At 46.6% G+C, this 71,620-nt stretch overlaps 3 protein-coding genes and 1 pseudogene across 5 annotated transcripts in view; 2 read left to right on the forward strand and 2 right to left on the reverse strand.

Annotated features, from left to right (window-relative positions):
* Positions 1-15,070: 15,070 nt before the first annotated feature.
* On the forward strand, positions 15,071-40,224 carry LOC142560392 (glucosidase 2 subunit beta-like). 2 transcript variants are annotated; one of them, XM_075672460.1, is made up of 14 exons: positions 15,072-15,243; positions 15,629-15,745; positions 17,527-17,622; positions 17,862-17,919; positions 18,802-18,919; positions 21,150-21,279; positions 25,974-26,158; positions 26,627-26,716; positions 29,613-29,705; positions 32,402-32,576; positions 35,777-35,846; positions 36,996-37,160; positions 37,785-37,884; positions 39,640-40,224. In XM_075672460.1, the coding sequence occupies exons 1-14, from the start codon at positions 15,090-15,092 to the stop codon at positions 39,787-39,789; spliced, it is 1,701 nt and encodes a 566-aa protein (XP_075528575.1). In that variant the 5' UTR covers positions 15,072-15,089; the 3' UTR covers positions 39,790-40,224. The 2 variants fall into 2 exon arrangements, with proteins under 2 accessions (XP_075528577.1, XP_075528575.1); XM_075672462.1 differs by lacking the exon at positions 26,627-26,716 and having other exon boundaries at positions 15,071-15,243.
* LOC142562592 (U2 spliceosomal RNA) lies at positions 21,412-21,591 on the reverse strand (annotated as a pseudogene).
* A 10,955-nt stretch (positions 40,225-51,179) lies between the features above and the next one.
* Positions 51,180-55,462, reverse strand: LOC142559500 (uncharacterized). 2 transcript variants are annotated; one of them, XM_075671089.1, is made up of 2 exons: positions 54,744-55,462; positions 51,180-51,340 (listed from the first exon to the last, which is right to left on the reverse strand). In XM_075671089.1, exons 1-2 carry the CDS (start codon positions 55,017-55,019, stop codon positions 51,224-51,226), a joined length of 393 nt encoding a protein of 130 aa, XP_075527204.1. In that variant the 5' UTR covers positions 55,020-55,462; the 3' UTR covers positions 51,180-51,223. The 2 variants fall into 2 exon arrangements, with proteins under 2 accessions (XP_075527204.1, XP_075527203.1); XM_075671088.1 differs by lacking the exon at positions 51,180-51,340 and adding an exon at positions 51,784-52,104.
* Positions 55,463-68,425: 12,963 nt separating this feature from the next.
* LOC142560393 (uncharacterized) overlaps positions 68,426-71,620 on the forward strand; it is a 16,855-nt gene continuing 13,660 nt past the window's right edge. Inside the window, exons 1-2 of the mRNA XM_075672463.1 lie at positions 68,426-68,656; positions 70,272-70,441. Of these exons, the coding sequence (XP_075528578.1) occupies positions 68,503-68,656; positions 70,272-70,441 (324 nt within the window). The 5' untranslated portion in view covers positions 68,426-68,502. The remainder of the gene's footprint in view (positions 68,657-70,271; positions 70,442-71,620) is intronic.

A 71,620-nucleotide genomic window follows, 5' to 3' on the forward strand; every position in this document is an offset into this window, starting at 1 on the left:
GATAGCTGATAGCTGATAGCTGATTGATTGATAGCTGTGATTGAACTGATAGTTCACACAGATTCATTGACACTAACTATGCGCCAAGGCCAGATACAAGGCATAAAAAAAGGAATAGGGGCACTTTCTAAGTAATCCTACAGACAATGGATACGCCTATATTTACGCTCCGCATGTAGCACGAGAATGTGAGCCATACTGTGGCTGTACACTTACGAGGCTTCCTTTTTTTTTTTTTCATTAAGTTCAGTTGCAAGTCTGCGCTCGTCCGTTCTCTTCCTTATCGTGTATCCAGTTTTAGTCGTGCAGCTTTTATCAATGTGAAGGTACAATATTCGACAACACACGCATTTCTTTTTTAAGCTAGACGACGCTCTGTTTCTCCTTCAGCTGCGCTCGCGCTACACGGAATCAGTCTTTGCGAAATCGAAGCGGACACGCGAAATGGCCGCTTTCGGCGACGCCCTTGGAAATGAAATAACATATCATATGTGTGAGGTAGAAAGAGATTAAAAAAAGAAGCAATATAGGCAAAGAAGAAGCGATAAACTCGCACTCCTGGGAAAACCAGGTCGTCTTTTCTTTCTCTCTCCCTTTTTTTCCCTTTTAACCAGCTTTGACACTGGAGAGAAACAAGAGCCGTTGACCGTCTAACGCACGTTGGCTCAAAAAGCATCCCTTGACACGACACGATTTTGATGTCGCTGCGCCCTTACTTGCGTCGCGAAGCACGATGCAGACAAGAAAAAGAAAAAAGGAAAACACGGTTCTTGAGTCACAGCGGTTTAGAGTTAGCTATTCTTTTTCCTCATTTCTTTAAGGCCCGTTGCAGCACCGATGCGAGTTAACCTTCCTTCCTTCCTTTCTTTTTTTTTCTATGAACGCCGCATACCCTCGTCATATATTATCAATGACACCCTTGCAATACATTTTTGTGTCTGCCAGTACACAATGTGCAAGCGACGATAAAGACGATGTTTTCAGCGCAAAACGACGATACGAGAAACACACACACACAAACACACAGATAGGAAACAAAGCAATCTTACAGGAGGGTGCGCTAAGCTCTAAATGAAATTTCGCGTGAAGGCTACGTTTACCTACACATACTTATAGACAGACAGAAAAAGTAGCGCCAGGAGCTGTTCTCGGCAAATAATAAGCCTTTTTGCCAAGCTGTGCTACCGCTTATTGTTGCTAGTTTCTTTGTTGAATTTTTATCTTCGTTTCGCTTTGTTATTTTAGCACCTTCGCGAGTAGCATATGGCGATGTTTGTTCGAATTAAGACTTACCGTTATTGGCTTATGGCTCTCTATAAGGACGCCTAATATCTTTTCTCAAGTGAGTGAGTGAGTGAGTGAGTGAGTGAGTGAGTGAGTGAGTGAGTGAGTGAGTGAGTGAGTGAGTGAGTGAGTGAGTGAGTGAGTGAGTGAGTGAGTGAGTGAGTGAGTGAGTGAGTGAGTGAGTGAGTGAGTGAGTGAGTGAGTGAGTGAGTGAGTGAGTGAGTGAGTGAGTGAGTGAGTGAGTGAGTGAGTGAGTGAGTGAGTGAGTGAGTGAGTGAGTGAGTGAGTGAGTGAGTGCGTACGTTTGTGCGAGTACATGCGCGTGCCCTATTGGCTCAAAAAATTTTCGCTGTAAGCGAATAACCAAGAACATGTTCTTAGGGGTGGGCAGCGCAACCCGGGTGAAGGACAAAGGAAGCAGACGACAATTCCTTTGTCCTTCGTCCGGGTTGCGCTGCCCACCCTAGCAACACTTTCAGTTACTAAGTCGCCCAGCTTGCTGTGTTAATTCACAATAACCAAGATTACAAAAATATAACGCTCTTAAAGAATGACACCGACTAATCCTACAACATGCTGCTTTCTAAGCTGTGTAAAAGAAAAAGACGCAGTTTCGCCCGAAAGGCAGCATCGACTTTGATAGCAAATTAGTGGGCAGCTATACGAAGTAAGGAAATTATTTTTCGGCCATATAAACTTGAGAACATAGGCACACTAACTATATTAACAAGCATGGTGTCACGGGTGCACAAGCAAGCATGAACACATCTCACTCGACGATTCCGGAAATTCACTGTCAAAACGCTGGAGTGAGCAAGCGCGGCAGCAGCAGCGAGCGAATTGACCTTCGCGCTGCCTCTCGCATCCCCCCCCCAACGCGAACTAAGCCACGAAAACACAGCCTACGGCGCATTTAGGTTGTCCCCATCGCAGGTGGCTTTCAAGATACAGCAGTCCAGGCGGGAGGGCGCGGCTGTTCGCAAGCCCCCGCCCCCTTTCCCCATTCTCCCTATCCTGGCCCCGGAGCCTCGCACGCGACGGAAAACGGCGCGCTTCCTCCCCACATTCCTCCCAAGCCTGCGCGAGATTGAGACTCAATCTCCCGCTCACCCTCCCACGATTTCGCTCGCACATATAGCATACGGCGCGCGGCGACGCTTTTTATCGCCAGTGGACTTTATACGGAACCTCACGGCGACAGCAGAAATGCGCTTGCAGTGTCCATGTAACTTCTATCGCAATAAAAGACAAATACCAAGCTTTACCCAGTTCGTTCATAACATGGGTTCTACATTCGAACGCAAAACTTTAACTATGAGAGTCGTCGCAGCGGTGTCATGAGGATGATTTAAGATCGAGCAATTCGCCCGCACATCCATCCAACCATTTCCGGATTTTCAAGCAATTCAGCGGTAAAGAACGACTTGCGCCATGGCTTGCGCTATCGCTAGCCCGCGGTTATTCGAAAACGCATTGGAAGAAGAGGAAGACTGGGGCTGTATGTCACCATCCTATCGTATAATCGGGCTTAACACAAAGACCGGCTTTTGAGCACCCCGAGGAGATTTAGCCACTGTAGCGTGCACGTATATATATAAAGTTGTTCACATTTCTCGACAAAGTCTACAAGACAGGCCGAGCCATGTCTGGGACAAAGCCCAGTGGCGATTGCTGCATTCCGTTCCATCCAGTCGCTGACCAGCATGGGGCGCGCGATACCGACCTGCAGGCAGGAGCACGTCGCCAAAAGCGGAGACAAAAGAGCCAGCTGTACGACACTGCTCGGCCTCTCAACAGGAACCTTAATTTCGCTCTAACCGTTTTTGTAGTCACTAAATGCAGATGCACTCACCCATGCCATGGGCGTACCTGTGCGTACGTGCGTGCACGATTGCAGATCAAGGGAAACAAAGCCGCGCACGTAACGAGGTGAGAGCTTGTAACACGTCTCTATTCACACGTCGCTCCATTGTCTCGTCCCTTCTTTTCAGCAACACCAAAGGCAGCACTTTGTACGAAAGTACCGCACTTACTTGCATATAAGCCCACTTTGCCTTTCCAACGTACTCACGAGCGAGTGAAATTTCAGCGCACTTACACAAAACAACAAAAACAAAACCCAAATCCTGGTGACAGTTTATTTACTTAAAGGAGCACTGACATCATATTCTCGATTGAGTCATTTTCCTGCGTTGAAAACAAATCAAACCGATCTTTATTCAACATCTAGAATACTGAATAAAGATGCATGTTTATTTATATTTTTCATCTTTCTTTGTCATCTTTGTTTAACTTCGAAGGTGTTATATAAAGATTGCTTTATTTTAAGGGAAGTCCAAGCCCCGTATACCTTTTGGAAAATGCTGGCAAGGGTACGAACGGGCAATATAATTTGCTATAATAGTTCACCCTCAGAACCAGTCTTGCTATCGGTACAGAGGAAAGTACACGCGTCTTGGCGACATAATATACACTGGCTCGCTAAATACCTGCGATCACTAAAACTGCCACATACGAGAGCAGTCATAAGAAATGTGTGCTGCAGTTACGTTTACCTATTCACGGGCAACGTTGAATTTCGAATGCTGAATGTTTACGTCATCGTACCTGTAGCCTTATTGTTCCAGGACGTCAGCAAATCTTGCGCTCTGTCATGACGCCTCGACAACGTCGATTACGCCCATACCAAAACCAACTTTAGGGTCACATTTAAAATATCTAAAAAGTGTCTCTGAACACCTTCAACCTTCGTACTTGCGAAGTGTCATCCTTTCACGGGCAAGAATCGTGTGTATCGCAGAGTTTCTAGAATTTCCAAACTAGTATGCGTTGGATGCAAGATCCCACTAGGGCATCTAACTGCATGTGACGTGCGTTAAACAAAGAGTGGGTTTTTCAAGTTCTTAACGTACCAGTCGGCAATAAGAACCGACTAGAAAGTCGATGTTGTTCCGGAGCTGTGTTTAGGTCTCAGGAGGATAAGTATCTTGCGCCCTATACACCACCATTTATAGGATCTCTCTCTCTCTCTCTCTCTCTCTCTCTCTTTATTTTTTCTTTCTTACTTTCTTTCTTTCTTCTGCTGAATCTTCAGGCATGCTGCGCTGTTAATTTAACGAACTTTGCTACTAACACAGCTGATAATACGCTTCGCCATTTGTCTGGTTCTTTTTTTTTTTCGTCTTCTTTTAGATGCAAGTTCCGAACGGGGCTTTTAGAGGGACACTAAAGTGTAAATTAGGTTGAGCTGTGTTAGTAAATTACGCTTTTATAGATTCCCAGGAAATTCGATATTACCGCGGGTTGAGACTCAGTATTCGAGATAAGACGCAAAAGAAAGAAAAATACGACAGACGGATGGAGATGCCGCCTTCAAGTTCCCGCACTGTCTCGCAGTGACGTCATAAATCGTCACAGCTGTTCAGCCTAGTTGACTTTCAATCGGCCAATATGGACTACATTGGGATCAAGAAGAGCTCAAGATTGCCCTTGGTAAGTTTGAAGAACTTTGCAGAGGCAGAACAGCCTAATAAGGAGGAGGAGGAGGGTCGGGATAAGTCAGGAGACCAACCAGACGCACGTCCGATTTGCTACCCTACTTGCGGGGGGGGGGAATGGGGATGAAAAGAGATATAAAAAATTTTGTCTGTTTAAGTGGCATACTGTCTCGTTCTTTTAACACTGCCCGAAGAATGTCGCGCTCGGCATTGTACCGATCCCTCCCCCACCCCCCCACCCCAAAAAAAAGGATAAAATACTTGTTCGATTGTCATTTCACAACTGCACGAGTCGCACAGGGCTGTGACACTGATCTATACCGGCGCCATGATTTCGGGCGCGAAATTCAATGATGATATCAATATATAACTTGGTATAATATTACAATAAAGATTAACCTTCGCTTTTATTAATTATCCACCTATTACCGCGAAATGAGCGGAACCCGTCCTTAAACAACATATACCTTCAATGATACGTGAATTAGTTGAACATTAATTCAATGATACGGCTTTATTCCAGTCGACTTGAACGCGAGTAAATATGGTTGTTGGCTGCGTCTGTTTAATATACGCACAAGCCTTGCTTCGTCTTCCCGCCTTTTCTCCTAAGCCTAACTGACCTCCGGGCGATCCACATTTGCAGGATAAGTGAACCCGCTTTCTATACTGTTATTATTATTATGTTTTTTACAGTGGCTTGCAAGTGTGGCGATTCCTGTAAGTTCGTTTTAACCTCTTGTTAAGATTAGGCTGGTTCAAGCTTGCGTCCTTTTCCTCCCCTCCTTCCCTCTCTCCATCTCATCTTTCTATTCCCTCTTTCCCATCCCCGAGACTAGGGTAGCCAACCAGACGCATTTCTAGTTAACATCCCTGCCGTATTTCTTTATTTCTTCCTCCTCCTTCCTTCCTTCCATATAATGAAAGGTGCCACGTTTCGGAAGTCCAGTATACGGAGGACAAGGGAATGTTTGTCAGTGCGTCGAGTTATTCTTTGTCATTTCTTTACTTTAGTCTTTGTTGACCTCTCATCTCATTCCTTCTTTCCTCTTTGCTTTCCCTTCTCCCTTAAACTTTTGTTCCTATCCCCTTCATCCCATAAGGTTAGGCAGGCGTTGTGCCTCACTCGATGGCAGACGCCAGCCCGATCCCTCCTTTATTTCTTTCTCTGTCCACTGTGTAGGTGTGTTTTCACATCAGATAAAAATAGTAATAAATCAGTGGCGTTTATTGAAGTCACGAGGGACAACCTCAGTGACCTTGGTGCTGGCGCATTCGCAAGAACAATATACAAGAAATGCACACACGCATACACACATATTGAAAATGCAAACTCTCCCGATGCAGATTGCAAGAGGGCATAAGATGCGTACAAGAAGAGAATACAAATGCAAAAAGCAGAGACGCAAGACGGGATTACAGGTTGATGGAACACAGAATAGATGAGATATTGTGCTCAATTATTGTCAAACCTTTCAGGAAAAAAAAAGGAAAACGCACATAACTTGCGCGACAATATCGAGGCACTCTGAATGAGTTTTATACGTCGCCAGCATTCTAACGATAATAATTAACTTAAAATTTACATCTTCGTGCTCTCTTTCGAGAGGAGTGCTGACATGAAGTTTACCATTTTTCATTGTTTTGCGATAAACGTGGGTCGACCCTGGGCCCTCGAAACTCTGTAGCATAAATACTAGCAAGCCTCAAAGCACCCCGAATAAATTACTACACTATCTTTCATTCGAGCCGCTCGGTTTCGTTTTTCAAGCGTTGTGTGTGTGTCGTGACGTAATGACTCAGAATACATGGTCACGTGGGAGGCGGACGTCGCGACGTTCTGGCAATCTTTCCCGATAGCTCGGTGATCTGTCATGTTCATATATACTGCGGGCCGCGCTATGAGCATCTGCAGTGAAAACTGATTTACACCCTTAAGGGCTGAAACTCGGTCTATAACTCGAACATTACACCTGTCAAAGGTCTAAAGGTATGAGTTATGGACGGAAGACACTCTTTGGGATGCAAATCGGTTTGCGGCGTGCGTACCACACGACCTAGCGAGCCGGAGCGAGTGTATGCAGTTATTGTGGCAAAGTATTGAGAGCGCTCTGAGGCTAATTGCCATTATTTTGTGTAGGTCTTCAAATTCAAGGTCGTACAGTCAACTACAAATCTCTACGGAACACGAAATCTGAGAAAGAGCTGAGTATCTGCGCAGCCACACAACGCAGCCTAGCATTCGCATTTACAGCATCTACCAGTATGTGTGAACAACATTGTGACGTTAGGTTTTACTGACTGCTGTTGAAGGCTGCTCGGAAATTGAACGTTTTCTGAGATTCCATGGTCCGTAAACTTTTGTGGTCGACTGCACACATAACGCAAAGGAAACGAAATGCCCTAATTTCATTGCAGAACTCGATCCTCTAAATTTTTTGAGACACTTGCAGAAATTGCAAGATCCTTTCTCAAAACCAAAGCGTCGGCTGTGTGGCTCCGCAGTTATGCTATTAACTCATCTAAACAGTAACTGGTAATAGCGTTTAAGGCAGACAGGAGTGTGCAGACGCATGATTACGGAAACTACTATCCAGCGGATAAGCCTCTCCCCTCTTTCCCTCTTCCTCAACCCCACCTTCTCAATCCACCAGTGATCAAGACTATGACGTTTACAGCACTGGCTGTGCTAGACTTGCAGTGCTCGCCGGTTAGTGCCCTGCTACCAGGGAGACCTTTCGAACGAGTCCCACTTAATTTGTCTTCGAAACATGAAATTCAACCGCGAGCGGTTCGACTCATTTTCTGTAAGCGTAGGCATGGTTTTCGATACTGTGAGCGTCATTCCTTCATTGACAAATTGCTCCCAATAAAATACCTCGGCTGCCCACCAACAGACTGTTTTGAATTACCCGGTTGACCAGCTTTTTCACCTGAAACACAGAACAAATATATGTGCATATATCTCACTTCAAACACGGTTTTCACTTTATCGATGAGGTACACAAACTTCTACTTAGAGTAACATGCACTAGATACTACGTGTTTATAGCTCCCTGTTTCACCCGTAACACTTCAAGCGTTTCTCCTCTCTGCACATTACAAATTACATAGGGAACAATCACTCCTCCAACTGTTTGGGCGACAAAAGAATTTGTTTTAAAGTTACGGTTAAAACAAGTTCAGCCATATTGTACGGCGACCCTGTGCCTATGAGCCTGAGCGTAAAAACCCGGCAGCAACGTCTTTCCAACCGAAATTCTGGCTGGTGAGGTTCTTTTCTCACCATACCGTCCAACGCTTTTGCCCATTCAGAGAGTCGCCCAATATATCACCCGTTTTCCTCAGGGACGCCGGGTTTCTCTAATGGAACGTCAAGGAGCCGCAAAACAAAGCCTCTCGTCCTCGGATAGCGCGCAGTTAAGAGAACAGCCGCACCTCTACATATTTGCTTCCTGTGGGCCGTCTCCTATACTTGCCAAATGCATGCAGCAGAGCGAAAGCTACGTGACTGCATCCGCCAAGCAGGAGATAAATGATTGGGCACGTGCGTCGCCCTCCACTACGTATCAATTGCCTGCGTAAGGCCAGCTGCGTGGAACTATTATTAGCTAGCAGTGGGTAATAGCCCCCCTTTTCTTCTATAAGATATGCGCAGCCGTTTGCTGTTTCTGTAAGTTGGCCGACACCGCGCATTTATTTTGCCACACTGCACAAAGTCAGCGAAAGAGAGCATACACCTCCACTAGGTCATTTCATGTCCCTTAGCCAGAAATTATTCTCGGCATAAAGGGAAACGGCTGAGGTGGTGGCGCTGCTGTTCAACTGCTAAGCCTAACGTGGACGCGAGGGAGATCGGGCCGCGGGAGTAGAGCCAGGCCCCGGGCCTGGTGAACCATATTTCAATGCGACGGGGAGGGTGTAAGGCTCCCGTTTGGCAAGTTCCATGCTCGAGCTCGTGCATTAATCTCCCATTCCTTGCGCGGGGTGTTCCTTATTATTAATTTGTCTTTCAATTTTTATATTTCCTTTCTTCTTGAGGAAGAGAAACATGATCCCCGTATAGCGTTAACATTCACTGCGAACTCTGCTGTTCTCATTTATCAGACGCGAGACAGATTTTTCGGGGCACGACCACGTAGGAGTCCCTCGCCCACACTGTTGTTTTGAATGTATGCCAGTTCTAGTATAGTCCCTGTAATTTGTATTGGCAGGTGTTTTACAAACCCAGCCACCCGTCTGTCTTTAATTAAAAACTTCAATCTAACTTTGATCAATCTAATAAATTTAACGTTTTTAATCGCCACATTAATTCTTTCTCGTTTCTATGCGTATTCCCCGCGTACTGAACGCCTGGGCGTTCACCGTGTAGACGCCCTTTGTGCGTTGTGTTTATGCTGTTGTACGCCAAGCCCCAAGCCCTCCTCACGTGACCTTCACTTGCTTCGCCAGCGCAAAATTGTCCTTTTTGTGCGGTCAACTTGAACATCCAGCACCAGCTCCTCTTATAGCATAGGCATAGTTAACCGTCTCTTCTCAGCCTTACGTTAATATTAGGTAAATTCCTTGCGGCTAGGTGCACGGGCTTTCAGGCTGAAATTAAATATATGGTTATGGCGTACTTGTGAGCTGCCAGCTTAAGTCAACATAAGATGCTCTGTACGTGGCCCTACTACAGACTATCACCTGCTGGTTTCAGACGTCCTTGTGCTTTCGCATTTTACCCCTTTTCTTTTAGACAATTTTTCACCTCATATTCGTTACGCGGCAATCTTATTTATCACAACATCACAACAAAACCTGACTCTTCAGAACATCAACAAAGTAAGCATGCCCTGTGCTAGTTGAAAATATCAGTTATACTTAGCGAAACACCTACCGTACGTCCGTAGTTAAATGTGCGTTGAAAATCGCGCGATAACACAAATTAGTGCTGAACGTTAACCATTTAGCCTCTGTAAAAAATTCAATTCTAAGGAGTTCCCTGCCGAAATCACGATATGACTATGAGGCACGCCATAGTGGGTGACTGCGAATCAATTTTGATCGCCTGTGGTTATTTAACGTGCACCTAATGCACAGCACGCGGCCGTTTTTGCATCTCACCCTCATCTAAATGCGGCCACTGTGGCCTAGCTTTTAGCGCGGTATCAAATAGATAAAGTAAGCTTCGAATAATGAACACCTTCTTCAGGAAGTGTAGCAACACAAAGTGGATCTGAAAAAACCCTAATGGTGAAACAAGAAGTGGACTTAATACTTTCTGCTGATCCCAGCATAGTACAGGATGTAAAAGTGATAGGTAGGGTAAAGTGCAGTGATCATAGGTCAGTGAGTGCTAGGGCTCACTTCAATTTGAAGGGAAAAAGAGTAAAATTGGTCAAGAAGAAACAGGTCAACCTAGAGGCAGTAAGGGTAAAAGCAAACAAATTTAGGCTGGTACACGCAAACAAATATGCAGCCTTAGAACAGAGAGATGAAGATTACATAGAGATAATGAATGAAACTGTAACTAGGCTGGCTTCAGAAGCAGCAATTGAAGTGGGAGGCAAGGCACCAAGGCAACCAGTAGGCAAGCTCTCCCAATTAACAAAGGACCTAATAACGAAACGACAAAGAATGAAAGTGTCCAACTCAAGAGATAAGATAGAATTCGCGGAACTGTCAAAACTGTTCAACAAGGCGAAAATAAGTGATATTCGAAACTATAAGGTGACAAAGACTGAAGAAGCCGTAAAAAATGGACCCAGCCTAAAATCGGTGAGAAAGAAACTTGGCATAGGACAAACCTAGATGTATGCACTGATAGATAAGCAGGGTAATATCATCAGCAATCTCGAAGATATAGTAAAAGAAGCTGAAGAATTCAATACTGACCAGTACAGTACATAGAGGAGTCAGAAGACCTCCACTAGAAACAGTAATGAACGGGATACAGAAACTCCTATAACTAGCGATGAGGTCAGAAGGGCCTTGCAAGACATGAAATGAGGAAGAGCGGCAGGAGAAGATGGAATAACAGTCGATTTAATCAAAGATGGAGGAGGCATAATGCTTGGAAAACTGGTGGCTTTTTATACGAAGTGTCTATCGACTGCAAGGGTATCATAAAACTGGAAGATGCAAACATTATACTAATCCACCAAAACGGAGACGTTAAAGAGTTGAACAATTATAGGCCCATTAGCTTTTCCCCCCGTATTATATAATATATTTACCAAAATAATCTCCAATAGAATAAGGGCGACACTGGACTCCGGTCAACCAAGAGAACATGCTGGCTTCAGGAAGGGATACTCTACAATGAATCACATCCATGTCATTAATCAGGTTATCGAGAAATCTGCAGAGTACAATAAGCCTCTCTATGTGGCTTCCATAGATTACGAAAAGGCATTTGATTCAGTAGAGATATCAGCAGTCATAGAGGCATTACGTAATCAAGGAGTACAAAACGCTTACATAAATATCTTGGAAAATATCTACAGAGGTTCTGCAGCTACCTTAATTCTAGACAAGAAAAGCAGGAAGATAGCTATAAAGAAAGGGGTCAGACAGGCAGACACAATCTCTCCAATGCTATTCACTACGTGCTTAGAAGTATTCAAGCTATTAAATTGGGAAGGCTTAGGAGTAAGGATCGACGGCGAATATCTCAGCAACCTTCGGTTTGCCGATGACATTGTTCTATTTAGCAACAATGCAGACGAGTTACAACAAATGATTGAGAACCTTAACAGAGAGAGTGTAAGAGTGGGGATGAAGATTAATATGCAGAATACAAAGATAAAGATGAATAGCCGGGAAAAGGAACAAGAGTTCAGGATCGCCAGTCAGCCTCTAGAGTGTGTGAAGGAGTACGTTTACCTATGTCAATTAATCACAGGGAACCACGATCATGAGAAGGAAATTGACAGAACAATAAAAAATGGGTTGGATCGCATACGGCAGACGTTGTCTGCTCGTGACTGGAAGCTTACCATTATCATGGAAAGGAAAGGTGTACAATCAGTGCATTTTACCAGCGCTGACATATGTGGCAGAGACTTGGAGACTGACAAAGTAGCTTGAGAACAAGTGAAAGACCGCGCAATGAACGATGGAACGAAGGTTGCTAGGCATAACGTTAAGAAACAGAAAGCGAGCGCCTTGGATCAGAGAGCAAATGGGTATTGGCGGCGAGCTCCACCACTGGAAAAGCTGGCGCCACCGTCGAGGTGACACGTGGCATGAGGGATGACGTGGACACAGCGGCCGCGTCGGCTGCTTCGGAAGCGCCGAAGCAAGCTGAAAACGAAAGTTTAAAGTCCCCACTGCGCCGCGGTTCTGTTTAAGTGGTGAGGCTTTACCGCCTTAGGTGTCAACTTGACAACGTCTGAAACTACTATAATAGGTAGTGGCTGCCTTTGGAGGCGTACAGCATGGTAGGCTATTGCTCGGTGCCGCAGTGCCGGACGTACGCGTCGGAGCCCGGTGTCAGCCTTATTCACACGTAGCCACAGGGCAAGGAGCTGCGTGAAGCTTGGCTGGCGAAACTGAGAACCGGCAGACAGCCATCGGCTACAACTCGGGTATGCAGCAAGCACTGACGCGAGGAACATTTCTGCTACGGCGCCGGGACTGCGCGATGTTCGGTGAGTAGCAGAAAACGCGCACTGAGACGCTCGCCCGCGTCCGCTGCCAGTGTAATGTCAGGACGGTTTGGTCTGTAAACTTGTTGATGCTAGATACTGGCAAATTCACTGGAACGGAAAGGGAGCGGTAAGACGTACATTAAAGAAAGGCATGGCATATGGTCATGTTTGTGTTAAGAATTAATGCACTGGATTACAAAAAAGAAGCAGAGGGAAATCGCACGCTGAGAAGGCCGATAAACATACAGTGCGACGCAACTTGAGAAATAATATTGAAATGTCCAAGAATATAGAAGACAGAGAAAGATTGAATCGTCGCGATGGCACAGTCGCCGTAGGCGTCGAAGTCTTTATGACGAAATTATTCTTGAACAGTTCTGATAGCGTCCATGCACCAATGGTTGCTAGTGTGCTGTCAAATGCTCATATGCTACGCCCTAAAGCTCACGGCACGGTGCGAAAACGCGCTCACAGCGGAAGCAAAACATTTTGCGCGGACATGCATACAGACGCGCAGTCGGTCGCTGTGAACCCGTGCGATCGCTGCATTGAGGCTTCATTCTGTTGTGCCCCATTTGGTTATACAGACAGCCCACTATAAGAACATATTTCACATAGTTTGCTTTCAGCGCTTGCCTACTTTTCACGCAAGAAGCCGGTTTGGGAGACTCCATCGCGGCGACCGCGCGCAGTGGCGTTCACTGTACGTATTCGGTAAAGAGATAGCGTCTGTAAACGATTCTGTCCTTTCAGTTTGTCCAAGTTTATTATTTAGACAGTAAGAAACTTCCCTCGTTTCGAAAGTACTTACAGAAATGTACGGGAGAGCTCGCGCGTGGTGTTTTCAGTGAGCGCTGACAGCAAAACCTATGAGGAGCGTGCCGCGTGATCCCTTATACTACGCCAGCGAGGCGCTTCCGATAGATGGCGACTCCGTAACTCCTTGCCCTAACTCTAACTGACATCCAAGAGAAAAAAATGGAGCTGGGAGGCCACGCAATGCGCCGGTTAGATAACCGTTGGACCATTATGGTTACAGAATGGGTACCAAGAGAAGGGAAACGCAGTCGAGGACGGCAGAAGACTAGGTGGAGCGATGAAATTAGGAAATTTGCGGACGCTAGTTGGAGTCGGTTGGCGCAGAACAGGGGTCATTGGAGATCGCAGGGAGAGGCCTTTGTCCTACAGCGGACATAAAACAGGCTGATGATAATGATGAACCGCTCTAAACTAGCGCTCTAAAGTGAATCTAAAAAAGTAACGAGATAAACAAATTAATTAAATAATTAAACAACCATGAGGAAGCTGAAATATTCCTGAACGAAGTTGCGCAAGATCCTACAACAATCGATGCACTCACCCTTGACTCCTGCCGCAAATGAACAACAGCAGTGGCGATAACATTCTTTCGATAAGATTACTTGGTACTCTTTAGTCGGTGACAACCGAGGAAGGCAGTGCAAGATACACCGCTATCAAACTCGTAGAGAAATTACGTAGATGAGCCGGACGGTAACAGTCACAGAGGCGCAGAGGTTTTAAGAGAATATCGCGCTGTGTTTTTAGATGTTCGCCAAGTGTATAACGTTCCTCCACCCTCGTCACTCCACCTTGGCTTAGTGATGATGATGACTGCGGCTTGGTCCTTCGAAATGGGCTTACTCATGTCACAATCCTGGGCACATAGAAGAAAGAAGCGAGAAATTTCTGGCAGAAATTATCTCACGGTGAATATCAACGCTAATGCGATCAGCACTGAAGCAATGTAACAACAAAAATCGCATTGCGACAGCCGGATGGCGTAAGGCGTGTATGCAGCCGGGCTTCTGCCCCTCTTGTGTTGAATCGGGTGCCGGCGCTGCGTTGACAGCGCTATCTTCGGGATCAGTCCGCATTTTTAGACCGCACTATAACCGGGATCGGCCCACGAAATAGGTCGGAAACGCACATACTTGAGGAAAAGTGGGCGTAGCTCGCCTAGGAAGACATTATCTTCAACTTGTGGTTGTGGAGTATAGTGGTAGACTAGTAGAGCATTCTCATCAAGACCGTGGGACTCTTGGTTCAAACCGACTTAAAATAGAGTTTATTTTCGTTTCCGAGACGTCACAAGTAGCTGTGTTGTTGCATGGCTACCCCACTATCTAGCTCGCAACTGCTTAACGCAGTAATAAATAAAGAATATTTTACCAGCTTACTACGGTAACGGCTACGTCCTTTTTCAAAAATTCGACACACCCAGTTATGAAAGACAACACAAACTAGAGCAAGCGCTTCGTCTTATAACGTACACCTGAGGCTCGCGAAAATTTCCAGCAGTTGCTCACTTCTTCGTCACTTCATGGCGTCCATATAACTAACCAACAAATACCTAACCAACTTACTATTTAATGCTGACCGCGCCCGAGCCCACGAAACGCACTTTCGAAAGTGCGCGCCACTACCGCCATTACGCTTGTAGCGCCGAAAGCAGCCGGAAGAACGTGCTGTGGTCTCTTCAATCTCTTCTTGAAGAAAAAATAAAGCATCATTTTCAGTTCCAAACTAAAACAAATTAACCCTAATTATTACGCTTACTTTATAAATGCAATATAATTTCACTGCGCTCGCTCGCAGACAGGTGAGCGGAATGCTGAGTCGTTCGTCGGTCTGGTTCGTCATTTCCGGCACAACGATGGCGGCGACCACGCGTGGCAAAGCCGGAGCGATGCCGTGTACCACCCGCGAGATGGTTTCCTACGTAATTTTCGCGCTGCTACTCGTCTCAGCGCGGTGTCTAGCAGACGATACTATTAGAGTTTCCAGACCTCGCGGTGTCGCACTTAAACGTAAGTCTCCTTGTTACGTTCGTTTGCATCTCTTTAGCGGCGCGACGGGTTTTCTTTTTGTGCGCAATCCAGCCTCCTCCTCCGCCGCCGCTCAGCTGTGATCCAACCGGCATTTGCAGCTCTCTTCTAAAACGACGCACGCATGCATTTTACTCGTCACATTTCGCAGGAACGAGCTAAAACTGAAGCAACCCTGAGGTAGAAGGGGTAAAACCTCGTTTGCCCGCCTGAAAAATCAAACGCCGGCTTCACCTTTCGGCTTATGCTCTGTCCCCTCACGTCATGTCTGCGGTTGATAACGGCGCACAATTTATCATCGCCCCGTCGTAAAGGGCCGGTAAGTGCACTGTTTTCTGACGCCTCTCTCTTTCCGTGCTCTTTGCAGATGCGTCTTTATACGACCGCGCAAGAAATTTCACGTGCTTCGACGGCAAAAGGGACGTCGAATTTTTTATGGTGAATGACGACTATTGTGACTGTGAAGACGGCTCAGACGAACCAGGTGAGAAGCCTTTTCCTGTTGATAAATTATGAGCACGCTCAAGGTGGCCATCAAATCAAAATCCGCCGTGCTTTGCTTGTACCAGGCGAGCAGTTTCGGAAAGGAAATCCGAAGCAAGAAAAGCTCCCGACCCGGGAACACGACTTGCTATTGTAAACGTTACCATTAAAACCGCTGTATTGTGCTCGAAAACTTCCTTCATGAAAGGACGTCGCTTTTGGAAATGTACTGTAACTATTGATATGTTCTTTTCTTTTAATCTGCGTCTTTCTTAAATCGTGACAGTATTGCGTGTCTGTAGGCCCGCTTCTTTGTATACGCCAACCAGGTGCGCCTGTACGCTTGCGCTTTAATTGCTGCTGTCAGATTAAAGGTTTCCGTTTAGCGACAAGTTTGTCTCCTTTAGCTTCGTTTAGCCTCTCGTGCATGAAACATAGGTTTGCTAGTGAACATGATCAGTCTTCGCTGAAAGACATGATACAGATTTCGCAAGCACCTGCGGAATGTATGGTGCAAATCATGCCTATTGCACATGCTTTGCGAAGGATATATAAGGTGCTTGCCGCGACGTGCGTTGTGGTAATACGTCTAACACTGCAAACTGCGTTTCATTTTGTTCGTGCTCGCGCGTAGATAACATTAAATTGCGTGCATGATGCAACTTTTCATCTACACATGTGTGCATTATTTAAGTGAATATTACTTGCAAAAAAGTGTTGTCTACGTTTCTTTTCCTTTCGATTTGTGTCCTGTTTGCACTGATTGCCTGCCATGGGCCCGTTTCTATGAATGAAGCGCAAAAGATGATGAAGTGTGCCTGGCTTTATGTCGGGAGAGGTTTTTTGCGAGACCCTTCAGCCGGCAGCAGCCAGCCACTTAAACGAGTGTACATCTTTCTTTCTCACATCCTTCTGTAGAAAGGAGCTTTTATTTACTTTGTGATTTGGACCTATAAAATCATTTGGCATACGAAAATGAAAACACCGGCAAGCGGAGGCCTCTAGAAAGCACCTGAAATTGTAATAAAGCAGGCGAGGCAGGATCTCCAGACCACCCAAGGCGCAGTGGGGGGATGAAAGCTGAGACTAGTTTGGGTTCCAACTTTGGTGTCTGCATTGGTGTCTTGGAGGTGCTGCGAAAGTGTACTAAATAGGTCTGCCCAATTTGCAAGGTGCTGCACCGTGCCATTTGTTTCAGCAGTGCAGAAATGGTGGCCGCTGAATCATGCCGTTCATTTCAACGGTGCAGGGCCAGTTCACTGTTTTTCTGCACCCTCCTTGCAGAAAGTGCGGACTTGGCGCAGGCGTACAGGTGTATATAACACACGAGCTTAAGCGCTGTTGAAAGCTCACTTACGCGCATCTGCGTTCTCCACACTAGCGCGGGGAATGTTTACGCCTCGGAAACCAGTCATGCTAGTGGTTCAGGACATTTCAGACATACAAGGACGGCGCATGTTAGTCAGACAAACATAGCATCTGCACTTCTGCATTAATTTCAAGTGCTGCAGTGTTCCTCCCCCACTAAAATGGACCTGCACAATTATTTGTGCCCCACCATGAACTGGTTCACAGTGGCACAGGTGAATCGAACAGACCTAATGGCATGTTGTCTGCTTGCACTGGCAGCTCAATTTGCACGCAGTACTAAAGAAGTAGGAGGCTTGCTGGGTGGAATGTCCTACAAAGAACCTTCCCCCTTTGTGTCGGCTTATTGCGTTCATCCAAAAGGGGAAAAGACATCTGTTCCATGGGGTGTGTTGCTGATGCAACTGCATGCAGGCACATCGGCCTGCATCAATGGCAAGTTCCACTGCAACAACTTAGGCCACAAGGGCAAGGACATTCCTTCTTCCTGGGTCAATGACGGCATTTGTGGTGAGTTTCTTTATGGATTCACTAGTGCCTTAGTGCTGTTTGCAGGTGTCCTTAAACTACATTGTAGACTTATCCTCGATGATATGGGCCATGGTCATAAAAACATTACCTTATGATATTCATTGAGCCAAGGTTTAATCTTTCCGCACCATGACTTGCATGTGCTTGCACAACCATAGCACCTGCCGAAAACTGCCGCAACGAGGAACTGTTTTTTTTTTTAATCTCTTCTACTTCAGATTGCTGCGACGGCAGTGACGAGTATTCAACCTCTGCTGGCTGCGTCAACAACTGCCTGTGAGTGTCTGTACACTTGATATTGTATAATGAAGGTTAACAGGTTCATTCATTTGGCATTTTGACTAAGCATGATCGAAATTGCTCCATCAAGGTTAGTTGAAATGCCAACCATAAAGGCAGGTTGTGCAGTTCTAGTCGCTTTTTTCCATTCCAGTGGGGGCGAAATGGAACAATTTCATTGTACTGTGCCTGGGTACACAGTAAAGAACCCCAGATGGTTGAGAAAAATCCAGATCCCTTCACTGTGGCATCTCTCAAAACAATTTGCACAGTTCTGGAATGCTTAACTTTATTTGAGGCACATTTTAAGGTTACTTCGTGTTTATCACAAAGAGATTCCACTGTAAAGCGAGTGCCAAGTGTATCGTGAAGAATTGCTTTCTCGGCTTTCTCTGCATAAAGTGGTTCTTGTGAAGGAAACTGCGAGGTGTATGCTGCAAACTGTCAACCCCTGTTGATGAGATTTGCATCACAGTGCCCGTGATTTGCCTATTATGTGTCGCGTATAGTGCATGCAGGAAATGCCATTTCATGTTGTAACACAAGAAAACGTGCAGCTTTTGACACTTTTGTAAATAGCTTACACTAACATATGTCACTTAAAATGCACTGTGTAATTGTTGTTTTCTAAACAGTGTACATTTTTCAGTTTCACACAAAGGGAGACAAATGAAATTCCTTAATATTTTTTACATTGTCATGATTAGGAAACAACATAATTAACGTTCATCTGGTGATGCTATTGGGCTGTAAGCACAGCCTCCTACTATATTACATATTTGGAGGCTCATGTTTTAGAAACTGTGGTAACTCGGAACGTGTTGAATGGCAAGCCACGGTTGGCATCAGAGGTGGGACTGAAGCTCTGACTTGTTGCAGCGAGCTTGGGCGGCAGGCACGAGAGGAAGAAGCGAAGATGCGCGAGCTTCTGTCACGTGGTCTGCAGTTGCAGCAGGAAATGGCCAACGAGGGCAAACAGCACCGACTCAATTGCAAGGTGGGCTGTGCTGTCCGGTTATGTATCCTCTTACGTGCATTGTATTGGCAGGCGTACATTTTGTTTTTCTGGTGGCTGTTTTTCACCAGCTAGCCACTGTTGCAAAGTTATTATACTCTGTGCAAGGTACGCCTTCCTGTGTCGCATCTTTCTTGGAACATTGTCATCCGTTCTACACCAAAAGAATGTCTGTCTAATCAGAATGCATGCGTGAAGCGAATGGTGGTGTCTATTCTGGAACTTGCGTGAGCGCCAACTCTTACATTGGAATAAACAATGAGTCGTGTATCAGTAGCCCGCACGTTCATCCTGTACATCAGATTATAGATGATAAAAACTATGCTCGCTGCTATCATTGTGCTTCATTTGTTGTTTGCTTTACTGGGCACAATTTTACCCACTAAAGAGTTAAATCCTCAACTTGCGTTTTTGGCAGTTCTATTGTTCACTGTTACGACATGACAAAATTACACATTGCCTTCAGTCTTTTTTAAAGTTAACTTCGAAAGGTTGCATACAAAATTGATCTCAGGTATGAAGTCATACGCCTGCAGAAGTATGTGGAAGTAGTTTACTCATGTTCATGTCGTCAGCGTTTGAGAAAATTCACATTAATCAGATCAATACCTTTTTTTCGTCATAGGATATGAAAACCACCTGTGAAGTACATTTCGAATACCACTAAATACACATGAAAATCTGGGATGCAGCACCGACATGGCAGCCTACAACACTGTTTCACATCTTGATCCCCTTGTTCAGGCAAAGAAAAGCAATTTTTACCATTAAAAGAACATGACTAGACGGTTACTTTGTCCACCTACATGGAGGTACTGCTTTTAAGTTTTCCACATTCGTAACGTACCATTAAGAAATCACCGCCAAAGCATTCCATACAGATGGCTAACCAGCGAAGCTGAAACGTGCGGCCCTGGTGTTTATTGCTGGGTTAATCCTGACGGTTCAATTAACGACAGCTTGGTAGGCTGCCAGATCCTCGGTATGCAGTTGCTACTTGCACTCGGCTGCACGAGCCTGTTCTTGTGCCCGGGCTGCAGTATCGGGACGGTGCAGACGAGCTTGTTCCCTGTTCTGCTCGCGGCGTTGCTGATCGAAAGCTGCCTGCTCCTCAGGAGTACATATGACGCATGGCCTACCCATTTCGGAGCCAAAGAGAAACTGTGACGGAGAGCAACGACATCACTACTGGCGCAGCCAAATGCACGCCTCTCTCTCTCTCTCTCTTTTGCACATGTGCATGGGGTTGCGCCGGATTTCCGGCATACAGGTGACAGACGGATGCACAAATCGACTAGCCATAAATGACTTCACTGTAATATTTGGGACCGCCTTGGAAAGTGATTATACCTTTTAGACACCTTTGACCCTTGCGAGGATGTATCAGCTATAAGTCCTAGTACAGTTACTGTAGCCAGGGTTGTGAGTCTTCGTTACTTTGTGCCAAGTGTGACTGCTTTACCATCTCTAAACTTGCAACGAAATGCGTTGGTGTTTTAGTTATGTTTCTAATTTTTAAACAATGTTAAATATTGAGTTCGTGTGGTCTATTTCACGAAAGAAATGCTTATTCACACTATTTGATACATGTTGTAATGCCCTTGAGAATTGAATGTTAGGTCAAGTTCGAAGCTCGTAAATGAGATTGAACTGAAATGTGATTGCAGCTGGTGCACCATGAAATTGACAGCAATGAAACTAATCTCACAGCACAGGCACATAGTAGAGTGTTGTGTTTGTTGAAGAAGCTAAAATATATCTGGAAACTCTTCGACATTGTTCTGCAATATTTATCTTTTTTAGGTGAACAACACCTAACGTTAATTTCTGTACATGAGCAAATATATAAATGTGCACTGTTTTGCAATAGTAAACTTGATTTCTCTGAATGCAGCGATGCGGTGGTCAGTAAATCGAATGTACCTAAATAGTACTTATTTGCATTCTGAAGGCATACTAACTGCAGTTGAACAGTGATATAACAATTTAAATGTAATATGTCTTGCCAGTATCTACAGGTAATGAATATACTCTAAAATGAATATCAGACATAACTAAGGTATTTTTGTGTTGGATGTGACATTATTATGACAGGGTGCAACTGTACTACAGCAGCAACATTAAATTCACCTAATCTGGTCATTGTAGTCGCAAGAGTTTTCAGAGTGAGTGGGCACGCTTCACTCATGCTTTAAGCTCTTTTAATGTGCAGAACAAGCTCGAGGAGCTGCGCGGGAGTGTGGAGGAAGCACGCAAGTCGCGTGATGCCCTTGAAGCTGTCAAAATTCAGGCAATGGAAGCCGAGACCCAAGCTCTTCAGAAGTACAAGGACGCAGATGCCGGTGAGTTGCAAAGGCTGCAGGGGAATTGGCAGTCTTGGCAAAGACATATTTTTACAGCGAAGCTGTATATGGGCAGGTCCTGATGAAGAATGTGTCCGTGGGCCATAGCCATGTAGAGTGAGAATTTCTTCCCATACGTGGGCCAGTCCTCAAGATAGTGCAATACCTGACTGACCCACAGTGAAGTTGAAGGAGGCTTTAAGCACTTCACGAACTTGCAAAAATAAATTTAATATCTTAGGTCCAAATACAACCTGTATTGGATATTAAGCTTATAAGAACAGATACTACACTTCGACCCACATCGGCCATGTCTACGTTCGCACCATCCTCTCTTTGTCAGCGTTCCAAGCACTTGCGTATCTCCTTTCCTTCCACTCTCCCGATGTGACGATCCTGTAAGCAGGCTGCCCGCCAGGACTGCGACACAGAAAGAAATGCAAACCGTCCATGTTGCCCCGATCCCGCAAACTTTGAACATTTCACCGGAGCAACAGCCAGGTTTCAGAGGAAGTTTGTGGGGAACCAATCTTGTATGGCCTGTGTTGTGTTTGACCAACCATTACTGCACTGCGGGATGACAACCAACGCACAATCGTCTTGGCTTCGGTGAAGCAGTGTGTGTCGTCGGAGTGTGGTGAGGTGCGTGCCATGTTGCACAACCATACAAGGGTATGTATAAACCCTGGTGCCTCATCATCTTCTGAGGCTGAGCATCGTGGAGGAGCGACTAGTTGCACCTCACCTTCCATTTATGTGCAAACGGCGTGATGCACGGCAGTGGGCAGTTGACCTTGAAGGGGCCCACATACACAGCTTCGCTGGTAATTCACCTTCACAGAATGGAGTGGCACCGATTCTTTTTGTAAGTGAACAGTGTTTTGCACTATGTCTACTCAAAGGGGCACTAAAGAGAACAATAATTTGAACTGTGTTAGTAAGTTTCCCTTTTACGATACGAGAAAAGCCACTGTCACCATGAGAACAGGATTAGTACGCCAGAAAACACACAAAACACAAGTTGCATTGGCCCCTTAAAATTTCTACACCAACTCTTGTAATGTCTAGAGTTTTTATGGCACCTGCTGGAGCTTAGTTAACGGGACACTAAAGGGAAAAATGATTTCTTCTGCATCAGTAAATTACCGTTCTAAAACACCAAAAACACCGCTCTTACAACGATAAGACGTTTGGTAAGCCAGAAAAAGCGCAAGAACGAAATACGGGTGGCGACGCCTACTTAAGTTCCCGCGCCTGGGGGCTGTAACGTATTGAATTTTGATAGCATCTTCTAGGGCCTACTAATTATATATAGCCGTACAGATTGATTACATTGTGTTCTAAAGGAACCAAATATTAAACATGGCAAGTTTCGGAAACCTTTATTCAGCCAACGCGGCCCAAATGCGAAAACATACTTTGGAATCCATGACGTCACGCTGACGTACCAGCGCTGGGGTTTCGGCGCGAAATTCAAATACTGATACTTGAACCTTCATTTCCTCATCTAATAATCAAGCTATGTTTTTTTTAAATGACTGCCTGCAGGGTTGTCAAACAATGCCTCATTAGTCTAAACTGATTTATTCTTTCACTTTAGTGTCCCTTTAACTATTTATCGGTAAAGATTAGGGTTGCCAACCATCCTGAATGTAGCAGCACAGTCCAGACTTTTCAGTAAAAGTTCGAAGTACTAACTGACGCTGTCCGGACAGCCAAGTGTCCTGACTTCTGCTCTTTTTACTTCTACTGAGAGACAATAAATCTGATTTCCTTTTTATAATGCCTGATAGCATTCTTCTCTTTTGTCCTCTGTTGCACTGACATAAATGTTTGAGTAAAAATGGTGTTGTTTTTTCGTGGTTCTACTTTTGTTGCAGGCCCTAACCATTCACAGTAACTCTATCTGTATTGGCGGCCATATTAGCCAGGCAATTACTGCGCCTTTTGTGATGTAAATGGCAATATGGTGGGGCTAAAAAAAATGTGCCGCTCCTGGCGGTGAGAGAGTTGATGCCGACCAGCCTAGACCCTCCCCCTGTCCCAATCCATTCCCCTGTCCTGACTTTGTCTAATTGAGATTTGGCAACACTAGTAAAGATAGACTACATTGTATTCCAAAAAAAAGCCAGAGACTGAACTTGGCAAAATTCCAGAACTTTTTCTGAGCCAATGGTTCAAATATGAAAGAATGCTTTGAAGTTCTCCACGTCACATTGGCATTCTGGTGCGGTAGTTTCAGTGCAAAATTCAAAAGGAACTTTCACTTTCTCTTGTAATAATCAACCTATTACCATGTTAACAAAAATAGTTCGAAGGATTATTTTGTCAGTCTAAACTGATTTTAGTTTTCTCTTGAGTGTCCCTTTAATAAGCTTCAGATTAGCATGAAAAGTTTCATTCCTCGCCTAAAAATTGCTTAAAATGTGTGTAATGCACATGTGTGCTATGTGTTCCATGACATTTTCAAAGCATTTCCCTGCTCTGTACACTTTCTACATCCTGCTTCTTGAAGCCGAGGGTTGTCATATATCCAGGAGGCACTTTCCAGCCTGTTTATAGGTTGGTTTGTTTTCCTTCTATCTCTCTCTCTCCCTTTCTTTTTCTTTTAGTACCCTAGACACCTTATATATTGTCTGGAAAATTTTGAGCAAATGGAAAGGTCGTAAAAATTGCAGCAAAAGAGTAAAAAATTACGCAATGTCAAGGAATAAAACCAAGAGAAAAAGATAAATTGCAGAATTCTGTTTGTCAGCTTAGCTTCGAAAGCTATATGCCAGCCAAGAAGATCTTTAAACAGATTGCATCTTTACCACAAAAGCAGTGCTTTAAAAAGAAAAATGCCTTGATTTTCATGGGAACCAGCCTCAATTTACTCACCCTATCTCTCCCCCTTTATTCAGAATACTAATCGGGAAGTATGGTCTGGCCTCTTGCAAAGTGTGCCTCTTAATGTTGGCACTTTTTTCAGGCCTGTAAAATTTTTTTAGTGGTTGGGAACAAAGCATGCAAAAGCCAAGGAATCCACAAAGCGCAATAGAAGACACCTTCTAGCAACCTATCCTCCCTCTCCTTTCTTCATCTGTTGCTGCTCTTAACTTTCTCTTTTACTCCCTTGCTGTCAGCAAATTTCTCAGCACCCCTGAAAAAAAAATAATGATTGTCATGCTCTTCTATATTCACCTTCAAGGCACTGAACTTATGCTGGTGTTCGACTCGAACTTGTGTTTGATGTTTTGGAGACGTGCCACTCTTTCAGAGTGTTTAGATGTTCTCAGCACAGATACGGCCTTTGTGTTTGCCAAAGTCACTGCTCTGAGAAACAGAGCCAGGAGGGCGATGCTGTGAAAGTGCACTTTGCCGAGCGAGAAGTTACGAAATCGTCATCTGCTTCAGCAGTCGATAATGTTGAAGGCTGCCCTGGCCATCCGCCTCAATTGCGCAACCTGGGTTGACGCCTTGCCCTATGTGCTCCTGGGCTTACAGGCCATTCTCCGGGCAAACCTAAAGTGCTCAGTAGCAGAGCTGGTGTATGGTAGTTCCCTGCATCTCACTCGGAGACTTCTTTACATCAACGCAGCTACCAGCCCGGCCACAAGCATTCCTATAACGCCTCCTGGACTGTGTTAAAGACCTCCGGCCCACTCTGTCCTGCCCTTCCCGCCACAATACAGTCTCCGTGCACCCCCAACCTGACGACTTCAACACACGTTTTCATGCACTGTGACGCTGTCCGACCACCGCTAACCCCAGCCTACGACGGGCCATCCCACGTCCTCCACCGCACCCCGAAAACCACCACCCTACTACAATATGACCGTGAAGAGACAGCCAGCTTAGACCGCATTAAGCCGGCTCACGTGGAAACCGTAATGAAAAGCCTCGCATTGCCGCCTGACCACCAAGGTCAGCTGTGGCTGGAGTGCCACAGCCGACCCTCAGTATGGTTCCGACTTCTAGTCTAGGCGGGGGGCTCTGCAGCACCCTCCCTTGGGCAGCGCCTAGAACCCGGATAGCACATGCCCTCATGAGAGGAAAATAAAGACTGTGCCTCTTCATGGCACGCGAAGCCACGGCTTGTGGTTTTTCCCGGAGTTGATTAGGGTCAGCTGTATTTCTCCTTCACTCCTGAGGCATAAGCCTACAATGTAACCCAAGATAGAGTAGCATAGAGTAGGACACACAAAGTCTCTTCTTCCTTTACTCTGGCTTGCACTCTCCTTTCACTGCTCTTATTCACTTTCCCTCTCCTCTTCTTTATTACGACTCTACAGTAAGGGTCACAAGAGGGTCAAATTTAACCAAGTCATGTTTGTCACGGTAAAGAAACCCAGGTGGTCCAAATTTCTGGAGTCGCCCACTATGGCATGCCTCATAATCGGGTCGTGGTTTTGGCATGTCAAATCCCATAACCTAATTTTTTTTTCAGGTCAGGTTTACGGCTACCTGCTGACATCACATGTGGCACTGTGACTGCTTCACAGACAAAACTGCTGATGACCTACTAGAAACTCTTTTGTTCAGCATTCGCCGCTGTTCTTGCTGTCTCTGTCAGTTAAAACTTAGACGTCAGTTGGGCATGCATCGATGCTAGTAGCATCCTTTTGTGAAACTTTTCTGAAGTCATTGAACTCGAGTGCGTGAAAGTTTTACGTAGGTAGCATGGTACATGGTCATTTGCAATGTTGCTGCAGAGCGCAAACGGGAACAGGAGGAACTGGAGATGCAGCGCCACCAGGAAGAGGAGAAGGCGCATGCGCGCGAGGCCTTTGGCGAACTGGACCTGGATGGCAATGGCATGCTTACTGTCGAGGAGCTGCAGAAGAACAACATTTTCGACCAGAACCGAGACGGCACCGTGTCTGTGGAGGAGGCCAAGGTAACTGTTGCAATAGGCGTCTGCAATTACTTTTTATTTGTTCATTTATGACATTACACCAGCTCTGCAATACTAATCTTGGCGCACATGTATGCTTCCGCACATGTATGCTTCTGTTGTCACTGTACATGCCCTGGCAGTAAGTAAAGTTGACTGCAAAAAAATTTGTTGTATTCTTAATTTGTGATATACTACTAATTAAGTCCCATGCGATAAAGACCTCACGCAAGGACACAGCAGGGACCTTTGCAAACTCCTGTTGCACGGCAGCCAAAGCGGAACACACCAGCATATTTGCTGACCACATGACCCCAATTGCTCGCAAACATACATGGACCAATGCCATGGGACGAGATCACGCGCCAGCTTTGGGCTGCATGAGCTCAGTGCGGCTGAGTGTTCATACATTAACTTGGCTGGTGTTTGCATCTGTTACCTTTCCCTCACTCCCCCCTCCCCCTTGCACAGTTCTTCTTGCACATGAAAGATGAGATGGGCCTGGAAGAGTTTTCAAGCACAGGCTGGATGATTATGAAGCCCATCTACAGCACGAGCAAGGTAAGTTGGGCTACAGGAAGGTTACTACTATATGACACTATGGGACGTGTATCTTACAATTTTGTACTGTGTTTGGTGCATCGTTTTCAGTGTGATCAAGAAAGTCGGTGAAGCTTTCAATGAGCACTGATTGGCTAAGTCATTGACAGGATCAAAACTGCAGACCAAAATTACCAAAAGATGAAATCCACATTAGATTCGAGTACGAAACCAGAACTACAATACTAGTGACAACATGATGTCAGTGGCATTAGATATTTCTATGGTCCAGTCCATACATCGCTGTAGCTGTAGCTGTGAGAGCTGCGGTAGCTTTGTGGCCGCTCTTAGGTTACCACAGATAATGCTCTGGGTTTTCAGAAGTGGTGTGGAGGCGTCTGATATTGAACCAAGAGTGATGACTCAACTGCAGCTCGCATGGAACAAATGTTCTTTTTTCAAATGAAAACAAATGACCATTACTCTTTCTTACCATGAAAATAGGTGTGTGAACCATCAATGGCATTGCATTTGTAATTTTATGAAGTATGAAGTCGGAGTGCATGCTATAATCAACGGATATTTACGATACCATAGTTCACTAAATGGAGGTACGTGATAATCAATAAAGCTGAGATTACATTGTAAAAGTTTGTTGTATTGTATTTCACTGAATTGAGGTTTTCTATATTGTTCAACTGTAGTCAACATGTAAACTACCTCTTGGTCTCTTTCTTTTCTCTCTCTCTCTCTCTCTCTTTTTTAAAATGGAAGTAGCTGTTAGACATCCTGACCAGCTTAGATACTATCTATCTTCAGTCACCACTCCTACCAGGTTGAAAATCTTGCCTCAAAAGCCACAGCAGTTCTACAAGGAAATCAGGCCACAATAAATGTGTGCTTACACCATTATATGTAATACCTATTCAATAACAACCGCACAGTTCTGTGCAGTCAAGCATGAGTGCCGCAGTACATTGTCATGGAAAATTAGTGTCACACTGCTTTTCCTTCATGTCTCTGTCAAAGTAATTTCCTCATTGGTTGAGAGTAGCTTAAAGATGGAAAAATTTTGCAAGAACTTTCACCTACAGCAGATGTCTGTAAGCTTCTGTCTTTCTATCCTGTACAATCTCAATGGGCTGACATCAAAGATGGTGATAGTATTTGTTATGAAAGCATGTGCAACCAGCTCGAAAGACCATTTTATGATCTCATCACAGCTGCTCACTGTAATATAATAGGAACACCCATGAATATTCGAGCATGAATATTTGATGGTGCATGAACAGTTGTCTAAACATGACATAGGCCAAAATCTAGGCGTCAGAGCATGAATAAAGTTATTGTGACAAATGCAAATGAAGTTGAAAACTTAGCAGTCATTCTAGTTGATTATGACTGGGTCACATGTGGATTTAGGCTGATAGTACACAAGCTGGCTTGTAGTTAGTCTCGTGGTTCTTGTTTAGGAGCTGCCAAGTGAAATGGCGTTCTTAGTGCTTATGCCCATTAGAAGATATTGTGAAGAATTTCTTTGGCAGTATGTACTGTATTTTTGTAATGCCCTCAGAGTTGCACTTTATTACGCTGGATAGTCCGGGCAATTTGGTTTACTACAATCTTTAGCACACTTCCGTAAAACTCCTAAAAAGACTAATAGATTTTCAGGATCTCTTGCCGCTTGTCTTAAGTAATCTTCTGGGTCTGAATCCTATTAAGACTGCCTCACCAGCATCCCTTATGATTAGATCATCGTTCTGGCATGTAAAACCCCAGAATTGATTTTTTCTTTTTAACTGCCTCACCTGAAAGTACAAAGAGAGTGGCACCGTACACGCACAATACAGTAATACCTCTTTATGATAGAAATCACACCAGACACAAAAATACTTTCGTTATACCTGATATTTGTTATAAGCATATACCGTACTTGCATATACGATTCTACCGCCTGCCCAATTTTTGAGGGTGTGAAGTAGGGATACAAAAGTGCACTTGAATGTCAACATGCGCCTGATATATATAAAATAAAAATATAGCATTCCCCTCATGTTCGCAATGAGAAAAAAAATTATGTGCATAAGTTACCTTCACACAAGTGAAACTTTTTTTTAATTGAACTTTCATAATGAAAGCAGCGTCTCGTCATTTCTATTTGCGCTTCACAGGCCACAGATACCATGCACGCAGGGGCGGTATTCTACAGTGATTACTTATCACAAGTTATCAGCATTGTCAAAGTATGCGACCAAAAGCGTTCCTGGCACTGTGTACAGATAGGGAGGTTGGCACTCTGTCAGAAACTCTGGTGGTTGTGTGCTCCAATGCACGTGGTGCCGATTCATGGGAAATCTCGTATCTCCAAAGTTCATTGACTGAGAATAACTCTCTGGGTCATAGTCGAGCACAAAAGGAACCCACAGCAACCTTCACAAAAACATGCTCTGTCACCATCTTGTGATAGCAATGATGTTGAATCTGACGGGTTTGACTGTAGGCTCTTGCCAATGGTATGAACGCTGCTTGAATTTCATATCCCATTGTACAGTGCAGGCAATTTCCAGACCAGTTTTCTCGCAAGAAATATGCATGTTAGATTCGTGCAAATACAGTGTTTGTTACACGCTACTTATCAGTGAAAAACGTTTTAGAAGTACATACTTTGGTATGACCAATAATTTCTTATAGCAGTGGTTGCTATATTAAGATTCGACTGTTTAAGTACGCGATTTTAGTGACCAATTTCAGGACCTTTCCGCAGACACTTGATGTGGTGCTCAGTGGCTAGGCTTAGGTTCATGTTAGAGAAACCCACAGGGTAAAGAAAGTTAATCTGGAGGCCCCCCCTCCCCCCTACAGCATTTCTCATAGCCTGTGTGTTTCTTTGGGATGCTGAATTTCCAATTCTCTGCAGATGCCTCCTGCTCCAGAGACAGCGCCGCCGCCACTGCCACCACCTGTGGAGGAGCAACTGGCCACTGCCACCACGCCGATGCCTCCATACAAGGTACCCACATCATCTGCGTTGCTTTTATTGGCAGCAAATTTGGGTAGAATGAGTTTTGGATAACTTCCTTGACAGTTTCCAATTACTAGGTGCTACAAGCTTTATATAATCTTATAGTTATGCTGGCTTGCATTATACTGTGGACTTCTATCAATTCAACCCTAGTTGGTTCATTTTTGAGTAAATATTTAATCCCCAATGAAGGTCCCGGCCAAGGCCCATGCATTTCTATGGGCCCTAACTTTTGTTATTTCAATCCTAATGTAGGCTTCGCCTCACCGTATAATTTGAACTTCATTTAGAAGTGAAAATAGTAGCTCACAATGAATGAAAACCTTGTTTACCAGATTCAAATGGTCATCTTTTCTTTTAAAAGAAAAGTGGCCTGTAAGTTTCCTGCGTGTTACAGTAGGAGACATGAAACCGAAAGTGCATTTGTGGAATTAGCATTAGCCTACTGTCAGATCATCAGTGTCCTCACGAGGTGATGGCACAAGTTTTGGCATGGAATGGTGACGGCAATGTGCGGCATTCAAGATTTAGAGCTTATTCAAGAAAAGTTATTTTACATGCTGAACTAGTGGCAACAGTCACATCGCATTTTTCCAGCATTCTGAAGACTTGCATACGTCGTAGAGCAAACTGGGAACGTGGTCAATCTAGGCATGCACTATCATCTCATTTGTAATGGTTTTGGAGTTTGAAATATTAAACACTGTGGATTGTATGGAGGACTACATGATAAAAAGCGATAAAGTTAACGATGATGGACATTTAGTGTAAATTAATCTTCATTCTGCAAAGGTAAACTCTTTTGGCTTGATCTTAATCATGATTACAGTAATCAAAAGACATGTTACATTTGTCATAAAATCAAGTGCATGTAACACATAGTTTTGTCTAAAAGCCCATAGAAGCTGCCCCCCCCTCCCCCCCTCGAGAAAAAAAATCCTGATATGGCTTCAACTGTCATCGTTCTTCTAGCTCGTGCTCATGATCTCGGGCCCGATCGGCGGTAAGGTCTACTGGTGCAAACATATAATACTAGCAAGCTCGACATGACTATTACTCACCTCCAACCTGGCCAGCAGCAAGTAGCGCCACTGCAATATTGATTAAGCCGCTGGGCTTAATCAATCATGGAGTTATATCATTGAGTTGCTGGCAGAAAGTTGGTTTGATGCCAGGTCGACAGAGATCCTTTTGCAGCAGCTCTGCACTCAGAAGGCCGGAAAATTGACTTGTCAATGAAAGCAAGGTTACGAGAACAACCTGAATGGTGGCGCTTCTGAAACCCGCTTATGAAAAACCGGGTGTTCATCTAGACTTGGGTGTGCGTTAATCCATCACTTAAAACGCATAAAGGCTGCTCAGTGACAAGTCAAGAATGACGGAGCAGTTCCTCCCGAAAAAGCACGATGTGCCTGCCATTCATCCTTCCGCGGTTCAAGAAATAGTTCCCCTAGAAATGACACCAGCACGAGGTGTAGGAGGAGCCCTAGCTGTTCAACAGTAATGAGGCTGACGAACGGCTAAACTCTCAGACAGCTCACCGAACAAAATGAGTCGTTTGAAAAAGCGGTTAGGTTTTGATTTGACTGACTTTGTGTGCGAAGTAGCACCATATCTGCACAAATATAACAGTTTCATCTCTCTCTATATCTTCCTTTTTTTCTTATTTTTTTAATCTCTGGTCTCAGCATATGCCTGTCACCACTTCACCACGCACAAGCAAACTGGGAGTTGCCACTGCACATTTTGGACCATCTTTTATCTCATTTAGAACGCTGTAAGTCCCACATCATTGTGGTTATGGCATATTAATGGCAGTCACTGCATCGCTACGCAATCCGTGAAGGGATTTGCTGTGTTTGATTGTGTCACAGGCATTTCTGAAACCCTGTTTGTCCAATAACCTTGTTGGGTGTCATGGAGGATGACACCATTCTCGCCGGCAGTGACAAAGGTGTTGTCAACGCTCGTCCTTCTTTCTTTATTTTGGAAGAGAGAGAGAGAGACTGCAAGTCCCCCCCCCCCTCTTGCGTTATATTCATTGTAAACATTGTCTATGTGAAAATATGGTACTCCCTCGACAACATCCGCCCACCCCCCTTTGTTTTGTATGTAAGTCTGCACCGCTGTTGAGATGTGGCAGAAAATGGCTGAATGGGACTAGCTGATCCCTTCGCAGACCTACCACTCACACCCGATTCACAAAAAAGCTCCCCCAGCAGTGGGCGGGGTTTCCTGGAAAGGAAGCACCTGAGAAAAGTGAAAGCGAATACGTAGTCACAAGGGATAAGAAAGTAGTGGGGGATTGCAGACGAGACGAGTCACAAGAGCATGTTACACGTGTTTCCTTTGAAGAACACTTTCCACCTTATTCTTGACTTGCCTGTAGTGTTGTGCCTTCGCACGAGATGGCATTCATACATGACCTAGGCCATGGGACACTGAACAGATGGTGCCGCAGCACTTATGTATATAAACAATGCCCACCTAATTAAAGGTTGTTATCGGCATGGGGCCTGCACAGGTGTAGCGTGTTCACTTTGCGTCGCTGCGCTGACGACACATCATTTCCAGTTATCAGTGACTAGGTGCGCTCTAGGTGTGTTATAATTGAGTAAACACAGCGTGTGCAATTCCGATCTGTGTTTGAGCATGCTGTACCTTTGTGCTGCATGCCCGCACAGGAGGAAGAGGAGGACGAGGAAGAGCTTCCTGACGACAACGTGGACGAAGGAGAAGATGAAGACGATGAGGTGGAACCACCTAAGTTCCCACCCAAGGAGGACGAAGACGTCTCCACGGACACATCCACTGCGGACACCACCGAGTATGACGAGGAGACCAAGGCACTCATGGAAGGTAGGTATCGCGGCCATACCTTATTCAATACTGCTAGTCAGTACAGCGTGTACACGTGGCAAGTCAAGGTGAATGTTTGAACCCTATCAACGCCGACATACTTTATATGCACTATGCCATATTCTCAACTCAAAAAAGGCCTGATAGTCAACGCTGCTGAAACTGCAGCACCGTACTGAAAACTGAACTGAAAACTGAAATGCATCGTAGACTTCAAACTTTCCTTGCCTTCTGATACAGTTAAACCTCAGCACAGTGGAACCCCGTTCATATGTTTTTCACCAAACTGGAAGGAAAAGAAACGTAACAGCCTTCTAAATTTACAATAGTTGCTGCATTCGCTAGCCTTAATCTGCTGTCTTATAAAGGTCTAGGGGTCATTCCACGCCAACTGTCCCAACTGTGACGCTCGAGAAAAATCATTTCTCTAGAAAAATTACGAAAAAATCACAGGTACATAAGCTTTACATGAACAGTATTTCTTCAAAATATTTCGAACGGAAAAAAATTTTTGGTCATGTGAGCGCCATTTAAATTTAATGAAATGATGGAAAACCTGTGAGTATCACATAGGCAATAATAAAATTTTAGAAGATAGTAAGCCTTAGTGACAGCTCTATAAAAGTACATCCAGGTTACGTCCTCTGACCCGTCTTTCATAAACAATTTCGCAAAAACGCTAGAATTTGTGCATTTTCACCTCGGTGCTAAGGGACAATAAATATGAAGCTATTTTGTGAAACTGTCCTATAATGAAAGAACAATGTTCAGTCGACGTAAAACCCCAAATCTTGAAATAATGCGCAACACGGTCGAATTGTGGCAAATTTATTTTTTGTACCTGGTTTTCCATCATTTCGTGAAATTTAAATGGCGCTCATCTGGCCAAAAATTCTTTTCCCTTCAGAATATTTTGGAGAACTACTGTTCAAGTAATGTGTATACACCTGTAATTCTTTTTTTTAATTATTTGAAAGAATTTATTTTTCTTGAGCACCTTGGTTGGGACTATTGGCGTGGAATGACCCCTGGTGGTTGTCTGTAGGGTCGTAGTATTGCCGCATCAAAGATGTGTCACATTTGCCTTGACCTTTCTTGCACCTCTTGAAAGCCTGCACTGCTGGCTCTTACGGCAGTCTTGGGATGCTTTCAGCTTCCTAATGCAATTCTAAGATCTGCTAAGCCCTTATTTCTTTCCTTTGGATTTATAATATGTACATATATGCGAAGATGTGGGATCATTCCCCATCCGCGGCAAGTTGTTTTTTCATCCACTTTGATTTCCATTAATTTATCATTTCTTTAGTTCGTCCAGTGAGTACAAGTAAATTCCCCTATGTTGTTCTTGGTGTCAATGTTTGTTGGCTTCTTATGATACTTATTTATTTATTTATTAGCATTAATCAGGGAATTTTTAGCGCACGTATAACAGCACCTGTACTCAAAGGCTCTCTCGAAGCTGAAGTGTCAATGTTATGTTTTATTGCGTCATGCTTTTAACTAAACCCCATTACCATAGCCTACAGCACTACTTAGTGTGATTATTTTAGCAACTATATATTTTACGCCATCCACAGCAACCGATTTTAGGCCTTTTTACAGCCACGTCACATATATCATGAGAAATTCATTATCTAATTCATTGTCTACACTATTCACAATACACCGTTAATATCACCATTGTCATGGCGCTCTTTGGCCATACCTGGCCCTTGCGCCATAAAACACCACTTATCATCATCAATATCACCGGCTACAATTCGTGAATTGCAATATGTGCCATAAAGTAATAATTTGGCTGTTAATTAGTCCAATGTCTTTCGTTTTCTCGTACTAGTAATGTGCACCTTTTCAAATATTTACCTCAACGACAAGAATTATGCTATCTGTCTCAGGCAATTTTTAAAAATGCTTTAAAACTTGAAAATTATCACCCTGTATAGTACCATATTTGCTCGCATAATGATCGCACTCGCGTAATGATTGCACCCCTGAATTTTGTCATCAAAATTCGATCTTTTTAATTTCCCGTGTAATGATCACACCCTGAACTTGCTGCAGCGATATGTCGTGTGCCAAGTCTAGCTAATAATGATCGTGCTTACCATCTGTCGAATGCTACGCGAATGACTCTTCAAGACAAACCAAGCGGTCTGCACGCACCAAACATTCTTAAGCAGATGCCCCATTTCATTCCTTTCATCACTTTCCGCACTTCCGTGACAAAAAAAAAAAAGAAAAAACTACAACCACACTTGCCTTTATTATGTGTAGGCTTTATAATAGTTGTGGTCAACAACAACAAAAAAAGGGCGCCTTTTGATTCTTCTCGTCTGCACTCGTGGGCACGCAACAAACCGCAAGCAGCAGCAATAGCAGCCACATTTACACTGATAGGTTAGAAGCGTACCCCATTCATACGCCGACGCTTGTAACACAGCTAAGATATTCGCCCACCCTTAGCGGAAACGTGCCGTATTAGGATAGTAGTGAAGACAAATTCCATAGTTTCCGCAGCATGCCAGCCATGTGTTTCTGTCACTGGCAGCTAAGCGTGCCCGTCTGTTTCTGTCCCCTCAAAGTGGACATGGCTACGTTATTGCCGCAAACTTGCCGATATTAACGATATTATTCATTACAGGTACGGAAGAAACTGTTTCAATGCACGTAATGTACTCATGAGAAGAAAAAAAAGTGCGTTCGGCATGTTTGGCTTGCTCCACCGGCTGCCATTTTTGTTTTGGTGTCCCGCACTACATACAGCGGCAGCTGCCTATTTCTTGACCTGTTGTCATCCCACAGCAAACACAAAATGAAAAAAAAAAAAAAACTTTTTTTTTTTTGCGGGAAATTTAACCCGCGTAATGATCGCACCCCTGAATTAGCGTCAATTTTTTAGAACAAGAAAGTGCAATCATTACGCGAGTAACTACGGTATACGTGGAACTGGGTGGACAAACTCAGTGTTTAAAGATGAATGAAGTGTCAGTGTAGTATGCAGGCAACGATAGAGTTCTCAAATTGTGTGTGTGTGTGTGTGTGTGTGTGTGTGTGTGTGTGTGTGTGTGTGTGTGTGTGTGTGTGTGTGTGTGTGTGTGTGTGTGTGTGTGTGTGTGTGTGTGTGTGTGTGTGTGTGTGTGTGTGTGTGTGTGTGTGTGTGTGTGTGTGTGACACTTAATGTTCGAATTTCTTTTATACAGCTGCCAAGAAAGCACGAGACGAGTTCACTGAAGCTGACACCAAGGTTAGGAACCTCGAGTCTGAAATCAGGTGTGTATAAAAACAAGAAATGGCAAATTGTCTGCTGGATTATAATGATAGTACAGCCGTGGAGAAAAATTCAAATGAGCATCAAGCTTAGTTGAAACTCTCCATGACAACCTGCGTAGCATAATATGTCCAGACTCCCTTTACTCCATGATTCCTGTAGTTCTATTAACGTATTTACCCAAATCTAACGGACACTTTTTTTCCGGGAAAGTGGATCCGAAAATTGCCTGCATGTTACAATCAGATACGAAACCAAAACCGCAGTGTTAGCAAACGACTACTGTCGGAGCCATCATACGCAGCGTCATTGCCATCACAAAGAGGCAACAGAGCATGTTTTTCTGACGGCTATTGTTGGCTCATCTTGTGCTCGACCACGATCCAGAGTGGTATTTTCAGCTAATGACTTTTGGAGATAACTATCACTTTTGCAAGATCTTGCACAACTGTGTTGTATACTACACATTTCTTTAAAGGCTCCACAACCATCGCAATGGCATAGCGGCACTCTCATAGGCTAACCACTTCGCCATTTCGTAATGTTATTCAAGACACCAATATGTCAAAAGCATGCGGCAGTGGTGAGCATAAAATAATCTGTGCTTTTGAATGAGCTCTTGTAATGAAGGTGTCACATTGTCATCACCAACCTGCACGAGAAGTTATTTTGTCACCACCTTGTAATGGTAGTGGTGATGCCACTAGTTGTGACTGTAGGCTGCTGCCAGCATTGCAACCGCGGTTTTGGTTCCTCGTTCTCTTAAATGTATGCTTTAGAATTGGGTAGTCATGGTAGTCATTCATTGCAAGTTGCCGCCATCGAATAAACACTGCCGAAGGCAGGCCAATATTCCGAGTGTTTCGTGGGAGATAGCGTGTCGTCATTTACACATTCGCTGCACTCTAAGCCACCAAGACTGACACTGTAGCTGTGAAGGTCACCATAGGGGTTTGCATCATGCATGTTGACCAGTAAGGTTCAAATTATCCGGCAAGGACCAATTTCGGGATCGAAATAACAAAAGTGTTGGTCCATAGAAATGTCTGGGGCGCTAGCCGTGACCTTCAGTCTAGGTTGAATCGGCTTGAAATGAATTCAAATTAACAGAAGTGAAGCATGCATGAGCTTGGTACCATGTTGCGATGCAGGAAACTGGAGCAGTCCCTCGACACAGACTACGGCCCCGATGATGCATACGCAGCCCTGCGTGAGCAGTGCTTTGAGTTCACCGACCGGGAGTACACGTACAAGCTGTGTCCCTTTGACCAGGCGTCGCAGGCACCCAAGGCCGGAGGCGCCGAGACCAGCCTAGGGTGAGCACTTCCCTTTCTTTAGCTCTCTCTCTTCTTTTGAGAATGCCTCAATGGCTGGACTGTAGCAAAGCCTCGATTGGGCAGCGTTCTTATTTATCTATTGTTTTTTCTTTTGAACAGTTGGGGCCTGCCCATAACAGTCTTTCAGTGTGCGTGAAAAGGTGTTTACATTAGGAGAAGCTTGTTAAATTGCATAGAGTTTACTAAGATTGCAAGAAGGAACTCTGGCACCGCAGTATTGTTTGAACATCTGGCTATAAGTTGGTGCAATCCTAAAGTGAAGCCAGCGCAGTGCAGACACGTTGACTGCTTTGTTGTGATTGGCAGTGTTAAGCCTTTTCCTTCTGGCATTTTTATTCATATGCAGTAAAAAAATGTATTTGCCCATTTGAAAAAGTTTAAGCTGTCATGCATTAGTGTCGTTTCGGCCTTAAAATTTGAAAATATTTTTCCCAAAAAGCTCATGCATACAGCCATTTTCGCCAGGTTCATGCCACACCTCCTTGCATGCTGCCAATAATTCCTGTGAGGCCACAATTCGAGGTACTGCCTCCTCGGCCACATCGCAGGCCGATTTTGTAGACAGCTAAGTCAGTCTTTTTTTTTTTTTTTTTTAACATGCAGACGCTGGGGCAGCTGGAATGGACCAGATGACAACAAGTACAGCCAGATGAAGTACGACGGCGGTGCGACTTGCTGGAACGGGCCTGCAAGATCGGTTGTGGTGAGCAGCACATACTAGAGTGAAGCTTTCTTTGCCTGTTCCTTGATGCTTGGCATTTGTTTTCGTTTCCTCAGTGGTGCATTTGTGGATATATATAAACTTCGGTTGCTACATGTTCTAGCTGCTCTATCGCATAGTAGACAATTTGGATCACTGAATATGTGCTTAGACAGACAACTTGGATCAGTGGGTATGTGCCCATTCTTGGCCAATCCTTGAAATGGATGTGCGATGCGACAGAAGTGGTATGAAGCCTTTAATGTATTTATGTAGTAAGTGTTGTACTTCCCTGTGCACATACCTCTCATCAACCTTCTTCCCTCAACAAGCATCATACATTGCCTTCAAACTCGTGGCATAGACAGCTAACAGCTAAAGACGACGAGGCTGTGCTCACGTAATCCGCTACTGCTGCTACCTCACTAATTCAAACAAGCTTTGCGTCATTTTGATTCCAACATTGCGTTGGACTTTTCTTGTCAGCGAGCTGCATTGTATCATGCACTTTATCCTTGGCTATAAATTAAGTGCTGTCAGGACTGCAGCTGGCCATTCAAATTGTTTGTTAGCCTACTGCAGCCTTTTCTTGCTTGCCTTTTTTTTTTCACAAGCACAGAAACAATTGGAAAAAACATTTAAATAATCAGGTAGTTAGACATAGCTTCCTCGCTGTGTCTTTCACCTTGCTTCTACAGACGCCTGGTAGGATTGTTGCTGTGTTCATTCATTTTGCATTTGTTCAGCATGTTACCTGCAACGAGCTGCGGATTGTTGGCATAGAAATGTGCAATGCTGGCCAGAAAATGTTGTAGCCCTGTAGATATTGGTTACTACAATGTCCTTCTGATGTTCACTGCCAGTGCAGGCGAAACAACCTGTCACATGCCTGCTCTTAAGTGCTGTTTGCATCTGATTTGTTGGATGCAGACTCCAACAGAACTTGAAATATCTGAACAGCGATAGCAATGCCGCACACCACGACAAGTCGTCTATGACATCCCTCATTACTACAAAAGCCACGTCTACCATGGCATCACCAAGCAAAGTGAGCAGCAAAAGAACAAAAAAGCACACCTGGGCCGGTATCTTGTAGCGATGCCTTTTTCGATTCTATGCTTTTTCAGGCTTTTCGCGCTTGGCCGCTGGTCAGAGCGATTGTCTGCCCACATTATCAACGCGATCAGGCAGCCGTGTGTGGTGGATGATAAGAATAGCATAGAATAAGGCATAAGGCATCACTACAAAATAGCGGCCCAGAATGAAATACGTCATGCTGAGTTGCAGTCCACTCTACCTGTTTTTGCAGTGCAGCTTCGACTGCTCCTCGGAGTGCTTGCAGATCGAAATTTGCTCTCAATCTCTCATTGGGACAGCCGATTCACCCCCCACTCTGTCATTGGAACACACTTGCCCCAAAAAGGAAAAAAAAAAAATTCTGTCAACACCTCCATTCAAATTTGCACCTCCAATCCAACACCTCCAATCTTTTGCAGGCCAATCATGATACGAGTGCATGATGTGTGTCACATAAAGGGGCAGTTTGAACGTGGTTTGTAACACGGGCTGATCTTGGAGGCAGTGCAACACCGAAGCACCAACATGCCTTGTAGCACTAACCAAAGAGCTAACAAATGTCTCCAACAGCAACAATGCTGGTCTGCTGAGAAGCTATCACTTCACTTTGACAATCGTCCTCTTTTCATAGTTTCCGCTCAGTTTAATAAGTATCTTGTGCATGTTTCATGACCTGTGCAGGTTGACCTTCACTGTGGCCTGGAGAACCAGCTGACGTCGGCCTCAGAGCCAAACCGATGCGAATACCACTTCGACTTCAGCTCTCCGGCGGCGTGCACCCCTGTGCCAACTGACACGCCTACAGAGTCGCATGTCCACGAAGAACTTTAACGGATCCTCATTGACGTGTTCCACAGTCATAGGGGTGGGCATCCATGTTATACCATTCCAGAAGGGGCCCAATAAAAGCGTCTCACTAGCGCAGGGATGCACATGGATGTAGCCAAGGAGGGAGGGAAAGACATGCAATGTGCACAGGGTTGTTATGACGTGGTTTGCATTGACCTGCACAGCGTAGAGTCTCAATTCACGAAGAGATCAACAAAATGGTTTCACGGCTGCCTGTCTGGTTCTTTTCTGGCCTTCTGTACGTTTGTTGGAAGGCAGTACCAACCCCCATTTCTTTCCCTACCACCTTTGCCTTCAAGCCGGTGGAAGTCTCTTGCTGTTCAACAAGCACTGACCTTTTGTCCTATATACTTGATGTTTCTTGCTTTTTTTTTACCTGTTGTAAGAAATAAAGCGTGTGATAATGCTTTTTTTAAATCTCGGCCTATGAGAGTTCTTTCAATCTGCATGCTTTCAATGGGCTGCTCAACAAGTTAGTCCATTGTGAGCTAAATGGTATTAGCACAGACCACGAGAAGAGTACACTTCTTAGAAAGCATGCCTGAAAGACTAGCAGCCCATTGATCATGAAGTTCACCATCCCTCGGGACAAGCGACATGGCAGCTGGGCTGCTGTACTACCCATACGGATCTCTCCGAGCAGCAGCCAAACGGCAGCTAACCAACGCAAGAGGTACACCTTCACAATAATGTTGACCAGCTGCCACATGCATGTCTTTTGACATGCATTTAAGTACACATGTTCTTGCATACCGCTTCCATCGGAATGCAGCCTCTGCCATGGGGAATCGAACCAGTGACCTTCGTGCTTACGCTAGCAGAATGCCACAGCCACAGAGCTATGGTGAAGGGTAAGCAGACCAACGGAGAAATATTGAACAAAGATATATTTGCTGTCACAAGCATCCCACCATTGAAATATGTACAGGCTCCCACCAGCTGGTATAATGTTGCAGCTTGAAGTACACATACCACCTGTGGAGCCGCCAAAATTAGCCAATGCACAGTTTTCTTTCCTGGCAGTTGCTGCGCTGTTAAATGACTAACAGCAATCGCAAGAAAAGTGCAGCTTTCAATGCTGGTGGACACTCCACGCTTGCTTGATAATGTCAACGTTTGTGTTGTGTGACATCTGGGTGTGCCGACGCTTTCTTTGTAAGCAATGTTTCGAAGCTCGTCTCAAAACATGGTTCATCATCAGATTAGCAGAAGTTCGTCTTCCTTCGAAGATGATTATGCTGATGCTTGAGCTGTCTGCTATATAATAGAACACACTACAATAACCAAGCCACAAGAGAATAGTGACAATAAAATTGCCACATTTACAGCATCGGTCTAAATAAAATACAATCGTCGCTGCTTTTCTGCACTGTCTGCATACATTATAAAGTCCTTCTGATAGCATAGTTGACGGGAATTTCGGGAGTTCGAAATCAGAAAATTCCTTGGCCGGTGCTCAATGAGTATATTGCTAGATGCACTTATGCTGGAATGGCAAAGTACTGACAAAGGTAGAAACGTATTATAATATCGCGCAGAAAAAGAATTGTAAATTTATGTGGAGTATAAATTGCAGTAAACTTAGTAATTAAACTGTCAAAAGATGTCGCACCGCTTCGCGACACTTGAATAAAGTTCATGCTGTGACCGCGAGCATACGCGGTAATAATGCATGTGTTTGTCCCAAAAAGAATGCTGCATGCTGCCGCTCCCGTTCACATTTCAAGCGTGCTGCGGCCCTGAGAATCACCCTATCACGTGACTCCCAGCAATGGGCACACAGGAAGACATCAGAAAAAGGCACCAGCGTTTTCAGCTCTCTCGTGCAGCAGATCGCGTTATCTCCAACACTCGGCGCGCAGGCAAAGTGGGCTCAGTCGAGCATGTGCCACTGCGACTGGGACAGCACGCCAACAAAGATGCGAGTGCGCCTCTGTCCATGTAATTCCTTTTGCAATAAAGCTCAAGACACATCGCTTTATTCCACCAAAAAAGGAGTGAATTCAGAGCTTTAGCGTGCCTGGTATTCTGCACGGTAAACAGGTGGACTGGGTGTTTTACCAGTGGGGTGGAGGCAGCCTGTGCACTGCAGCCACCTGGTGGCGCAGAGCTCAACCAGACTAACACAGAGCTAATACAGTCAAACCTCGATGTAACAAGCTATTTTTAGTTCCCGATCTTAGTCAATTGAAAACCGTGTATATTTTTTGTCGCAATTTAATGAAGTGATTTCGTGATACAGTTTAGACTTAAGAGGAAGCTTTAGCTCGGGCCCAACACCGCGACATATTCAAATACATGTAAAACGCAAAGAAGTTTTTCTGAGATAACCCCTGGACCGATTTTAATGAAATTTGTAGCATTTGAGAGACAATGTTAAATTCTAGCGACTGTTGGAAGCGGACTTTCGATTTAGGTCCTGAATTTTGTTGCATATTTCAAAATTTTGAAAGTTTTAAAAAAATGGAAGCACAAAACTTACAAATTCATAGCTCTGCATCAAAAACATATATCGTGGTTCTGTAAACGGCATCCGTTAGACCATTGAAAGCGAACAAATTCAATATGTCATTTTATATCTTACTTGAATTTGTTCTGTTGTTTACAAGGGTTCTGCAAAAAGCTGTATTTTCACATTACTAAATTTTTTTAGATTCATGTGTAACATATCAATTTTGTCCGCTTTAGATGAACTATAAGATGCAATTTACAGAATTGTATTATCATTTTTTGCTGATTAGTTACAAGGTTGTAAACTTGATAGTCTCGTTTTTGAAAATTTTCGATTTCTGCCAATTTTTAATAAAAAAAATTGAGGACCTAAATCAACAATTCGAAACCAACAGACACTAGATTTTAAGATTTTAATGTAAGTGCAACAAACCTCGTCAAATTTGATGCAGTGGTTGCCGAGAAAAACGAATTATCCTTTTACATGTATTTAGATAGGAGCACCCGAGCTAAAGCTTCCTCTTAAAGGAACACTAAAGCGAAACAATAAATCAGTTTCGACTAACGAAGCATTGTTTGAGAACCCTGCAGGCAGTCATTTAAAAAAATAGTTTGATTATTAGATGAGAAAATGAATGTCGAAGTATCAGTATTTGAATTTCGCGCCGAAACCGCAGCGCCGGTACGTCAGCGTGACGTCATGGATTCCAAAGTATGTTTTCGCATTTGGGCTGCATTAGCTGAATAAAGGTTGCCGAAACTTGCCATGTTTAATATTTGGTTCCTTTAGAACACAATGTAGTCAATCTGTACCGCTATATATAATTAGTAGGCCCTAGAAGATGCCATCAAAATCCAAGACGTCGCAGCCCCCAGGTGCGGGAACTTAAGTAGGCGTCGCCACCCGTATTTCGTTCTTGCGCTTTTTTCTGGCTTACCAAACGTCTTATCGTTGTAAGAGTGGTCTTTCTGGTGTTGTAGAACGCCAATTTACTGATGCAGAAGAAATCATTTTTCCCTTTAGTGACCCTTTAACGAAGTTTCCTACCATTTCGCGCATGTATTTGTAGCCTGTATGGCCAGTAAATCTAGCAAAAAAAAATCTATAAAAATGTTGCTGAGAAAAAAAAATTATTTGCAAAGCGTTTGTACACATGAAAAGTTCGAGCGGCAAAAACACCGACGGAGTGCGCGTGCCAGGACGCATGCAGGAAACAGCGCTCGCTGTTTGTCGCGTAACAACTTGCGGAGGTCAGGGAGCGCGCGGCAGCTCGGATTGCACGGAGAAACACGAGAGCTTACGATTCATTCAGCACAAACGAGGGTGGCGAAGGGGTAAGCGGTGCGGTAACGTGATCACAAGCACGTGCTAGAGGGGGGCAGCACAAGCGCGCCTATCCGCCCTCCAGCTATAGCGCGTGCGTCTCCTCTCCTCGAGCCTTGCTGCAGCTGTGCATGGCTGCCCATATGCGGGCCCCGCGCCGCATTTTGGAGGTAATCTTCGGCAAGTGCAAAGGCGAAGCCCCGGTGGTTGGTGCCTTATTCATGCGCATTTTGTTCCCGCGCGCGTCTAGTATTGGCGGTCGTGTAATCTCAAACTGGCGCTCATAACAACGCTATCATGGGCCAACCTTACTGCCGTTTCTTTATAAGTGATTACTGACAACGTACTATACACCAGGAATGGTCTGGTAATGTGTGAAATGATTTTTACTGCTGAAACATTGAAACTTCGAATTAACAGAACTCGCAATTTAACGAAGTTTTTCGCTGCAAGTACAACTTCGTTATATTGAGGTTCGACTGTATTGCAGTAAACAAGTGTGTTCTACTTCGCTGCTGGTGTAAATGTTCGGCAATAGTGTAATCATGTTGCTGGGGTACTGAAAATTTACTCCAGCAGCAAAGTGAAAAACACTTACACTCTTAAAAAGGTTTGCGCCCTTTGGGGCGTATCTTGACCCACAACGATAATCGTCATCTGTCTGTCTCGCATTTCTTTTCTGTAAAGCTGCGAGCTCGGTACTTCCAAGACATGAACGGCATCCGCATTATCAGCGTGACATAGCATTCTCAACAGGAAAGTAGCGAGTGCAGCGTTTTCAAGAAAGGAAACGCAAACAAGGCAGGTGTCGATTATTGTTGTAGGGCAAATATACACTCCAAAGGGTGTAAGTGCTTTAAGAGTGCAGTTACTGCAATAATAGCTGTGTTTGTCTGGTTGAGCTCTGCGCCACCTATGGCTTGTCTTTCGCGCCGGATTAGCCTGTGACTACTCGTCGCCTACGGAGTGCAGCTTCAACATGCATCAATAGTGCTTGCACACCGCCCACTGTTTCTCTTGCGATGACACCAAATAAGAAAACTGCTGCACTAAGCGGCGCAGAAAGGCAACGACGTCGACGGGTGAATCTCGCTTTGGTCCGGCGAGAGACACGCCAGCGTCAAACAGAACGGCTTCGCACAATCGCGGCGCACACCGGGAACTCTGCCACTCCCATTCTTGAAACGGACCAAAATGCTCGTACTTTCGCCGAAGCGACTCGGCTGCGGTACGCCGCATCATTGTCTCCAGGGGATGTTTCCAGGTCACGAGTCATTCAACAACTTTCGCTCATGTGGCAATGGTCGAGGATCCCTGTGCAGTGGCCTAGGGTGCCGCTGATGGCTACTTGCAACTTAATTATTAACGCACAATAAAAATGCAACAGCTTCTGTGAAGACACGTTTCACTTTCGTGTTCTACGGATTCCTATGAAAAAAAAATGATCATATTTTGGTGTTCATGCCGTCATCATCATCGTCGTCATCATCATCACGATAAGGCACCGAAAGAAGTCGGCGCGTTCGCGCTGTTCTGGGAGCGAGTGAGGAGATTTACAGCCGATTTGTTCCAGTCCGACCTTGACTCGCCGGTATGTACGGTTCTACAGGACAAGACGCTGGAGCGGGCTGTGGCTTGGGTCACGGTTGTGAGCGGATCGGTGACGCGGTACAGTCGCGAGAGGCGCCCGATGCGGACGCGGCTCAACGGCAGCTGTACCGGTACCGTGTGACCGGTTTCGGCTCTCACACGGAGCACAGGGTGGTCGAGTTTCTCGAGCAGCTGTTCCCCACCCGCTTCTGCAGCTGGTGCGGCCTGGTGGCGAGCGAGATGTACATCCTGTCCTGTCTGCACGTCATCTGCCCCAGGTGCCAGGAAAGGGCGTTCGGTTCGACGTCGGGCTTCGCAGTCTGTCTCATCGACAAGGAGATCCTATCTCTCCGCATGGTCGGCATCGTACCGAACAACGTGCGCTTCAAACGCGTGCGCTGCCCGAGCCAGGGCTGCGACTACACGGGCTACCTCAAGGACCTGAGCGACCATATGGGCGAGACTTGCGGCTTTCACCTGACGACGTGCACGAAGTGCGACGCCAGCGTCGCCCACAAGGACATGCGGAGTCACTTTTGGACGTGCGAGGGCGCCCCGGGCGTCTTCCTCCAGGCCGCGGACGTTCGGTCCCTGCTTGAGGACCTAGACAACGCCCGCAAGGAGCTGGGCAGCGCGTCGGTGTGCTCGACAAGCGCGAACCCGCCGGAAGATGCAGTGACCACGGTGGCCGAGCTGCTTACCAGGCTTAACAGTCACCTCGCCACAGAAACACCGGGGCCTCCACGACCAGACAATGCCGTCAGCGCGGACCTAGCGAAGTGATCTGGATTCGATGGGAAGCGTCGACCCACCTCAAAACAGAGTACCATGTCGAGCAATCTCCAAAATTTTTGTTGGCGCCTTTGGCGCATTTTTTCGATAAATTTAGCCGATTATTTTCACATGGCACCTGCCGTACTGTTTTTCGCTGATATTGCATGTCGTAGAATTTTACTCCGGCACATATGAAGATTGCGAACCGTTAGCGAAGCAAAAAGTTTATAATCTTGCTACTGTGCAAATTCTAGAATTTGGCCGTGTTCTGTTTCCCGGAAGTGCAACATATAAGACCGCTTGTTCTTTTAGAGAGGGAAGCTCTTCGACTATGTTTAGGTCTTCCTAAACTCGTTGCTAGTGCGCTAAGTAAAACGGCACGGTACACATACGACGTCTGCGACGTCACATAGTCCAAGACTCCACGACACAGGGCTTCACTAAACAGCCGACGCAATAGGGGACTGCACGATGTGGCCACGATCTGATCACCAGCTCGCATGCCGGCTCTAATCCTTGCGACCAGCACTTCCTCTTTCTCGCTTTTCGTAGGTGAGTCTGGTTTCGAACTTCTTAAAACAAGCGTTGAATAAACGTTGCTTGCGATCACGGTGTGATCAACAAAGAAACGGCAGATCAACTTCGAACAATGTATTGTACCAGGAAGCGCGCGTATACCTTCTCTTCACGCGAGATCCCGCATGCTTACGATTCAAACCAACCAAAAAACTGACGTACATGACGCACACAATATGCATTTATCTGTGAACCAAATTCATTCTTTAGAACACGTGGCCACGGTTGCATACCCCACAGGTTGTATATATCTCTTAAATTTTCGCATATCATTCTGCCTAATAGGTCAACATTGTCGATCAAAATTGAATTTCCCAATAACGCAAAATGAATGTCCCCCAACGTATTTGAATGCCCTTTTGCAAGACTATTTGGTCCATTTCCAAATAAAGTAATAGCGACTGATGCTTCCTCATGTGAACAGGCAGGCGTGGGAAGCTGCTAGCCATCCCTCGTCTGGCCTTTTTCACTTCGCCTGTCAGATTACACTTCAATCTTTCAGGCCGAACTTCTGATGATAGTTCTTGCTTTGCGAAAGTTATCCCTTCATGCTGCAAGAGTTGCTATCGTCACAGATTCTTTTTCTGTATGCAGCGCGCTTAACGCGTCTACAAACTCTACAGCTTTGAACACGTTTTATACATTACCTCCGCGCCACTTAAGTTTAGTGCATTTAGTATACTGACCATGCCACCGAGACAGACATCTTAATGCACGTATAACCATGCCTCATGTGGGGCCTTGTAAAGTGTTTTACGAATAAAATAATGAAATGGCCGATTCTTTAGCACGAGCTTCTTTAAACGGTCTGGTGATAGTTTTGCTGCCGGCAACTGCGCGTACCACTGCGGCCAGATATAGGCAGCAGTTTTTCCTTGACCGAATACCAAAAAAAAAAGCCCCTCATTAGCAAAATATACAGACTTTATGCACCTAAATTATTCTTGGAACCGACAATGGTGTCCTAACCGGCAGTCCGAAGTATCATCTACAAGACTCCATTGCCGTATTCCACCACTTAACTTTTACTTGCACATATGTGGTGTGCAATGGTGGTATCCCCTTTATGCTATCTCTGCAATGAGCCGGAATCCATCAATCACTTCTTGCTGTCGTGTCGGCGGTTTTCTACTCAACGAAAACGATGTCTGTAGATTCCGCTTGGAAATCTAGGACTGCCGTTATGCAGTACTGTTATACTCTCACTTGGAGCAGCGGTATTAGGATGCAGATGGAGGAACGTTCGCCTAGCGCTTTATAATTTCCTCTGTGACACAAGGATTGCCTTACTAATATTTCCCATTTCTCATGATTCATTTATTTCTCTTTCAGTAAATTATCGATTTAGAAAATTCAAATAGCAAAAACACAAATTCACAGGCTGACTATCATATTACACGCTATATACTTTATTTCATTTATTATCGATTTCTCATATTAGATTATCCATTTATTCATTTATTTATTTATTTATTTATTTATTTATTTATTCATTTATTAACTATTTTACTTCATTTTCCCGAACATATTATCATCCGGTTCGTGCCCTATCCGACACAGTGGGTCTGTGCCATTAAGTGAGGCTTCATCATCAGCATCACCGCGTGCTCTTTCTCGAGGTCCGAAGTAGGCCCAAACTGTCAAGACGCCCTAAAGAGGAGCAAACACCGCGGCAAGAATTCGAAAATATCCGCCTCATGACAGCGACGATGGCTGATCAGGATTCCAATGTTTGCCACGTTCTGGCTTGTTATGTCCCGATCCAACGAAGCGGCTCATTAGGAAGCATCATATCAGCAGGTACCACCCTGCCCAGTTACTTCTACGGCCAAGAATAGAGTCGGCGTTGGATCATTCTTCTGAACTATGGGGACGGATTAATTACGTTGTGTGACGTCGACAAGGAAGCACTAGGTAACCTGTCCGTACGCAATACATGGAAGACGAGAGCATCCGTCGAGGACATGTACCGGCACACGGTAAGCTGAGCTGATGCACGCTCGACAATTTTCATGTCATGAGCCATCTAAAGCTCTCGCTTTAATAACACGTTGCACGTATGCTATGTATTGACAATGTTCAGACTTGACTCGCCTTCTGCTTCGATCGCGGCCAGAGCTGTGGCAGCATCACTAGAGCCGTCGATGCTCGGTAATGCGCTGCTATGTCGAAGCTCAAAGCTTAGTAAGGACACGCTAAGTGGCTTCCCCATCCCAAAGACTTGTTGGCCGCTCTCCGGAAACGCGAAACTCAATTGCCACTTGTCAAAAGCGCTTCGCCGCGCACCCTCCGGCGCAATCCTACACACCAGCATGGCGCCGGACGATGTACAGCGCTGCGGTGGCAGAATGGCGGCGTCCTCAATCAAATGGTCGCTGGACTAATGTTCTTGCACACTCCTCGTCCGCAGACCGACCTCAGAAGCCACAGAGCACCACAGCACCAGACTGCAACAGCAGTCCAGGACCAGGGAAACTACCGTCCAACCTTCGTCCAATCCGAGCGGCGAAAGTCGTCGAAGGACCCACGTCGATCTCGAGCGTTCACACACTTACTCCCGCAAGTTTGTTTACTGAACACACAGAGAAAGGAGGAGAGCTTCGTAGAGAGGGGTTGTCACGCTTGACTCAAGCTGGTGCGCCTTGGTTCCTGTGATGACCCAGCAGTTGGCTGGGGCGTCTGTCAAACGACCGTGGCGCATACCGCAGTCCGTGAGAGAATGCCTTAGAACACCCTTTCCCAGGAGTTTTCTTGCTCCCATTGGTGCGTGAAGGCGACAGTGAACCAACAAACAATACTCGGTCCGCCAAACGTGTCTCGCCTTGCTGGCGCCGATAGTCTGTCCGCGGGGGACGCACTGTCAGCTTCACGAAGCGTTTCGTCGCAGTGGGGTAGGAAAGGCTAGAAGGTCACTACCGCCGCTGGCCGATCGAAACAATGTGCACTGCGACGTTATGTGTAAGCCCGGCGAAACCGCACGGCATTTTGGCCCATGTTTAAGTGTAAAAATAACACTGGCAGTCCTTGGGAAAATGCGGCAAATCGCGGTCCTCGCAGAGAAGTGCGCCATATATAGCACAAAGATTAAAAAGCTTGAATTCTGTTTTGTAAGAGAACATTTTTGAGATCAGAGTCAATATATCAAAATTATGGTTGTAAATACAAACCAGGCCGATGGTGCACAATACCTAAAAAAAGTTAGCTCGGGAGCTCCTATCTAATGCATGTGAACAGTAAAATCGTTTTTTCCGGCAACTATGGGACCGAATTTATTGAGGTTTGTTACATTTAAATATGTTAAATTTATGGTGTATAGACTTAGGCCATCAATTCCTATTGAAAATCTCTGAAAATTGCAATATTTAAATAAGAACATCATTAAGTTTACAACTGGAACTTACAAACAATAAAAACCTAGCACAATTCGGCTACTTTTGTAAATCTGAGTTGGCCTCGAGCTTTATAGCTCAGGGGCCAACTCCGATTTCCCTACTCAAGGGACGTGTAGACGTGTAATACGTGTAGAATGCAGAAATATTTTTTAGGCAACCACAGGACTAATTTGAATTAAGTTGGTGGCATTGGAGAAAGTTAAATTCCACTGGTTGTAGCAAGAACTATACTTTGATTTAGAGCCTATAAGTAAAAGTTATTCAAAAATTGGGAGGTTCGGGAGGTCGTTATTGGGAGGTCGCGCGAGAAGTTGCACATATCGAACACTTATGCACAAATTTCAGTTTACAATGTGTACGGTTCACGCTGTGTACGTAGTGTAAACGGAAATTTGTGCGCGAGTGTTCGATATGTGCAATTTTCCGCGCGACCGCGCGCGCGAGGTGCGGCTTGCGGCGATGGGCGGCTCGAGCGTAAACAGGCCCGCATCGTGCACGACGGCGACTCGACATCGCCCTCGCAACCCCAAAATTCTACACTCTTCCTCCTCTGGACCCCGGTACACATCGACGTCCCGCTCTCGGGCAACAAGACGACCCACGCCACGGCTCTACAGGTCTTACGTGGTCTCACACGCCGAGCCCCAGCAGATTAATGCGGCCGCCGCCTCCGCCCCCAGAGAGCGGGGCGTCGGATTTGCCGGATCGGGTCGCTACGGCAGAACCGCAGCAACAACAAAGAATCACAGTGGACGTGGGTCGATCGCCTGACCACGTTCAGAGACCACACCCAACACTATACAGACTCGAAAGACGCACATTCCCGCCGCCGCACGATAAGGTAAACAGGAACGAGCCCGTAGCCTTACGCTTACTGCAAACACACGCCCTCTTCGTCCGGCCGTCTTGCACCACTATCACCCAGGATTATACCCGACTGATGCGCGTAAAGCGTGCGGACACCGAGCAATGCTGCGACACATGCTCTGGGAATGTGCGGGCAACAACGGTAATGAAACCACCTCCGTTCGCTATGGGTCCATAATCGCGGCCGTTGCCAGAGTACGGGAAGCCTCGAGCTCGTTCCTTCCCGACGCCGCCCCGGCTGCGGGGGCCGCCGGAGACTTTCGTCAGCGTCGCCGCCTCCAAAAAGCGGCGACGCCAACGGAGAAGCACAGCCGGACTCGACTCCCTCCTCCGCGGAGGAGCGAGGGAGTCGAGTCCAGCCGTGGGAGAAGAGGAGGAGGGAGTCGAGTCCAGCCGTGGGAGAAGCCGCCAACTTTTGAGAGTCGCCGCTGGGAGGCGGCTCTCAAAAGTTTGGACCTGGAAGACCAGCTCTGGGCCGTCCGGCAAGCCGAAGATGGCGCCCGACTCCAAGGACTTCGAGCCGCCACCTGAGGCCACTGCAACCAAAACTGTTGGACCACTGTGTGAGAAACAGAAAAACAAAAATTATGCTCAGGAATTATGTAAATTTGAAAGTTCATTGCATAAATGCTCTATAGGTCAAGCAGAAGATTTGGCAAGAAATAAGGTGCCTGAAGCCAGTTGCAACAAACAAAAGTGTTATTACTGGAGGTTGCGGAGAATTCAGTATACTGATTGTGGCCCGTTCCTTTTATGTGTTATTCCTCAGTGATATTGTTGGTCAATTGGTCGCTGTAGGTGAACAAAACTGATGAACAGTGTAAATCCGCCGCGCAGTCCCAGTCGCGCCAGTGCACGGTCAAGTGGGACGAACATACTGGTCCCCTGAGTGAATTATGGTGCTCTCCTAGGCACATATTGAGGCACCGGTCAGTCTGCCGCATGTACATTTGACCAAATATACACATTATCACAGTGATAGACTACACCTGACAGAACCAATAGAAATTTAGTGGTGTCTTTAATTAAGCAAGCGCCCTTGACAGGGTGCCTATATATCCAGTGAAAAATAAAGTTGGCAGCTTATGCGCGGCAGTGCGCAAGTCAATTTAGCTAGGCAAGCAGGCAAGGGAGGCTTGCTCGGTGAAAGACGGGTTAACCGTCGCGCTCATCGAAAGGTGGCTCTATGCCAAGCCGAACCAGCAGGTTGTTGACCCACATCTGGAAGTTGTTGTTCGTCGGGTGGTAGGGGCCCATGTTACACGTCTTTCGCATGACCTCATTGATGCGCGCCTCCGGAACACGGTGCTTTCCCAGATGCCTCTGTGGAAGACGAATGAGCGGGAACATTAGCCTACAGACTGGAGCTTTAAAGAACTTGCCTCCTAACTAGCTGATTCATACTTGCAGGTGTTGAGACGCGCACACTTTCAAGCGAACTGCAACGAAATTTCACTTTTGGCTAACTTGGTTATAAGTGGCTAGCACATTCTACTGAAGCAATCGTCGCGGAACTGCGCGGCTGGGAATTGTGTACCTTTTCTTATGAAGAGCCTTTACACAGCGCCTAAGCCAACGACCCGTGCACCTCGCAAATTTGAAACTACTATTTAAAAGCTATCAAGGCTTAACGTCCCACGCGGTTGCACGAGTTGAAACACGTGGCACGAACGGACGCTCTATCCAAAACCAAACATACAAGAAACACACCCGCGCACACGAAAAAAGGAAAGAAAAAGAAGGAAAAAACCTGGCAAGTAGCCTTGCCGCTTGTGCTTACTACTTAAGGCAGAAAAAGTAAGCGAATCAAGAAGCAGAAGCAAGCTCAAAGCATGCACAACACACCCATGTTTTCTTCGCCACCACGGAGCCCTGGAAAAACACGTCCTTCCGCCACAAACGCCACCATCAACAAATAAGGAAACTTCGAAGCGCCACCTTGCGCAGATTTCTTTCCAAAAACAAAAAGTCGCCGTTGTCACAGCCTCTGATGATTTGAAAAGCCATCAATCTCGATTACATACAATACGAACGCAACAGTGAAAGCTGCAAAACATCGTAGAAAATCTGTAACGTTCAACCAATATTATTTGAAACAAACGCGTTTTTCAAGATGTGGCGGCCCAAAACGCAAATACCAACACCACCAGAGAGCGATGCATATTTTATGAGCACGCGTTATCAACAAAAGATTTTCATAACCACAATCGACAGGGAAAACGCCTCTCGGCATTCATTGCACATGGCCGCTCAATTCGCGCTGTTCGTCGCACCAGAAATTATGGAGGATATTAATAATAATAATATTTGGGGTTTTACGTGCCAAAACCACTTTCTGATTATGAGGCACGCCGTAGTGGAGGACTCCGGAAATTTTGACCACCTGGGGTTCTTTAACGTGCACCTAAATCTAAGCACACGGGTGTTTTCGCATTTCGCCCCCATCGAAATGCGGCCGCCGTGGCCGGGATTCGATCCCGCGACCTCGTGCTCAGCAGCCCAACACCATAGCCACTGAGCAACCACGGCGGGTTATGGAGGATATTCTCTGCAATGGCGCACCAACGCAACGTCAAATTGATGTTTAGGAAACGGCCCTTCCTGTGACGCTTCTCGCGGGTTATTCCTTCAACCAATCAGCAAGCTCACGTGACGGCTATCTTGGACCCGCACTACAATTCCTCAACATTGCAGATGCATAGCACAGGCTTTTGCACGCTACCGTTCACTTACCGTCTGAAGCGCTAACGTCGCAATATTGCTGCCAAGGGCCAGAAAAACGTTTCATTCGAAATAAAATGCATATCCACGTCCCGTTTCGCCATCTTGATACAAAAATAAAAATTGCGTTTTGCATTACTTTCGCTTCCCGGCACAAGTTTCAAAACATGTGACCCCTCGACAGCCAACCAGAGAATCAACATGGCGGATAATGGCGGCCCGTGCAGCAGTCATGCGTGTGGAAAATAGAGGCCTTGTTCTCCGCAACGATAGCAAAGTTAAGCGTGTGACATCTATTCAGGCATTAGAAGGCTTACATGCTTAACCTATGATACAGAAAGTAGGTGTCTTACGCTTCAATCCTGCAATCATGCTCGCTCCATATTTGTAGTGGGCCCACCGTCAAAACTGATGGGCGCCAATTGGCGTCCGTCAAATTTCTGCAACAAGTTGCACACTTGTAACCCTTACAACGCCTGATGAGCACAGACTTGAGTTTGGTGGATTATACCTAATATGACGGAGTGAACTCTCTCAGATGCGACCACTTTCGCTCGTATCGACAAACGTACTGGCGAGCTCCTGGCACTCTGAAATCTGAGCGAGAGGCTACATTTAACTCCGATTGCATCATGCGTGGCGCGACAATGCGCCATCTGTGCATATTACACAGGCATGATCGAGTAATGGCTTCTTTCCTCTACACAACGATACCAAAGTACAGCTCCTAGTACACTCCTAAGCAAGACGCGTGAGTAGTGTGGTTGCAAAAATATAAGCGATAATACTATAACACGCTTTCGTTGCATGCGGTTTTAGCAAGCGACCGCATTTGGCCGATTTTGAAGACATTTCATACCAAACGTGAGCGCGCCCATCTTCTACAGCCGACGATGAAGTTGAGGGACGCGTCCGTCGCCCGAATTAGCCGCGCGTCTCATACAACATGCTGTGGCGCGTTTCTACAGGTTCATTTGTACAGCTTCATTTGTACAGCTCCATTTCTACAAGGTCGAGCAAGTCCTGTCTTCTGAATTCAACACGTGTTAATGCTGGATAAAACTTCCACTCGGTCTGCAATGTCCCCCACTGGTGCTGAGGGACGCGTTCGTCAATGAAATCAGTGAAAAAAAGTTGCCTTGATGCTCACGAAAGCTTCGCTTCTCGACTCGCACAGTGCGTGGGATCTGTACACTTTTCTTTTTCTTTTTCGCTGTCGGGCGTGCCTCAGCTCAGCTCACCTTGTTCGAATAGATGTTATTGAAGACCGTCCGCTTCCTCCAGTACTTGCGTGCCATCAGGTTCCCTGCGTGGTCCGTGCAGACGTCTAAAACAGTCACCATGTCCTCACCGTAGTCGAAGACCGCCAGCCAGTGCTTCTCCCTCGAATCGTCGCGCGCACTTCCCAACCATGAACCGAAGTAAGACAGCACGTTCGCGCTAGCGGAACCCGTTTGCTGGATCGGCTCGCGGCAGACGTAGACGTTGCACGTATCGGAGTGCATCGAACCCGACATTGTCGATTAACAGAGTACTTGCTGGTCGACTGTGTCGTCTTTCTTTACCCGACGGGGACAACCGAAAGTAGGGCCAGCGGCAGGTTTTCCGAGACTGGTGAAAGCCAAGCAGCTCCGAAACGTTGACGTCTTCACGGCTGTCAACAATCGTGGATTTCGGAACGCGTGCAAAGAGCGCAAACAGCATCGACGCATACTGCAAGGAGGAGCATAGACAGTCACCGAGAGGTCAGTCACTCGCAACCCTCTAGCCGAGTGTTACATAGATGGTCACCAGAGTGCGGCAGCGCTGCCTTCAGGAACGATGTTGGCTGCGCGGGAAAATATTGCCCGAACATCTTTGAATGGCCTTTGCTGCGACATTCGCAACTGAAACGAAAGCCAGGGAACGCTGCGAAGTCTGGCTACATAAGCTCCCTTGGCTAGAAATCCGGCGTCCGCGTCCAGTGCCGGCCGTTTTATGAGCGAAATAGATTCTACACGGCACTACAACCCTTATTCTATCACTGAAGTTGCTCATACCATGTCTTGCATTCTTTATAAAGTTATTCCTCGGAATTTTGAGAATGACAGCCCACAAACAAATAACATGAAGCAAAGCACCGGCAGCGCATGCCTTTTATGTTAAATCATCTCAGAAGCAGTCGAGGATCTTTCAATGCTACCGCGTTCCATTCTTAAAGGCGAAGCTTGAACGTCCTCCAATTTTTTCGTACGTAGCTGGCCTCCAACGCCACCGACGCATGCTTTGACAAGCGGCATAGAACTACTTTTCTCACGGGCAAGCCAGTGCGTTTAGACGCTTGGCGCGCTTCGATCCGCAGTTGCACTAGAAACCGACACATCATAAACAGCACGAGTACAACAAATAATACATATATGATGTACTGCTTGTAAGTATATGTATTTAGTATTCATTCTGTCTATAATTCACTGCAAATAAAATAATTTCGTGACATGCTGCTCTTTATTACTAATATTTATACCTCAAGAACTACACTTTATATACACACACAGACGGTTCATGGGCCAACCCCGCCAAGAATGCATGCTTCGCTATATGCAGACGTCAACTGAAGTTGAGTCTGCCTGTTATTCTTGCTGTGCAATGTCAGTTTGTACTGTTTTATGGAAGGAAAGGCGGGTAGTTGATCGCCGACAACATCATTTTAGTCGGTATACGAGAGGTATACGATGGGCGATGAGGCCGAAGCAGTCGCGCTGTGTGTGCAAACCTCCGGCCTGACAGTGGACCCGCACTATAGATTCTGGTCCAAATCACCGATGTATTCTGGGACTCGTTGGTCGCGGAGGCGAAGTACTGCGCACTGCTGTGTTGTCAGAAAAGTGCAAGCGCGCTTCTGCTGTTTCGATTCACCGTCAAGTCGCCGATGTATAGCCCGGCGTTTAATTCGAACGTGCATGAGGCAGCGCGCGCCTGCGAAATCGGATACGTTACGCCGGCGACGCCAGGATTGCTGGAAATTCGTTACCTGTGGACAGTTCGCGCATAGCGTTCGCTGCAAGCGTTTTCCAGTAAAGGTTATACGGTTTCATAAGCTGCAGCTGCCGGGAAGCGGCAGCTGCGTGGGCCTTCAATATACAGCGCCGCACGTCGCGGCGCTGCCAGTCGGTGCAGTGATTTTGGTGAGTTTTGTCGTGCGCTCCGATTGACGAACCCCTGACTTGTTAATCTGTAGCGGCACCCGGCGCCTTCGGACGTCCACGCAAGTACGCGAACGAGGCGGAGGCGTCACTGGAGAGACATCGCAACGCGAAAGCACTCAAGGCACGCGCTGTCGGTGTTTTGCTTCAAGATATTTGTTTGCCGCCTGTCATTCTCAAAATTTCGAGGAATGACTTTGTAAAGAATGTAACACATGGTATGAGCAACTTTCGTGATAGAAGGAGAGCTGTAGTGCCGCATACCTAAGTGCCCTTGATTTTGTTTTCGATTGTACGTTCCCTTCAGACTAAAGAGCGAGCGAATCTAAACGTGAGCTTCGCACTTTATCGCTAGTCCTATAGTTCTACGTGCGCGACGAGGCTGTGAAGAAGCTTTGCCGCCACTTCAGCGTTTCGAAAACTTCGTTATCTATTTTACATTCAACATATGTGGCAAGCTGACTGCGACCTCGTGCTTAGCAGCGCAGCACCATAGACCATAGCAACTACATGCAACCACGGCGGGTTCTCCGGAGGAGTTCGGCGAAACTTCGCGCCACACAGACGTGTCTTCGGCAGCTGGCGCCGCCAGTGCCCGCTCAGCATGCACAAGCTAAGCCACACGAGGTCAAATTTATGCGAATCACATAACCAACTGATGAAGCTTATTCGACAGTGAACGCTGTCGCTTTAGAGGTAACATAAAATGAAAATAAAACCCCGAGGCGTCGCTCAAGGGGAGGGACACTAAAGAGCAACACTAAGACTTTTTTTAAATTTGCAAGTGGAGACTATGTTTTCATTCACTTGCCAGAAAACTGTTTGGTTATAGTAAACGACAAATGTCAAACTCTCCTTTTCGAATTTGGCGCCGAGACAGAGCCGGTAGTGCGTATGTGACGTAACAGAGTTCGAAATCCTCAACCGTCCTCCTTTACCGAGAAACAGGTGCCGACAGGCCTGATTGTAGACGCGGTCAAGATCCATAACAGTGGGTTCATTTGGGCTCGTTGAAACATGAGTGCGACGCAGAACACAGTAAAAGAGACGCAGGATAGAGCGCTGTTCTTTTGATGTGTCCTGTGTCGCGATGCGTAAAGCTGTTGGTTATCGAAATGCATAGCGTCACGCTGCGGACTGGTGCGGCGATTTCAAGGCTACGGCGCCAGTCTATCCCGCTTTCGTTATGCGCCTCTCACTGCAAGAGTGGCTCTTTGGTATGGCTGCGCGAATATTAGATATTTCTTATACGAATCGAATGGTCTGCAATACGTTAGTATTCGATCAGAGAATTCCCCATTCGAAACTGGCGATTATTCGTTACTGTTCGAATATAAGGAATAAAGACTCTTATTGGACTCTCGGGAGAGAAAGGCCGAAAAATATTTAGGCAGAACCAATCTCACGACGAATGTCGACGTTAATGCGCTTGGCATAAAAGCAATGTAGCGACACCGTATGGCCACCGCCTAAACATGCCATGCATGACGCCGTATGCTGCCGCCGGACTCCTCGCTCACGCATCTCTCCGGACATGCTGCACCATCTTGCGACGCCGCCACAACGTCCGTGCCCGGCCTCCAAGATTCGCGGCGCAAAGGTGCTTTCGAAAGCTATGGATTCTTCTCTTGCCGACCCCGGGGCATTCCTGCGGCGGCGCTAAAACGTCGAGCCTTGAAAGAAAACTCTGTGACGTAAGCTTGATTTGCCTACCACCGAAGAAATTCGAAATGCATTTTCTTTAACGAAGAGAAGCGTGAAAATGTTTGATGTTGCCTTCCGTAGACCGTGAGTTGCGTGTTCAATACGACGATTGTAGCCCACATGCGATGACTTTGCAGGCGGTTCAAATGGCCAGCTAAATATCACACAAAAATTATCCTTGTGGAGGAAACAAGTGGACTGGGGACAGATACCGTACCTCTTATAATACGTAACTTTAACCAGCTTTTTAACAGTTCGGCTAACGTTAGCTGGCCATCGGACACCCACCGTCCGACGTGCTGTATATGAACCCCCCCCCCCCTGCCCATCTCCCAGCTTTAATCCTCTCTAGCTGAGTTAACCAGCCAGTCACACCCATGTCACGCAGTCTGTGCATTACAAAACAACAGCGCTCACAACAAACGAGACACAAGGCAAAAACACACAACCTTCGCCTGGTGTCTCGTTTGTACTGCGCGCTTCAGTTTCAAAATGAGCAGTCACCAACTTGCCCAACTTTCAGTAGTCTGTACACTTATAGAACCCGTTCGAGCACACTGCGCAACCTCCTTGGCGCATCTGCGTAGTTGTGACATATCGAAGGACCTTGTGCGTCGAGAGGAATCCATATACCCCTCCTGAAGCATTGCGCGAGTACGGCTTCCGTGTCGCCAGACCCTATGTCCCAAACGCAGCTCAATATATTAGACTGCTGCATATCTGCGCTGCCGTTAGAGCGAAGCGGATGGTGCTGGAGAACATGTTTTCGACAAAAAACGAAGAGTATAAAATTGCTTCTTCTCTAATGGTTCGATCTTCATGCGCTGTGGTAAAATTCTACGACGTGTAATATAAGCGAAAAACAGGACAACAGGCCCCGTGTGAAATCAATCGGTTAATTTTATCAAAAGCTGCACCCAGAGCGCCAATAAAAATTTTGTCCATTGTTTGGTATGATGCCTATGGGCGCAAACGCTGTGGGGCAGCGCCCTTTGTTTCGGCGTGGCTCGACGTTGCCGTCCGATCCATATCATTTCACTGGGTCCGCTGCGACGGCACCATCCGGTCCAGGAGGTCCCGGTGTTTCCACGGCGAGGTGGCTGTTAAGCCTTGAAAACAGCTCGGTCACCGCGGCCACCGCGTTTTCCAGCAGGTCCCCGCTCGTTGAACAGACCGCCGCGCTGCCCAGCTCCTTGCGGGCGTTGTCCAGGTCCTCCAGCAGGGACTGAACGTCCGCGGCCTGGAGAAAGACGCCCGGGGCGCCCTCGCACGTCCAGAAGTGACTCCGCATGTCCTTGTGGGCGACGCTGGCGTCGCACTTCGTGCACGTCGTCAGGTGAAAGCCGCAGGTCTCGCCCATATGGTCGCTCAGGTCCTTGAGGTAGCCCGTGTAGTCGCAGCCCTGGCTCGGGCAGCGCACGCGTTTGAAGCGCACGTTGTTCGGTACGATGCCGACCATGCGGAGAGATAGGATCTCCTTGTCGATGAGACAGACTGCGAAGCCCGACGTCGAACCGAACGCCCTTTCCTGGCACCTGGGGCAGATGACGTGCAGACAGGACAGGATGTACATCTCGCTCGCCACCAGGCCGCACCAGCTGCAGAAGCGGGTGGGGAACAGCTGCTCGAGAAACTCGACCACCCTGTGCTCCGTGTGAGAGCCGAAACCGGTCACGCGGTACCGGTACAGCTGCCGTTGAGCCGCGTCCGCATCGGGCGCCTCTCGCGACGGTACCGCGCCACCGATCCGCTCACAACCGTGACCCGAGCCACAGCCCGCTCCAGCGTCTTGTCCTGTAGAACCGTACATACCGGCGAGTCAAGGTCTCACGGGAACAAATCGGCTGTAAATCTCCTCACTGGCTCCCAGAACAGCGCGAACGCGCCGGCTTCGTTCGGTTCCTTATGGTGATGATGATGATGATGATGACGACGGCATGAACACCAAAAATATGATCCCTTTTCCATAGGAATCTGTAGAACACGAAAGTGAAACGTGTCTTCACAGAAGCTGTTGCATTTTTATTGTACGTTAATAGTTAAGTTGCAAGTAGCCATCAGAGGCACCCTATAGGCCTATACCACTGCACAGGGATCCTCGACCATTGCCACATGAGCGAAAGTTGTTGAATGACTCGTGACCTGGAAACATCCCCTGGAGACACTGATGCGGCGTACCGCAGCCGAGTCGCTTCGGCGAAAGTACGAGCATCTTGGTCCGGCATCGTAGCGTCTTGGACAGCCAGTTCCGACGCGCTCAGTTTCAAGAACGGGAGTGGCACAGCTCGCGGTGTGCGCGGCGAACGTGCGAAGGCGTTCTGTTTCACGCTGGCGTGTCTCTCGCCGGACCAAAGCGAGATTCGCCCGTCGACGTCGTTGCCTTTCTGCGCCGCTTAGTGCAGCAGTTTTCCTATTTGGTGTCATCGCAAGAGAAGCAGTAGGCGGTGTGCAAGCACTGTTGATGCATGTTGAAGCTGCACGGATCCGTAGGCGACGGGTCGTCACAGGCTAATCCGGCGCGAAAGACAAGCCATAGGTGGCGCAGAGCTCAACCAGACAAACACAGCTAATATTGCAGTAACTGCACTCTTAAAGCACTTATACCCTTTGGAGTGTATATTTGCCCCACAACAATAATCGACACCTGCCTTGCTTGCGTTTCCTTTCTTGAAAACGCCGCACTCGCTACTTTCCTGTTGAGAATGCTATGTCACGCTGATAATGCGGATGCCGTTCGTGTCTTGGAAGTACCGAGCTCGCAGCGTTAAAGAAAAGAAATGCGAGCTAGACAGATGATGATTATCGTTGTTGGACACGATACGCCCCAAAGGGCGCAAACCTTCTAAACAGTTTAAGTGCATTTCACTTTGCTGCGGGAGTAAATTTTCAGCCCCCCAGCAACATGATTACACTACTGCCGAACATTTACACCAGCAGCGAAGTAGAACACACATGTTTACTGCAATACAGTCGAACCTCAATATAACGAAGTTGTACTTGCAGCGAAAAACTTCGTTAAATCGCGAGTTCTGTTAATTCGAAGTTTCAATGTTTCAGCAGTAAAAATCATTTCACACATTACCAGAACATTCCTGGTGTATAGTTTGTTGTCACTAATCACTTATAAAGAAACGGCAGTAAGGTTGGCCCATGCTAGCGTTGTTATGAGCGCCAGCTCAATATATTAGACTGCTGCATATCTGCGCTGCCGTTAGAGCGAAGCGGATGGTGCTGGAGAACGTTTTCGACAAAAAACGAAGAGTATAAAATTTCTGCTTCTCTAATGGTTCGATCTTCATGCGCTGTGGTAAAATTCTACGACGTGTAATATAAGCGAAAAACAGGACAACAGGCCCCGTGTGAAATCAATCAGTTAATTTTATCAAAAGCTGCGCCCAGGGCGCCAATAAAAATTTTGTCCGTTGTTTGGTATGATGCCTATGGGCGCAAACGCTGTGGGGCAGCGCCCTTTGTTTCGGCGTGGCTCGGCGTTGCCGTCCGATCCATATCATTTCACTGGGTCCGCTGCGACGGCACCGTCCGGTTCAGGAGGTCCCGGCGTTTCCACGGCGAGGTGGCTGTTAAGCCTTGAAAACAGCTCGGTCACCGCGGCCACCGCGTTTTCCAGCAGGGTCCCGCTCGTCGAGCAGACCGCCGCGCTGCCCAGCTCCTTACGGGCGTTGTCCAGGTCCTCTAGCAGGGACTGGACGTCCGCGGCCTGGAGAAAGACGCCCGGGGCGCCCTCGCACGTCCAAAAGTGACTCCGCATGTCCTTGTGGGCGACGCTGGCGTCGCACTTCGTGCACGTGGTCAGGTGAAAGCCGCAGCTCTCGCCCATATGGTCGCTCAGGTCCTTGAGGTAGCCCGTGTAGTCGCAGCCCTGGCTCGGGCAGCGCACGCGTTTGAAGCGCACGTTGTTCGGTACGATGCCGACCATGCGGAGAGATAGGATCTCCTTGTCGATGAGACAGACTGCGAAGCCCGACGTCGAACCGAACGCCCTTTCCTGGCACCTGGGGCAGATTACGTGCAGACAGGACAGGATGTGCATCTCGCTCGCCACCAGGCCGCACCAGCTGCAGAAGCGGGTGGGGAACAGCTGCTCGAGAAACTCGACCACCCTGTGCTCCGTGTGACAGCCGAAACCGGTCACGCGGTACCGGTACAGCTGCCGTTGAGCCGCGTCCGCGTCGGGCGTCTTTCGCGACGGTACTGTGTCAGCGATCCGCTCACAACCGCGACCCGAGCCGCAGCCCGCTGTAGAATCTTGTCCAGGAGAACCGTACATATCGGCGAGTCAAGACCGAACTGGAATTAAATCTCCGAACGCGCTTCCAGAACACCGCGAGCGCGCGCCCAGTTCTTTCGATGCCTGATGTTGATGATGATGACTGCGTGAACACCAAAAACGAAATCGGTGAGATCTGTCACATTCGCCCTCTTTCCCGTGTCTTCTTTTTCCTTTTTTCTTTTTCCCGCTAAGGTTTCTTTCATTATTCCTCAGGGTTTGATATTCGTCGTAATTTTTTCACTGGATATATTTGTGGACATATATCGCCAACCTGAATAACTTGGTATGTGCCATTGTCTCGAAGGGACAATGGGGAGTGTCTCGAAGGGTGCACGGTGGGGAGTGGATACACATGTAGTGTAAGGAAGATCGGTAAGCTCAAAAGCCTTGTCGCCATCGCGTCTTTCGAAGCTAGTTGACCCATCTTGCTGAGCCCTTGGTACTAGCGCTACATTTATTGATTCTATTCGACGAACCAAATAAGCACCCTTAAGAATTGGTGACTTCTTAACAAGTCGATGTACAACTTGGGCCAGCTGGATATGTGCTGGCTACCGTCTTGTTGAGTAGACAACTCGGGCCAGCTGTTTATGTGCCTGAATAGACAACTTGCTGAAGGCTAGGTAGACAACTTAGGTCAATGGGTATGTCCCACTAGGAAACAACTTCGACACTGGGCATCTGCCAGTGTATATGTGCCCTATGTTGTTGGTCAATACCGCAGAATAGATGTGCGACTGTGACACGTACAAAGGAGTATAAAGCCTTAAACGACAACTTTGGCAGTGCTTATGAAGCATGTGCAACAGGGTATGTGCCATGTGCTTATTCTGTAGGCCAATCGCCCAGATTGGATGCGCCACAGTCTTAGTCACTTCCTCGGCGTTCGTCGTCATTTCCTCGCCCATAGTAGGTCACGTGATCACCGAGAACAGCGGCGCCTACGCGTGGATTGTAAGCGAGGGTTTAGCACTGGGTGCATGTCACGGAACCGAAGCGCATTCTAATGGCATCTTCGGCAGGTCGTTATTGACCGCTCCAAAGCACTATCTCTGACACGTGACTCCGTGTTCGGCACGTTGAAACGGAGCGCTCGAATTAAACGTGATCGGCTGGTTTCGTTCACCTGTTGGTTCCGTTGATGACGAGACAGTCGGAGCTGCTCCCCCTCGCTCGCCGGAGCGGCGCCGAGATCTGACCGAGCTCCGATCAGATCGCATGACGCTCGCCAGTTCCGTTTGTTGAGCTATAGAGGCTAGAAGGTTATATAACCTTCTAGCCTCTATAGTTGAGCGGCGAAAACGGAAGTCGGCATTTTTTATCGCGTCTGTGCTGCAGTCGCGAAGCAGTCACATGACTGATGAAGTTGCCCATGGATCCGTTTCCGCCGCTCTACACACTGCACAATAATTTACATGCTTAAAAGGGAAACAAGGCTGTAAACTTGTCTCTAACTCACACCCTTCTGGTACCCAAAAATAGCATCATGGTGTGAGTTGAAGACCGATTTACACCATTACTCACTCTTAAGGGTGTAAATTATTTTACATTGTATAGGTGTGTTCGGCTGAGGCGCTCTACCTCTGGCTCAACAGGAGAGCGGCTCCAGATCTGGTTGTCCCGAGGCAGAGCCTCGGAGCGACGAGCAGAATATAGCATAACTACCGAGGAAGTCGAAAGCAAGGCGCGTCTCACTTGAACAGGCACGTAAACCTTATGCCAAGACACACGAAGGTGTACTAGCGCGCCAACAAATTACGGAAATTAATCCAACGCAGACACTAGAATCTGTGTGAACTTCACACAGACAACTCCTGCGCTGACTACATATGTGCACTAACGTATACGCGCGAGCATCGATAAACTTAAGCACAAACATTAAGCAAAGCTTCGCTTCACATAGATTCCAACATGTGAGTTGGATGTACTGAATATTTTTATTATTACTCTTCGTTTTGCAAGCTTATACTGCATTACGCAGCCGTCTCACTTATCAGTTTCGTTTGTATTTCCATTTAATCGTGTTGTTTCCCTATTAAGGTCCCGACCTCGCGGGTGGCTTCGCGGGTCATTAGGATCAATACCACTGCTGACAGTTTGCGTTGCAAGCGAAGAAAAACGTGTCCCAGAGAACCGAGGCCACAAACGCAGCTACATATCTATCGGGACTACATTTGCTTTGCCGTGAGAGTGAAGCTCATTCCGCTGGACGACTTGTAGAGTGTGGGACGAGGCGCCACATCCACGGAGCCGGAGGACGCGTAAAAAGAACCAATCTCACTATGAATGTCGACGTTAATGCGAGTGGCAGCAAAGCGACGTTGCGACGCACGGTATGGCACCGCGTCACGTGTGAGGCGTGTGCTGCAACCGGGCTCCTCTCGCGCGTCTCTCACGCCACGCGGCGCCATCTATCGGCGGCTCCGCTAGATGGCGCAGCGGATGATTGTAGAGCTAGAAAATCAGGATTTGCAGAGCTAGTTATTTCACATATAGTCAGTGTTTTACATATATTACCCATTATCTATTGTACTGGTGTGGTTATGAACAAGCTTTCTTTTTTTTAGTGTTTGAGTACATTTTTTTTTCACTGCTGAGCAGTTTCATACATGTTTCACTGAACCGGCCACTAGCCAGTGTAGGCTATCGATCCAGATAAATTATATCCATTTCTGACGATCTTTCAATACAGATCGATGATTATGATGATGACGATGATGAAAAAAAGGAACGTAGAGCAAGGCGAATTTTTTTTGCATTATGATCTGGTCTTTTTTCTTGCACTACGTCTCGTTCTCATACGTCGACCGTAAGAACCAACTGCTGTACTTGTAATCGGGACCATTTGCCAGCACAAATTCCTGATAAATCTGCCTGCTTTATAAAAGAAGCGAAACCTTGCCAAGTCCGTCTCATATTGCCCCCAGAATAAAGCCCCGATAGGAAGTACATGTCGAAAATGTCGGTGTGCAATTTTATATGTCCTTTGTTTGCTCATGGTTAAACGACAGTAAAGGGAAACAATCTGTTTTTATACTCACGTATTTATTTTGCAGAACTCTATTTTTGTTAATTTTGCAATAGCAAGTTGGTTACTTGAAGAACAATCAAAGTCGAAGTTTTTTTTTTTCGTGCCGGAGCTAAAGTCCGGTAAGAGAGACAATATGGATTTCAAATGATTTTCTCGCATTTTGGCAGCTAATTGTGCCTCGATAAATGCTCTTAAAGCTTGCTAAGTTCGGTCTTTGACTCTTTTAGAGCACAATGCAGTCCATCATTGCCGATAACAAAACTAGGTACGGGCAGATGTCGTGGATATCTATGACGTAACGGCAAGATGGTGCCGGAACTTGAAGGTGGCGTCTCCAATGGCTTTAGTTATTGCCTGCTTACCAAACATCCTCTGTCCGTAAGAGTGCTTCTGTTTCGGGCGTCTGTATTAGATAAGAGTAATTTATCAATAAAACTCGTCTTATTCCTGTCTCTAGTGCGTCTCTCTTAAAAAAAATTACTATTTCGTAAGCAAAGAATGTTCTACGTCGTAACATATACATGAAAAGGGACAAAGCAACACAAATCTACCCATATTATCATACATAGGCTAATTTTATCGAATGCTGAAAGCAAGGGTTACAGAAAAAATTTTGTAGGGTGTCCGCCATGAAGCTATACGTGCTGTAACGCTACAGGCGAACGCCGTCTGCTTCGAAGAGGTCTGCAGCGTTGATGACGCTTGGCCGCCAGGTCCAGGTCACCTCGCTGAGTCTGTGCAGTCTACGCCATCTGGCTTCAGACATCCGATTTTTCCACGCCGAGGTGGCTCTTAAGCCTGTCAAACAACTCGGTCACCGTGATCACCGCGTTTTCTAGCGGTCTCGCGCTCGCCGGACAGACTGCCGCGCTGCCCAGCTCCTTGCGGGCGTTGTCCAGGTCCTCAAGCAGGGACTGGACGTCCGCGGCCTGCAGAAAGACGCCCGGAGCGCCCTCGCACGTCAGAAAGTGGCTCCGCAAGTCCTTGTGGGCGACGCTGGCGTCGCACTTGGTACACGTCGTCAAGTGAAAGGCGCAGCTCTCGCCCAAGTGGTCGCTCAGGTCCTTCAGGTAGCCCGTGTAGTCGCACCCACTGCTCGGGCAGCGCACGCGTTTAAAGTGCACGTTGTTCGGCAATATCCCGGTCATGCAGAGCGAGAGCATCTCCTTGTCTATGAGACAGACGGCGAAGCCCGACGTCAAGCCGAACGCCCTCTCCTGGCACCTGGGGCAGACGACGTGCAGGCAGGACAGGATGTACATTTGGCTCGCCACCAGGCCGCACCAGCTGCAGAAGCGGGTAGCGAACAGCTCTTCGAGAAACTCGATCGTTCTGTACTCCGTGTGAGAGCCGAAACCGGTCACCCGGTACCGAAACTGCGGCCGCTGGGCCGGAGCCGCGTCCGGTGCCTCCCGCGGCGGCACCGCGTCCCCGATCCGCTCCCTGCTGTGGTCCAAGCCACAGTCCGCTGTAGTTCGTTGCCCCGGAGAACCGTACATACCGGCCACTGATGGTTGGACTGGAATTTAAGTCGGATAGGTAGAGTCTAGACGTTGGTAGTCGGATGTAGATATCCTCGCACGCTCCCTGAACAACGCGAACACGTCGACTTCTTTTGTATCGGCGGCTCATGGTGATGATGATGACGTAGTCAGTACCAGAAACGAAATCAGTGGCATCCGTTTTGTCACAATCAGTATTTGCTTTCGTCTGTTTTTTTTATTGCGATTAGCATTCTATATTTAATAACTTCGCCCAGTTTGCGTAGTGTATCTAACCTCTAAAGTGATTCTGAGAGAGAAAGAGAGAGATAAAGGAGGAAGAAAATGCAGGGAAGTTAACTAGACTGGGTCCAGTTTGCTACCTTACAAGTGGGGAGGGGGTGAGGGAGTGAAAGAAAGCGATTATAACCTCTAAAGTGACTCGTTGTCTACTAGCTTGAATTACTAGTGATGTTCTCGCAACTGTCTTGCCGACTAGACAACGTGAGCCAATGGGCATTTGCCCATTCTTGGCCAATCTTCTAGAATGGATGTGTCACTGTGACACAAGGGATATGACGCCTTAAATATATGTAGATATGTGTCATATTCTCTGTGCATACACCTCCAATCAACATTACTTCCTCGACAAGCATCGTACATCGCCTTCGTCCTCGTCATGCAGACAGCTACAGGCGACGAGACTGGGCTCGCGTCAACCGCCACTGCTTTTACCTCGCTAACTCAAACAGGGTTCGGGTTAGCTAAGAGTCCAACATCTTCGGATCTGAGTGCTTTCGAGATCTTCGCTCAAACCCTCGCTGTGATTACGGGCCACGGACATTCAGTACAACGACAAGATGGCGGCGTCCGCTCTGAGAACGTACTACAGTCGAAGTAAAGCGACTTCAGAAGCCGGATGAATTGCTGGTCTATTCATCTTATTTATATTTTTCCTCAACTGCAGCGAACGCCTCCACGACATGCGCCGTCCTCTCATTCGTGTCGTTTCCACTGGAATGTCGTTTGAAATGCGTTTGCTTGGCCAGAATGGTCTTTTATTTTCTGCTGCTTCTTTCCATGGAGACCAAACGCCTAGAAACCTGACATATTTCTGAGATTTTCTTTTGGCCGCCCTGTTCACTGCAAAATTCTGGTCCCTCACATAGACATGAAAGTGTTCTCGCGCTATGGGCACGTTCCATGCTTCGATGAAGTAGTAGAAGAAGAAGAACTGAAGCTTGTCGCAAGGGTCAGCTTCTGAGAAGGTCCCCTCGCTTTTCGTCGACGCGAGCCCATTTACAGTGGCCCATGCAATCATCTGCCGACGGCCATCCGCGGGACTGCCGGCCTGCACATTTGCGAGACTCGGAGACGTCCAACCTTCAGCTAGAGACGGCGCTGACCGAACAGGGCGGCGATCGATCGGCCAACGCCAACCCCGCCTTCGAAGACAGCCGTGACGGTAGGCGCTAGTTTTGTACTCCTCCTTATTTTGTTCACTTTCGGGGCCGCCACATTATGCTGCCACGCCTAGCTGCTTCACTTTTCTTTGTTTTTTTGCCGGTACTAGCTTTCGCTGGACAATGACTGTTGTCGCACAGCGCAACATGCGCCCGAAGTGTCCGATACTTCTTGAGCGTTGTCGCCAATTCTGTGAAGGGCGTGTTTGTCTGGACGGATTGTGCGTGCGTTGCGGACAAGGAGACACCAGCGATTGTTGTGGAATGTAATATAGGATAGGAACAAAAGGTAGGTTCCACAACCGACGAATGTGCCCACCGCTATCGTAGAAGAACGGCAGTGCGGAACAGAGTAAACGTTGCAGGTAGATGAAACTCTATAGTTGAGGTTAGGCAGAAGTGTAGTCGGACGAGATGTTGTGGCGACTTGTAGAGCAGACGGTAGCGGGTGTCTCTCAGCCAGTGAAGGAATGGTTGCCAAAGGAACGAACACGTATTCGAAGTGGCAGTCAGGCAGATTATAATGTAATGGCGATATAAATTTTGCAGGCATTTGGAAGAGGATGCATAATGGGAGACCTTTGGTAGAGGGTTTCGTCCCGCCGGTGGGCTTAAATAGATGATGGTGATGACGATTGCCACGCAGTAAGCGCTTACACTGAAGCTGAAGGAAAACACATTACTTTATAGACGATTTCCATTCATATCTCCATTTATTCTTGGTGCGGAAAAGCACGACCAGGCACATTCCTTCTAGCCTTCGTGTGTTTTATCCTCGTCACTCTCTCCCTCTCTCTAGTTATCTCTACTGCCCTTGAACGGGTACGGCGAAGCTTGCTTTGTCACAGGAAGAAACGCCACACAATGAATAGAAGACTAAGCGCCCCAAACGATTCACAGGGGGAAAAAATTCAACCATAAGAGTGCTGGCTTGTCCCGTGACTAACACAATCACCCTTAAAAGAGTAAGATTTAAACTGCAGGGGAACAGCGCGAAAACACGAAGGACAAGAAGGGGAACACACATCAGTGCTGGTGCGTGTTCCTTTTCATGTCATTATTTTCGCGCTGTTCCCCCTGTAGAGCATGTACCGACTAGCCCAAGCCACCACGGTCTTAAGATCGACTCGTTGAAAAGGACAGATGTCTTTTTTTTTCTCTCTGGCGACTTGTGTCAAGTAAACACGATGATAGCTGCAACAGAGGAAACAAAAAACTGCAGGAAATAAACGTTAGTAGCCATCACTGCCAACCCCTCGTGTCAGATAAGTTCCGGCGCGCGCGACCAGGGGGTCAGAATCAATGCACGCTTTTACACTATGGCTTCTCTCACCGCTGGTGTAGTTTATCCAGCTGTTGTATACAACGCAATTTCTTTTTTGCAGCCTCAAGGGTGAGGATGTTAGCCATACGAGACACACTGCAGAAATCTTCAAATGGCGCTCAATTAAAGAAGGGGGGGGGGGGAGGGGGTGCAAGAAGCTTTACTGAGTATAGCTTCCATTTAATTCACTAGTTAAGGGCTGCCGTGCACTCCGCGGCCACACGCCTTGCCGCACCCGGTGCCCTAGAGAAACTCGTTACTCTGATGCACGCGGGGTCCTCACTATGTCGCAGGTGTGAGCAGCTTCGCGTCCGCCCAGAACGAGGAAATCAGGCACAGCTCCTCGAGGCCATCCTCGAGGCCATCCTCGAAGGCACGCACCCCGAAGACCAAAGGCACCAACGGCGGCAGCTTGACGCTCTCGCCGGCATCGTCGACGCTGCGCGATACCTCCAGTCGCGAGGTGAAAACGCCGTTTGATCACACCTACACAGGGCCCATCGCCGGCTGCTTTGTTGCGCTTTTGGCGGAAGGAATTGCAATTTACCATAAAGTTTAACTTTGTGCTTGTATTTCGCCGCCACCACCGGTCACGTAGCCAGGAATTTCTTTTTAAGGAGGAGGAAGGGGTCCTCACTAGAACAGCGACAGAATTAGTTCGTTATACAGGTCATTTCGTTGTAGAGGCGTTCGTTGTAAAGATGCTCGACCGCACTTACCGGAGTAGCGATGCTGCGCTGCTGCCGACCTTGCTGCGCATTTCCTTCATGCTCGCTTTTCTATTCGTTTATTCGAACGTGCATGCTGTCCGCGGATTTATAGGCTGTGTAAAGAGAGAGAGAGAGCTGATTCGAACAGAGAGAGTTTTCCAGCGGTTCCTGCTGAAAATTAAGGCAAAGCTCTGCGACCAGAAGAACCCAAATGTTTTGTTAATGGAGGCAATGCGTGTAGGGTATTCACTAATATTGTGAAGAGCATTCCATGATAGCAAGAGTAGCCTCGTCAACAAACAAATTACACGGAAAGTTCAGAAAGTGTGCGTGTGGGGGTGGGTGGGGGAGTCACGTGTCCGGTGAGCTTCTCTCCCTACCTGGCTACGCCTCTGGCCGCCGCAACACAACCATCGTTCTCGTTCACCATGATATTCTCTTTTATCTACAATTGCGGCACGAAAGCTTCTCCTAGCAATCGCTAACTAGATTAATTATCTTGCGTCAGCGAACAGACTCAATTATATACCTCCGAATCTCCTGGTCCTCATCACACCACCTAATTCTCCACCGTCTTCGAATGCGTTTCCACTCCCTTCCCAATCATGCCGTCACTCTATAGGTGTTTTTTTTTTATGCTGCACCAAATTTTTAAAAATTGCTTGCGACAAATAGCACAATTCTAACCACTGAGCTAAATTACTCGATGAGGTGGCAGTTACTTCTACGACAAATCAAGACGCTTAATTGAATAATTAACGTAACTACACTAGCTACATTTTTAATTAATTACCTTACGGCACATGTTACAATCTGCGAATTGTTGCTAGTGGCTTTGCAAGACACGTCAACTTGGAACGAATTGAAAGAAGAAAAAAAGATGTTTTTTTTTTCAGATTATTGTACACAAGTAACAACCACTTGTCGGACCT

The sequence above is a fragment of the Dermacentor variabilis genome, chromosome 10 (genome assembly GCF_050947875.1).
Source record: "Dermacentor variabilis isolate Ectoservices chromosome 10, ASM5094787v1, whole genome shotgun sequence".
NCBI lineage: Eukaryota > Metazoa > Arthropoda > Arachnida > Ixodida > Ixodidae > Dermacentor > Dermacentor variabilis.

Bases quoted from the DNA above. Each gene is read 5' to 3' on its own strand.
- LOC142559500 (XM_075671088.1), bottom strand. From the start codon at position 55,019: ATGTCGGGTTCGATGCACTCCGATACGTGCAACGTCTACGTCTGCCGC. The intron at 52,105-54,743 runs GTGAGCTGAGCT...CGTCTTCCACAG, and splicing joins ATAACATCTATTCGAACAAG to AGGCATCTGGGAAAGCACCG.
- LOC142560392 (XM_075672460.1), top strand. From the start codon at position 15,090: ATGGCGGCGACCACGCGTGGCAAAGCCGGAGCGATGCCGTGTACCACC. The intron at 17,920-18,801 runs GTGAGTGTCTGT...GACTTGTTGCAG, and splicing joins GGCTGCGTCAACAACTGCCT to CGAGCTTGGGCGGCAGGCAC. The intron at 32,577-35,776 runs GTAGGTATCGCG...TCTTTTATACAG, and splicing joins GACCAAGGCACTCATGGAAG to CTGCCAAGAAAGCACGAGAC.